This window comes from Erithacus rubecula, assembly GCF_903797595.1.
Source record: "Erithacus rubecula genome assembly, chromosome: 12".
Lineage (NCBI taxonomy): Eukaryota > Metazoa > Chordata > Aves > Passeriformes > Muscicapidae > Erithacus > Erithacus rubecula.
In genome coordinates, this window is record NC_136664.1 from 9,343,031 (window position 1) to 9,415,119 (window position 72,089).

General features: G+C 39.4%; 1 protein-coding gene across 1 annotated transcript; it reads right to left on the reverse strand.

The window, feature by feature from the left end:
* Positions 1-1,267: 1,267 nt before the first annotated feature.
* On the reverse strand, positions 1,268-29,545 carry MMP2 (matrix metallopeptidase 2). Its single transcript, XM_079315833.1, has 13 exons — positions 29,217-29,545; positions 25,620-25,846; positions 24,073-24,221; positions 21,876-22,004; positions 20,988-21,161; positions 16,697-16,870; positions 14,694-14,867; positions 13,485-13,640; positions 11,625-11,772; positions 7,688-7,824; positions 5,745-5,904; positions 3,018-3,127; positions 1,268-2,285 (listed from the first exon to the last, which is right to left on the reverse strand). Exons 1-13 carry the CDS (start codon positions 29,358-29,360, stop codon positions 2,182-2,184), a joined length of 1,986 nt encoding a protein of 661 aa, XP_079171959.1. The 5' UTR covers positions 29,361-29,545; the 3' UTR covers positions 1,268-2,181.
* Between the last annotated feature and the right edge of the window lie 42,544 nt (positions 29,546-72,089).

Genomic DNA, 72,089 nt, shown 5'->3' on the forward strand with positions numbered 1-72,089 from the left:
AAAAGGAAACTATCTCAGTAATCAGTAGAAATGTGATTTAGCAAGTTCTGATCTGGAAGGCCCACTGCAAATGTTCTATTATAACTATGTTTGAAACCCCTTCCATATTAAATACAGATGTTAGAGTAGGCACTTTGGGGCAGCATAAAGAACATAAAAATCTTCAGGGGATGGTTATTGAGGATGCCTAAAACAGAGCTTAAATTACTGCAGTGCTCAAAAGGAATGCCTGGCAGTCATTAAACTAGAGAATATTTTCAGCACTAGTGTAGGAAGATGTTTATGATCAGGACAGATCATACGTCTCTGAAATAGATTCTGTTATCATGAGAGGGCTGCCAGGTGTTTGTAAAACTTGCAGCACTAACATTTTGCAATTAGAACCACTTTGTTTTGTGCTTTATTTCATTGACTGTGGTGCAAGAATAATGGTGAAGGTGATGGATGATTTCTGACAATAATGAGTATTCTGAGAAGGAGATAAGGCATTTTCTTTTGACATAAGTAAAAATAGTGCTGGCTCATTCAGGTGAGGATTATCTACAGTAATTGACAGCTTCTTAAAGTGGAGTTATATCTGGATGGATACAATTAAAAGATGATTTGGCAAATGCAGCCGTTTTAAAAGAAGTATCTTTTCAGAATATCTTAGTAAAAAATCTTTGCTTAGAACAGGAAAACACTGAGTACAAACAAACATGAAGTTGTAGAGGACATGAGAAGAAACCAATGGATCATGGGCTTAGGCATTAGTTACTGGGCAGTTCTGGGAATCATGGACTTAAAATAAGAGATGTTTTTAGAAGGATATGATTGACCCCTTACCTGACTCAGTCTATAGAGGATTTTGAAGTGTTTCCTGTGCATGGAGCTGGGTAAGATCTTTGGCCACATGGTGTCTGATGCCATGGGGAGGATAAGAGTTTACATCTCTGTTTCTCAAACTTTCATCCCTGCAGGATACACACACCCTCTCTTCCTGCTGGGGCTGTGGAGAGGTAGCCTGTGGCAGAGTGTGGATGACAGACAGGAGTGTAAACTGTTCAGGGAGAGCAGTGGGCTTTGCACAGATATGGGACCATGTCATCTCTTTAATTAACTTGCTGCAGTTGCACCTTGGAACCAACAGAGGAAATAACCTGGGTTTCTAAATAAACCCCCCTGTACACTTATATACTGGGTAATGTTTTTGCCTTTGAAAGGTAATGCACTGAAACATGCTACAGAATTTATGATTTCAACTGATACAAGGGAGCCTGGCCATGAGTAGTGTTGACAGTGTAATTTGATTTTATTGGTATTGTTGGCACTTAATACGTGGGACATTCTTTTCTGGTTTATTTTTAATGAGAAACATTCTATCAGATTGTGAAAATAACATTTTCTGTTGCCCAATGCATAGGCAAAAAGCCTAATTGAACAAACCTCCCAATATTATAAAGAACAGGGAAATAAAACACATTAAACAATACTTGACTTTTATGTATAAGGCATTGTCTTCAAAAATCTGAGTCGTTTCCATCCATATAAACAAGGTATATAGTAGTAACAAAGTGCATGAAGCAAATTGCTAAATTTAACTAAGGTATTAAAATAAAAAGTACTTTAAAACAATACTTTAACACAGTTTTTTTGCCATGATTCTATCATGCATCAACACAAAGCAGATCCTGAGGCAACCTGTGCCTTTGACAGTCTTTCTGTATTATTATGTAAATAAATGGAAGTAATGATCAAACTCGTAAGAGGGTGAAAAACATCAAGACAAACCATCCATTTATAACAGAGTTGTATTTAAAAAAAATAAAAATCAAAGTGCACTGCTGGTACATCTCATTGAGCCTATCTGGTATGTGAATAACAGAGGGGCATGATCCAGTCTCCAAAGGTTCCAAGGCTTTGTTTAAGCACCAAGGGAATAAAGAATGATGGCTGTTCTGTTCATAGCACTACTATGACTAGCACAACAATGGAAAAATTGTACCAGAATATATACGTAAACATCTTTTGTATACTGAGGAGGCAACCACTCTTAAATTATCTGATGTGTACAGTACTGGTACTTAGTGTTTTGGTGCCAGTACCAGACTGGTCCAGTAATTAGCATTCAGATCTATTTCTAATTACAGATAAGGCATATAACAAAAAAGTAAATATTTGGTTATTGATATCTCATACGGTTCAGCAACCCAACCAGTCAGAACTTATCTTGCCAATTTTAACAATCTTCAAACTCTTGTCTTCCATTTGTAGATAGTACTGATCTTTGAAAAAGTAGGTGTATCCTGTTTAATAAATAAACAAACATTATCAGATTACGGAGCACTTAATTCTTGATCAAAGATTTTTTTGTCTTCATGATTTCAGGAAGCTTAATGAACTGAATTACTTATTTCCCAAAATATTCATATGTATTTGTATTATAAAAAAAGATACATTTTAAAACTACACTATAATTCCCATCCTGTAGAAGGAAGATCTTGTTAAATGAAGTCTTAAAAAGGTTACTAATAAGGTTACTACTTTGTGAGTCAGAATTTTCTTGGATGAAATATTTGCTGGCAAAATAGATGTTGAAAATGTGACTGAGTCAAGACTCATGTGACACAGTGTTGCTTTCAGAATTTAGTGCATATCTGTGCAAAATTTAAGGCCCCTTAAAACCACAGGTCAGGATCTTAGCTGGAGTGCGTAGGAAAAATGGCAACATACAACCCATTCATGCCTGTGATCAGGGAGATTATCATACTTGATTCTGGTTGTGCTAGGGCAGGATGGTGCTGAAATGGTGCTGGGACTGTGTGCTGGTGTGGGAGCTGGGGAATGTCAGGAGCTGGGAAATGCCCAAGCCACAGGGGCTGGCTCAGTCCTGCATCCTGCTGTGAGGACATCCTGTGCATCAGGCATTGGGTGGCTCCATTTGGCTCCTACTCATAGACCACAAGAATTAAAGTCTCCAATAATTTTGCAGCAAACAAATAAGACAGTTTGTTTGTTAAATCAGAATTAGAGCTTACCACTGTCCCCAAGGCCCAGGACAGCATCGAGGTTATCTGGAACACCATTCCAAGAGTCAGCAATGAATTTAGGGGATGCAAGCTCCATTTTCTTCTTCTCTTCATTGTACCTGAAGGAAATGATATATCTACATTAAAAATCTGCATTTAATGTTAAATTGTAATGTAAGCGTTCAGGGTGTCCTCAGTGAATGTGACTGTATAAAACAAACAGAAATACAATAACTGAGATTGTAACATGGCTTCTATTTCATTATAATTATTGCTTATTCCTTTAGAACCCTGTAAGATTTTACATCTTTCCTTCAAAAATGCAATGCTGAATTGAAATGTGCTTTCTCAGGAAAGTTCTTTCCCAAAATGTAACTTGGATGGGGATCAGTGCTGAGCAGGAGGCATGTCCTGAGCACAGTGATGTGCAATATACTGTGAACAGGCTTCAGGGACAGCATGTGAGGCCTCAATGACCCTTCAGGTGCTCAAGCACCTCTTCAGGAGCAGCACACTTCAGAGAGGTTGTCTTTGACAGTACTTGAGGGAGAAAACCATTTATGCTCCCAATTTTTATTTATCCATGTCCATAGATATCTCAGGTTACTTTTCCCTCATTGCTCTATGGAACTACTTGGATTATATCCAAAGTTACACCAGTTCTAATGAGCAGTGGGTTGGTCAAAATCAATTTAAATGATTCATTTAAATTCCTTGCTATTTTTTTTTCCTGGGCTATTTAAAGAAAATCTAATACCTTGCTGGTTAGCTTTAAAACTTCAGCTGTGGAAACTGAGCCAGGTCCTTTCCCCCTTCTCACAAAACTCTGCTATGCTCAACAGTCTTGTTATAATAACACTAAAATAGCTTGTGGCTGGAATGAAGGAGAGAGAAGGCTTCCAAAAATCCATTTAAAGTAAGTGTGATAATGACACAGGAAGGACTATGGTATGTAACTACTTTGATTCCATTGACAGAGTCCTTGTATAAAATGTAACAGCCACATACTTAAGGGTTATAGCGTCTGTTCAACAGAGATGCTGTTCAGATTTTTTTCTGAAATATTTTTCAACTGCTTGCTTCTTCACACAGATAGAAATCACTTAATCCTATTTTGTTTCCTTAACTATAAATTATGCATTCTGCAATGAATGCACTTGATAAGGTACTTCGATAGAAATACTGTCTGTGATTGGAGTGATGAATTAGTTGGAGGCCCTGCAGTACAGTTCATCAAAACAATAGTTGGTACAGAGCAGACCAACAGCTTTTAAACTCATGGTCTGTAGGTTTTAGTAGGAATCTGAAGTGTTGCAAATGACTATTAAAACTTGTAAGTGTTTAAATGGTCTCTACAATACATTAAAGACATTAAAGAATGAATAACATTCTTTAGGTTTTTAGTTTTTTTTTTTTCTTTAGATAATGGAGAATACTGTCCTTAAAGTAATTGAAAATTATGATCAAGTGGCAATTGTATTTACTTACAGGAATCCACAGCCATTAGGATAAAATAAAGAAAGTAATTCAGTTTAATCATAAGATGAAATTATTGTTCTCATGAAATGGACTCAATTATACTGAGATCTTCTTTGATATATTATACAGAATATCTCTCAGAATGAACCCTTAAAGATTGGGGAATCTTTTAGATTTCTGACAGTTATTCCTGATGTTTAACTTTCCTCCAAATTGTCATTTAATGAATAGGTCCACTTTCAGCCTGTTGTGTAAGGTCTACATTCATGAAATAAAGTCCTGTTCTGGAACAGACGTCTGACAGTGACTGCAGGAGTCAGGGCCTCTGTTTTGTTCTGATGCCATTTTGATAGCACAGAGGTGACTCACAAAGTTCTTCCTCTGCTTTTTAAGGTGCTCTTTTGTGCCAGATATTCCTGGCAATTATGGTAATGAAATTCTATTAAATACAATTATACAATTAGTAGATTCTTCAGGTGTAATGCAGGATATTTATTTCTACCACAGTAACAGCCTTGAGGCATTTGAAGGACATTCCTTCTTAATCTAAGACAATAAGAGCATGGTAGCAGATCACCTGAGCTTCACTGGAAACATGAAAAGGATTGAGAGACTGTCAAAATAAATTAAAGCTATGATTTTTCTCAAAGTACTTACAGATACACTTGTGGTTTGTTCAGATTTCCTCAGTGCCAACTATATTAGTAGAGCAAAGGTGTAAGTGATGCTAGAACAGCTGCTGAAAGGATTTACAGTCATCCCCAGCATGTTTTGGTAGTCACACTGCTGTTTCCTTTAAATCCAGTGCCTCTAAACCTGATGGCTTAGTTAAAGAATTTCTTAGGCAATCTGGTCAATCTTTGGATTCAAATGATTGGAGCTCAGTGCATTTTTAAGGAATTCCTTGCAGAGTTTTCTCCCAGCATTTGTGAGCTGACAGTAAGGCCAGCTTGTCCCTCTTAAGAGCCAGGGACTGATGTGGGGCAGTTGCTGGTGCATGGGGGCATAGGGATGAGTTAGTGGTGGGCACTCTGACAGACACTCCCAGAGACCCTCTTCCAATGCTGTTTTTGAGGCTGGCTTTTCTCAAACCCTTGCCAGTTTCCTGTTGCTGTACTGTAGCACTTTGCTGCTGTCAGTACTGTCCTGGCAGCCCTTGCTTTCTATTCCCAGGGGATGTGCCCTGTTTGGTCCCTGCCTCCTGCAGCTCAGGTGCATTCAGCCAACAGCATCCTACCACCACTCAATGCATCTTACTTCCAGTATCTGTCTCCAGCAAAAATGTATGTCCTCTTGTTTCTGCCCCAGTTGAAAGCTGCATCAACACGCTGCACATCAGGGGGCAGTCCCAGGCTGCTGAGCTTCTTTGGATAGCCCCTGTCCAAGTTGCTGGCTGAATAAACCCAGTACTCATTTCCTAAGTAGAGAAGGAAAAAAAAAAACCAAACAAAAACTGTTTATTAATCACTAACAAAAGGGTTTTTCTTCTTTTTTTGCTTTGCCATGTGACTTTTTATTGCACTAGCTGTACCACTAGTTTTCTAGTATTTTACCAACTGTGATTACCACTGCTTTTGCTACTGAAGTGCTCTTGCCTCAGAAAGACATCCCCTCTTTCCTCTTGCTTCCTCCCTTCACTGATGGGTCTTTGAGGCAGACACTGCCTTGGTACATTTGGGTTACATGCTGAAACAAGTAGTTTATACCGGAAATTTTTAGTATTATGAAAATTGTCTGAAACCAGCCAGGAGCACCTGATGTTCAAATGCAGCAGCTCATGTTCACCCTTTATTTGTTTTGTTGATAAATTTTATTGAGTGATTAACAGGAAGTTTTCCCCCAGAGTTTCTGTTTTCCTTTACCACACAGCATTATCTAATGTCTCTCCAGATGTGTATTAGTAGACTGTGAAGTAGTGTTCCATGTTCTTTACATGGAGTTATAATTTGCTTAGTAAATAACCTCACTGGATTCTCTGAAAGCCATAGAAAGATTTATTCATGAAAGGATATTTCTTTGATTCTGTGCTAGTGGGAAAGTAAATAAGTAAAGTATTAATGTGAGAAAAGTGTAAAGTGTGGCATTTGAGATTCTTGGAAGTTATTGATTCACTATTCAGGAGCAAAGGATGGGACTAACTAGTAAGTATTTAAAGACAATTGTGTTATTTTCAAACCAATCTTTGTTTTCTGATAGTTCATATTTTATTTTTTTTAAAATGCAGGTTAGCTACATTTTCCTGGAATTTGTAAAGAAAAGGAGAGGTTTAGATGTGATAGAATTCTGTCTACTATATATAATATTCAAAGTGTTTTGATTTGCCTGACTTCTTTCAATTTTTTCCCCCCATCCATGTAAACTAGAGCAAATGGCCTCTGAGCCATGTGGAATAGATTATCATTACTTTTTTTCTCTCCTGTGCAGAAAATGTACGGCAGCTTTTGCCATATGGTTTTTACATGACTGGAGATGTTTAGTCATGTTTTTAGTAGATACTGGAGCCTAGGTTTTGCTGGCTCAGTTCTTCGTGTTGAAAACAGTCTCACAGCTCTGCTCATTTGGCCACTGCAGCTGAACCACATGTGACAGACAGAGCAGAGCTTCCTGTCCTGCTCCTCTCCCATGGAGGCAGCTTGCACGGCTGCCTGCATCCCTGCCTGATGAGCCACAAGGAAGATGCTTGGAAGCCAAAGTGGAAATCAGTCTTTGGCAAAAGAGAAGGAGACAAGGACAGGCATGAGGAGGAAAAATAAAATGTAGTTTTCTCAAGCAGCATGTGCTGAGATAATAGCTTAAAATGGAAGGAAACAAGAAAAACAGAGCTGTGACTGGGGAAAGAGAGCTCCCACTGTTGTTGCTTTGCATTTTAAATAATGATTCTTGTTTGGCTTTGCTTGTTGTTGAATGTCACTTTCTAGGTGCTTATAGCTCTCCTTTTGTTGTACTGGAGGTTGAATGCTGTTTTGAGTCTTTCAGATCCAGCCTTTGTCCTAAAATCCTTGGAGGGCAGGGGAGAATAGGGAGATCTGTCACCCTACCTGTGAGCTCTGCTGGCTCTTAGACAGGCTGTCCCAGGTACAACTTGGAGGAAAGTGAGCTTGAATGCAACATTATGCAAATGACTACTTATATTTTGAAACTTAAACCCCATACATGTTAAAAAACAACAACAACAAAAAAATAGCCTTTAAAACCAATACCTGAGAAAAACACAGCCTTTTCATCCTGAGGGGCCTCATAGACAGCATCAATTTTCTCTGGCAGATCAGGCCAAAATGTAGCAACAAGAAGAGGACCTGTGGGTTTTCCTCGGGGGTTTATAGTCCTCCACATGAATCTGAGCAGAACAGAAAATTGTACAGGATTTACAATGAACTAATTCAGCAGCACATCTGTTTCTCATCACTTGTGGCATGCGCACACACACACATGCGCACACACAACAGCAGCTGCAGGCACTTGTAACTCTTCTCTTCACTGACTGAAAAGCAAACTCATTTATTTGGGGGCATCACCATAAGCTGCATGCTGGACTGCAGGTGAAATTGCTGTACTGATTGCTTCCTGTTGCTCTTTGGCATCAGGGCAAAATTTATCCTCTGCTTTGAGTATACAAATAAAATGCTTTGAGCAAACAGATAAACTCATTTACACAGCATTTAAACTGTTAGAGCCCTCCTGCTGCTGCGTATGGAGCAGATGGATGAGCCTTTGACAAAAGCAGAGTTTTGTATTCCATGAACTGCTCTTGCAATTACTATTGTAGTGACTAAAAGTTCAAATTTAATAGCAGTATATCATAGTGCTTGGAAGTGAGTTTGGCTGCAAAAGAAACTGCTAGCACTAAAAACGTTCATTAGAGAAATGCAAAGGGTAATTTATTGGCTATTTTATACATAAGTAGGATGATAATTTGATTTAAGCTTTAAAGAGCTCTAATTATCTTTAAATGGCAAGCTTTGTGATGAAGGCTTTTGGTATTAAAAATGGCACTGCTGTTTTATCCTCCATAGAATGAAGAACTTTTTTCCCCAGCAGAACAAAAGTTTGGACATGGTCATAAAATGAAAAATTAGCAGGCTGGTGGAATTGCTCTTGCACCAAGCCATAGTTGTTAAATTCTGAGGTCAAACTGCTTTTACCATTAATGTGTTTCTGAAGCTCAAGGTTCTACTGGCATTTTATTTTTTGCAGAGTATAAATTGTCATTACTCATTCCTGCCTAGAATAATTTTACCTTTGGGAAGCCCAGTATCTTAAACTGCATTTTGCTGCCTAAAATTTGGAGGAGCAGTCCTAAATTAATTTAACAAATTGCTGTATTTTTATCAATAGTTAAGATAGTAATATCTTATCCTATCCTTGTTTTGCATACATAGATGTATTTTTTATATGTACAAAAATATCTCTGGGCACGACTCATAATTTTAATTTACAAAAAAGAGGCAAAGAATAAGCTATCTGGCTAATTACTGCTCTTGAAAGTGTTAAAATACATATGACATGCTGCAATTGGTAATACCATTCATTCCATGCATATCTTTTTAGACAGAAAAGCAGATTCAATATGATATGGAATGGAAATTCATATAGAAAAATCTTTATAATGCCGCATTCGTAAAGCAGCTCCTTTAAAAATCCAAGTTACAGAATTCTTAGTCAAGTTTGGACCTGATTTATGGCTGAATCAGCTCCAGTAATTGCTATCTGCATGAATTTCAAACTTTTCAAGGCCAACGGAGACTTAACACCAGGTTTTTAATAAACCACACATTTCAAGGGACTTGTTAAATTGGTGAGGTTTTCTTTTGGAAAGGGAAACTTTTTCAAAGCTGAATTTTATTTTGTTTTTGAATTGGGTAGAAGGTATTTCTATTTCTACACATCTTACTGAAGAAATGGTGAAATTAATTATTCGGCTTTCTCATTTCAATTTGAACACCATAAAATGTTTTAACTCATCCATATTCAATCTCAATATTACTTTTATAGACAGATTTAACAATTTGGTTACAGTAGGATTTTTTTACATCATATTTTAACATAATCTATGTTTTTCATGATTGATGATGATGATGATGATGATTTTCATATGCAGTTATTGAAAGTAGATCTTTTTTGTTGTCCTGATAAATTTCAAAGTGTGAAACTTTTGTTCACTCTCAGAATAAAACCATCTGTGGAATTGCTGTTCTTGGGCATTCTGTGCCCAACAGAAAAGCTCAATTGTTCTCCATAGCTAACAGCACCTTCAGTAATTCCCCTTTCCTGGTAATTTACTTTCCTTGATTTGAGGTGGGGAGGGAAAATACTTTTTTTTGGAAAGAATTAATCATATCTGACCTCCTTTTTGCTATTTACTCTCTTTTTGCCATGTGACAGTTGGATTCTATGGCAATTTTCATGAATCATGGAAGTCACACGACACATGACAGACAGCTGTTTCTTGAGTTCCAACAGTGAGTCATGATGCTGCTTGCCTGATACTTGGAAAGCTGCAGGACTGACAGGCAAAGCCATTCCAGAGCAAAACAATTCAGCAGTTGTCTGCTTTTGCTGCATGCTGGATAAAGGCTGAGCCAGTCTGACCAGATTGTTTTGGTATTTGCACAGTTCTTAGACCAGCTGTATCTAAATGCAAAATACTTCTATTATGTTGGGATTATATAGAATATTGGATCACTCTGCTGGTTTAGGAGTAGATTTTATATTGTTCCTTTTTGTGGCTACCGTTTTGCAAGAGCAGAAGCAAGGTGGAATTCTGGCTGAAAACCAACAGCCATGAGTGAGCAGAAGAGGAGCAGTAGCTGGGTATGGTGTGGAACTTGGTAGGGGTTTTACTGCTGTGAGAAGGTTTTTCCTTGGAAGGTGCTGAGCTCAGGTGAATACTTCAGCACTCTGATGACTAAATTAGCAAAAGTAAACTCTGTTTTTGGCAAACCTGGGGGCCCAGCCCTGCGAGGCTTTGTGTGAGGCTGATCTGGCAGTACTGTGGGGACATTTGGTGGCCAAGGAAAGAATGTGCCTTGCCAGTAGGGATCACTGGAATCTCAGCCTGCAGCTGATATGGCCAAGAGAAAGAATACAAAAGGTATCAGGGTGATACCCACAGACCAGATTAAAGCTTCTTACTAGCAGAAGGATTAAATTCCATTTCTGCATTGCTAAAACACAAGGCCTGTGGTAAAGTCCAACTTCAAACCTAAAACACTGTTATTCTGGGTATCATGTAGATTGGATTTAGAAGGAAATACACAGAATCATTGTATTTACCCTTAAAAATCAACTAACTAACCATGGTTTTTTGTTGCTAATAGCTGGTGAGTAGAGTTAAACCATGCAGCATAGTAATATATAGCTTCATATATCTAGCTGAAAATTTGAATCTGGAGTAGATGGCTGGACTCATGTCACCAGGAGATACAAATAATTTTTAAATTGCTATTTTGTAAGGGGAACTTGTTTTTTAGTTCCTTCTTCTGTGTAAATTTCAACTGATGACTACCAAGGGGCAATGAACAGGTGGGTTTCAATACTTCCCTTAGCCTGAGATGCCTGTATGTGTTTTTATATGATAGGAGACTGGTTTAGGCACACTCATTGAATGTGTGTGGACCCAGATCTTCAGTGGTGTTGGGAGAATGTTCAGGGTAGCTGAATATAAATGATCCCAAATTTGGCATTGATTTATGGCAGGGAGGAAAGGAGCTTGAGTGTCCCTCACAAGGGTGCTGCCAAGTGCCATACCCTTTAGGAGATGCTCTTCATTGCTGAGCTGGGAATACAGGCCCTGGCAAAGGCAAGGGAGCTGCAGCTGAGCAGAAACTCATTTTATGAGGAATCTCTGCTTTTGCATCAAAAATGCCTTTCTGTCTTGGAGGCTTTGCACACATGTAGCCCATCCCAATCACCAGTGTCCTTGATGTGTAATTACAACGGCCATGAGTCACATCATGCTGTTATTTAATGACTTTGGACTCAACCTGAATTAAACCATTTCCATTTCCCTTAGGAGTTGAATAGGACACTTTCCCATCTCTGAATACACAAAACAAAGGGGAGGACGTTGTGCCTGATAATAAATATCTAGATTTTGGTGAATAGGGGCTTTCTTGGTAAGCACTTTATCTCACTTACCTGTCCTTGAAGAAGAAGGTTTCTCCTCTAATTTGCGCGACGCCGTCGAACACGATGTCGTGCTTGCAGAGCTCTGGGGTGACGGGGCCGAGGGTTGGCTGTGGGCCTGGGCCCGGGCCCGGGCCTGGCCCCACATCAGGGGACACCTCTGTCAACAGAGACATTGTTACACTGCAGACAAGGGCTGCACATGGACAGCAGGGCTGCCATGGCTTCTGAAAGGGTAATTGGAGTGAGCTCTGCAAGGAGGAAAAAATGATAATAAAATCTCTACAGGAGAAGGGTGGTTGAGCAGAGCTGAGGAAGCCTTGAGTCCCGCCCTGTCCTAATCCCCCGTGTGGCCTCACTTGAGACACAGTGTCTGTGTGTCTGTCTGGGAGATAATTGGGAATTATCATTCAGAAGTGAACATTGCAATTTGTATTTTGCTGGCTTCTGAAAAGAAGATAAAGATTTCAAAGTCCTTGTACTCAGAATTATGTGTGGCTCTGCTGAGAAAGACATCAAAGTGGATTTCTCTTTTTTAAGGACGTGTCAATATTTGGCAAGTTACAAAGATGTATTATGAGCCATTTGTAGGATCTTCCTGCCCTTACCAAGAATCAAAATGTGCTTTTCAGAACATGAATTTTTCTATTTGGCGTATTTTATTTTGTATTATTATTTGGCTGCTGCTTCTCTTGAGGCATTTGACTCTTTTTCTCAGATATTAGGTTAACTTACTGCATGAGAAAAAAATGGAATGTAGCTGATTTGTGATAATAATAAAGCCAGAAAAGAAAGGTTTTTTTGAGTGCTTGTTTTACATAGAGAGCAATTTGTAAAGGGTTGTATCAGTTACAAAGAGGAAGAAAGATAGTTTCTTCTTGGATATTGAAGCATGCTTTAAAACAACTGGCTGAGGTTCTAAACTCTTATCAAAGGTGCACAGTATGGGCTCAGAAAACTCACTTAATCTTGACCATGTCTCAATTCCCTTCCTTAATTAAAGCAGCTAAGAACAAGGAATAATGAAGACTCAAATCAGATTTTTGTCTCATGTGATAATATTTTTGGCATATTCTTATTAAAATTTCTGAGGTGTGGAATACTGTACAATATAGTCATAGTTAAAAAGATCTCTCAGTAGAAAAGTGAAAAGAACAGAAAGAGAAATGGAATCTGGGAATGACTGCTTAATTGAAGTATACTGCAAGGCAGAAAATCTGTACATGGAAGGAATCTTAATCATGATACTACTTATGCATTTTACTAAAGCTATCTGTGGAGAAAAGAACAAATATTAAAGATTTAGCTACATAAAAAATACTTAAATCCACTTTTTCTCTAGGACTCTGCCTAATATATTTACATAGAAGTTTTAGCTCCCACACACTTTCTGCAAATGTTATCATGATGGCACAGTTTGAATTGTGGGAAGGCAATGTGAACTGTTTCCAAGCTGGGACACAGGAAAAAATGTCCTTCCCCTCTTGTAGAGGGTCACAACCTGGGAAGCTCAGAGCATTGCAGAATGTAACATCCAAACCCATCCATGTTAGGTACTTTAAACTAGTGACAAACATGGCATTTCATTGTCCCAGTAAAGGCATGAGAAATTTTCATCTAAAATTTTGTTTTGGGGGGATTTTGATGCTCCTTTTCATTCAGTAAATTTAGTGACCCATCATCCTTAAGTTGTGATATTTGATTCAAGTAGCAGGCCTGGTAATATGAAGAGAGGAGGGGGAAAGGAGTAGAGAATGTTTCTGGCATTGATGGGATTGTGCAGTTTGTAATTTACTGCAAATTCTGAGTCTGAGATTTCAACCTGTGCTGCCTGATTTTCTGATGAGTTCTGCTGGTGGGGGAGGACTTTACCATATAGCTCCTGGATCCCTTTAATGTCATCCTGAGAAAGTCGAAAGTTCTTGGTGTAGGTGTAGATGGGGGCCATGAGAGCTCCTGGGTCCTCAGAGTGCTCTAATCCCATGGCATGGCCAAACTCATGGGCAGCAACCAAGAAGAGACTGTACCCTGAATAGCACAGGAAGACACTGTTAGCTGCTTGCATTTAAATAAAGTTATAACACACAGGTTATTCACAATAAATAATAATAATTAATATTTACAGCCTCCCATGGTGAACATCACACCTATTGCCAATAATGACATTTCACTGGAGAGATTCTAAAACCTTTTGTAGGTGATCTTTTCTGTTGTCTCCCATGCAAGTGACTCTGAGCACAGTCTTAATACTTGTATGAGAAAAGTAAGTGTAGCAAATAACATTGGACATCCCTTTCAGTTACAGAAGAATTGTAATCTAGATATCAATTCTTCCTTTCCACCATGAAAAGGCTTGTAAGTTGTAAACAGGTCTGTAAATATGTGTCTCTGAGAACAGAGACACATTAAATTAGACACATCTAAATTAGTACTGGTGTACCAAATATTGTTGGGTTAGAAATATATCACAGAAATTTATCATAGAGTGACATTTTATCAATTATACCCAAACAGTCTCTGAAATTTGGCAGATTTCTTTCCTCCTAGAAAAACCCCCTAAATCTAGTATTTATCTGTAAATATGCAAGAACCCTTTTGCCCATGTTAAAATATGGCAAATATTAACCAAAGTAATTTTAAATAGCAGTGTTGGTCACATAAACTTCATGCTGTCACTCACTTTTTAAACATGTTTTTCATCCTTTGCAATATCAGCCACAAATGTATTAATTTTTTACATTTAGTGTTTGTTCCTAATTCATATCAGTGTATAATTTATCACGTACTAATGAAATACTATAGTACTTTTAGCCTTGTAAGGAAAAACTGGTGGGGAGAAAAACACCTATTGATTAATTAATTTGTTTCATGGTTTTGTATTTTGGCAGGATCCTGCATCTAGGTCTAGGAAATGTGAATATTTCAGACGAGCTCTGGGTGTGACTCTGGCTGCAGTCTCACGCCTCAGTGCAGGGATTTTGCTCAGATTTCGGGCTGAAGTGCTGTGACCAGCGGGAGAGATGAGTGTGCAGTGCCTGCAGCTGAGCCACGTGGCAGTGTCACCCTGGCACGAGGTGTCACCTTGGTCAGGACAGAAGCCCCACTTGCGGTCGTCGTCGTAGCTGCTGGTGGAGGCGCACCACAGCTTGCCGTCGCTGCGCCCCGCGCTCGTGCACGACTCGTACTTGTTCCCCAGGAAGATGAAGGGGAACACGCACGGGGCGCCCTCGGAATTCCCACCAACTGTTGACATGGCTGTGGGAAATGACAGGAGAACCCAGTGAGAAGGGCATCCCTTTGGCGTCCTCCTAACTACACTGAAAGCAGAAAGGAAGAAGAAATGCTGCAGTCCTTCTAGGAGTATTATGGGTGAAGGTAATATTTGAAAATTGTCTGACAGAATTAAAAAGGAAAATGTTGACATGCTGCCATTGCAATGGATTTCCAGGTAGCTTTGGTGGGGGTGGGAATGAGCCCTGGACTCATGCCCACAGCTCTGGGGAAGCAGCAGCTTAACAGTGTTTTATGGAAGGTGATTGCCCAGCAAGTATCTTTTAAGGCTCATTCCTGGTGTTATTTTAAAGTGTTTAGGTGGAAGGTAGAATTAGTGTCAGAAAGGTTAAACAGCTGTTGAATATCCACCTGGTTAGTGGGTGTCCCACTGATGAATAAGCTTTATACACCCTGACAGCAGGGTACAGTTTAAAATCATGTGATTTTAGACATTTTCTAAAGGAAAACATATTAAATGGGGATAACTTCTTTTTAACAAGTATAGTGCAAAAACTTGAGAAATTTCCCCCTGTGTTCTCATCTATGTAGTATATGGCAGTAATATATAAGACATAACATTTGTATTTTCAGTTATTTCTAGAGGGAGGAGGATGTAACTGCATTTAAAATAACAGTTTAAAGTAGGTATCATGAACAGAATATGAAGAGAATATAAAACTCATTTAAATTCATTTACACTGAAACCTGGCAATTACAATTCCTTTCAAATCATGGTCTGTCTTCTGGGAAGGTACATGACAGCAACATAGAGGCCAAGCTGTTTGTGTCCCTAATTATTTATTAGCACTTATTTCTCATTCCTTATTATTTATTAATAGCCTTTATGCTGAAAAAAAACCCCCAAAACCAGCTTAAACTAAGGGTATTTCTCAGTTCCAGTGATAGTGACTGGGTTACCTAGGACTTTGAATACATTGATTCTAGATAAACTGCTTCTTTTGTCTGATCTATGATACTTTAGAATTTTCTCTTCTTAACCTTGTAGCAAGTTATAATGAATTTGATCTTTTATTTTCTTTCTTTTTTTTTTTAACATCTGTAATGTAAAATGGAAGGTTATCTAAAGTAACAGAAAGCCAAATACCAACACATCAAAGCTGTATAGCAAAAGGTAGGCTATTTTCAAGAGATCCCAAAAAATCAAAAAGCAAGATGTGTGTAGGTTTGAATGTAGCTTCCCCTTAGCTCTATTAAAAGCCAGAGATTTTAGAATTGCCATGGTTCACTTAATCTCTATGCTTATGACTCTGGTGCCACAAAATGAACATCTGAAAATGAACACCTGCCATGATATTCACATTATAGAATAATTTTTGTTCCTTTATGTAGTAAAATTCAAGTTAGAAAGTATAAATAAGTGTGAAGAAAGTGGAAATTTTTTTTCTTGGCTAAACCATTTCACTTAGTTCTTTTGAATTGCTGAAAAGATCTGTTAATACAAGCTTAACATACTAAATAGGATTTCTTTTTCAAGTGTACATGGTAAGTATTAAGCTAAAATATTATTCATACTTCTGTCCCATGAGACTTCACTTCCAGGGCCATTAACAAATTGTAATTATTCTAAAGTGTAGCCATGCATTTGTAGGTTCAATGAAATTTGAGTATTCCTGACAAACCTGTACTGTGACAACCAACAAACTGCTCCTGCTCCAGTTACATCCTTCACCCCTCTGTTGAAATTGTGTCTAACTCATCAACTTTTGTGTGCTCTGGTGAAAGTGTGCCAAAGGAGACTTGTTCAAACAATGACCAGTCAGACTGTGATATGCAAGCAGCATCCCTCATACCAGTCTCTGGACAGAATCCGTATTTCTTGTCCCTGTCGTAGTCCTCGGTGGTTCCACACCATCGGTACCCGTCTGTCCTGCCTTCTGTTGTGCACTGGTCATAGGACTGCCCTTGGAATTTGAAGGGAAATTTGCATGGCTGCCCATCACCATTGCCACCCATTGTAAAAAGTGCTGGAGGGAGAAGAAGAGAGGAAAATGTCAATGCACAAAGCTCAGTACCAACAAGGAATCACAGTGTGCCCATGGGAACATGCCCGGGTTTGGACAGACATTGGATGCCCATCAGGAGTGATGCTCTTCACACTGGGAGAATCAGACATCTGGTGAATCTGTGTCTTCTCCAGGCTGCTCTGTCACTGGGAATCCCCTGTGGTAGGACAATGTGCCATGTGCTGGTGAGAGGACACTGTGAATACAACAAACTGCTCTTGGTCTTGCCCTGAACACAGATGAAACATCCTTCATGCATTCATGATCTGATTGCCCCGGAATTTTAAGAACAGCACTGCTGAATAACTTACCTGTTCAAATTCCCAGTGTAAAGCATGCATGATTTAGCCTTTTTAAGGTGTCCAAGAACACCTTTTCCCTTCTTTCTCATCCAGTTTAAAGCAGCAACTAAACCCCAAATGTGTATGTGGGAAGGCTTGGCAGGTAGGTTCTAACTTGGCTGTTTTTGATGACTAAACAGCCATTACAGCCTCAGTGTGTAGGATCTGAGGGGGTTTGCCTTTGCTTAGTCTGATACATCAGTGGGAAGAGGCATTGTTTATGTGTGTGCTTCTTTAGAGTAGCACTAAATAAACACCCCAGACCTCTTCTGGCCTAAGGGTAGCTAGGAAAGGGTTCTGACAATGGGGTATTGTGACCCAGATGGTCCACTTTGTCTTTTACACTTAAACCAGTAATTGGCCACAGCATCAGGGACATGAACCAGTAAATTATAGAATTTCCAGTCCCACTCATGAGAGGAGTTGGAGCTTTGCAGTCCTGACTCTCACACACAAGTTTGCTGAACTTCTGCTCTGCTTATGAGAGTGATTCTATCCTTTTGCATCCTGGGCATGGGTGGGGTCCTGTCGGCAACACACACTGTGCCTTCCCAAAAGAGCAAGCTGCAAATGTTGTTTTTTGTCTCAGGTGCTGTACTAAAATAGGAAAAGGTGCATGAACTAGGACTGTGGCTATTGTGATTGGAGAAGGACCTTATTTTTTTAAAAAAGTAATGATAGAATTGGAGAGCAAAGTTTAACTGAGTTGTTTAGATGACTCACCATGAGCTGCTTCCAGCTCTAGGTCTGGCAAGCTCTGCATTTTAATAGCCTTTTTATATTGGTTTACATGTGGCTAAGTTGCAAAAACCATATGGAAAGCCAGACTCTTACTTCTCATGCAGCCTTTCTGAGTCACAGTCAGAATACAGCTTTTCATTTTGCTTGAGGCTACATCATGTGATGGTAACAATGGTTTATGAAGTTTTCAATCTGCCCCTCCTTGCTATAAAATTGCTTTAATGTAAAGGAATATTGGAGGCTGGGGCAGTTTCCCAAAAACAAAAGTCCAATTTACTTGTTAGGGGATTTTGAAGGGCCTTGTTCTGCATCATGGCAAACTCAGCAATTTAAAACCTGGTGAAGACACACTGAAGTGAGAGCAGATTCAGACTGGACGTTACTAACATGTGAACTTCACTTTTAGCTCTTCCTAGAAAAATGAGCCAGTTGTGATGTCAGGAAACCTCAGTCTGGAAGGCTAAAACCCCTGTGGCACAGATCCAAGGTGGAGGTAGCTGCAGCTTCAGGAGGATTCTGCCAGTCAGCAGCAGCCTGTAGGATCTGTGATGGGTGTGGGGGAGATAAAGGCAGAGAACAGATTGTACTGGAGGACCAAAGTTAGGAGCCTAAACTGCCTGTAGTGTCAGTGCAGTTTGGAAATGAGAGAGATCAAGGTCCCTTGATCCCATATGGCAAAGGAGAAGTTCAGCACCTGTGTAAGATTTGTGTGACAGGTAAATAACTTTCTGCTTTACCTTCTGCTTTGAAAAACTACAGTTCAATCAGTTTAAAAAACTGGGGTACAGATCTGGGATTAACTTTAGAAAAGCCTGGTGCAGCATCATAGAATTTAAGATGTTTCCATACATGCACTGTGGCTCTATAATGGGAAGAATTTAAACTAACTCCAGTGAGCTAAACATGAGAGAAACAAAGGCTAACAGTCAGGAATGTTGTCCCCAACACAGACTCTCTGATGTAAATCCTCCCCTATCTGAATTTATTAGCTGGGGTTTAGCAAATGGTGCCTTGGAATAATGAGTGAACAATGCCACTCTGCATTTAATAAGAAACATCTGTGCATAACTGTTCATGGATCTTGCAAAACAATTGCATCAGAAACAAAAGGCTGAAACCCTTCTGTTCCATTTCAGAAACCTTGACACTGGCATTTCCAGGAACTTCACTTGCAGAACCTAACAGTGCTTCACTGCTTACATTTTCAGCCTTGCATGACTTTAGGATGTTACAAAGATGTATCAGTCAGGGTATGCGGATCTCCATTTCTCCAGCTGTCTATAATTTGGGCTTCTTTCTGACTGTATCTGAGTGCTTGCAGTATTTTAAATAAATGAGTCAAATTTTTCTATTTTCTGGCTGAATGAATTAACCCAAGGGAGAGGAGATTTGAGGAAAGGTGGGAAATGCAGATGGCAAAATTTCACAAAAATAGTGTTTGTGTAGCTATGTGCATGTGCACACTTATAGCCTGATGAAGTAAATATTCTGAAAGTCACACCACTAACAATAACTTTTTAAAAAGTTAATTGTAGTTTGTGTAAAGTTCTCCTGCTTGTCCATCTTCTATAGCAATATAAATAGCTGTCACCAGGGTAGATATCAGGTCTAAATATGACCTAAAACAGGCAATTAGGGGTTTGGGAATTAAAGAATATCTTTTTACCACATTAGGTCTAGAAGACTGATATATTCTGCAACAGATTGTCTTTGGAAACCACCACCATCCTGATGCATAAAATATGTAATCTTGTATTTGAAACTATATGGTCTTGCTTGAAAAAGCCCAAAAATCTGCCAAGCAGGAATCCATATAGTGTTTGGCTACAGCAGGATTCCAGAGAATCTTGTTTAGAAGTTTTTCTATGTACACATACCTGCAAACTTTTGAAAAAGAGTTTCTTTTCAGACATATACTAATACATGTGTGACAGTACTTGTGTGCTGGGACATGTTGGGTTCTATTTGTGCACCCTTGGGCTGGCAAACCCCTGAGTGTGTTTTGTTAGCTTGAGGCTTAAGCATCACTAATTTTCTTTCAGCAATCTGCATTGTCTTTCCTTGTACTGACTGCATGTAGCCATAATACTATAAGTAAGTCCAGTACAATTGTTTCAAGCAGGATTGGCATGAATCTGAACAAAGCACCATTGCTTTCTGGTTTGTTCTCTTTCAAAACTCTCTTATTATTTGTTGTGACCCAGGAGTAGTAGGCAGGAGTTTTAGTGACCCAGAGCTTGATAAGAAAGATAAAAAGAGTGATGAAACACTCCCCAAAGCTAATAGTTGGTTTTGTACAAAGAGAAAAAAATGAATCTGAGAAACTGCAGTACTGGGAATGGCTGTTAAGATATGTGCCAGGAACTAGGAAACAGGAGGTGGAAGGAGTGGCTGAGAGCACTTTACCTCCTCTACTCTTCTCACTGCTGAAAAATTACCTCAGTAGGCTACAGCCAATTATACTTAGCTGCTTCTCTAAAGGTTTCCTGCAGTGTGATGTACAGGAGATGAAATTAACACTTATACCAATAAATTATCTGAAATGTTATATCAAGCTGTAAATACTCATCAAGATTTTCAAGCACAGAAATATGTGTTCCTCTTGTTTTAACAGGAAACATATTGTTATAAATACATTTAAAAGATAATAATGATAATCTTGTGTATAATTTTTAAAAGTTATGGCTACATGAAGACATTACAAACTTTGTCTAATCTGCAAATTAGTGTTTCCAAATACAAAATAAAATTCTTGTGAAATAAAGTCTTTTTCATATTTCAAGAAGGTAGAAATTAAGTACAGTCTTAGTTTTCATGGACTTCTAATAATTTTGTAAGATACTGATATGTTGTTATGATTTAATAAAGACATTAATTCCTTTATCTGAAAGGGAAGGAAGTGGGAAAAGCAGAAGAAGAAGTGGATGAGCAAAGAAGAAGGGAACAATCTGCCAGGAAAAAAAGGAAAAAAACAGTAGAAGCATTAGTTTACTTACACTCATGGGGACAAAAGCCATATTTCCCATCTGCATCAAAGTCTTTGGTTGTGGAACACCAGAGGAACCCATCACTGCGTCCTGCATCTGTGCAGCTGTTGTATTCCTTGCCATTGAACCAGAAGGGAAACTTGCAATATTCACCATCTGCATTTCCATACTTCACCCTGACCACTATAAGGAGAACAAATGCAGTGGTGAAATTAGCCACCAACTGATACAAAAAATACAGTTTCTGGACACTTTCTTTTCCTGGAAGATACTGATATAGAAATGCAGTCTGAATTTCCACTTTGAAACTCAATATGTTGCTGGTCTCTCTACTGGCAAGATGGCCATAGCTGAAATATAAACTGGTAATTTTAAAATAATTACATGGATATTACTCATGGTGTAAGTATTAGAATCAGCCCAGAAAAATATATATGTTGTTACTATGGCAAGGCAAAGTTAAAAACATGCTGTTAATACATTTAGTAATTTAGTTTCTTAAGTAATATGGTGTAAAATGTTCACTATAGTTTCAGAGGTTCCAGGCTGCAGCTGAACATGCCTTGTGCTTCATAAACCACTTGGGTATTTCCAATGAGCCTTGCATGATATTTGCTGTAGCACAGGGGGACAGGGTGGAAACAGACACACCCAGATCCTGGGGTTTATTTCAGTTTGTCACATGTAGTCTTATGAATACAGTATTGGTGCTGGAATATATACTAATGCATAGATAAGTCACTTATTCATAGCATTTTTTAATGGCAGAAATTTTACATTGTAGAAATGAATTTTCACCTCCTAATATTTACTGACAGTCAATGAAAGCATTTAATGCAGCATTAAAACAGAGCAGGCAGCAGGCCATATGTTCTGAAACATGAAAAAGTCTGGTACCTTGTCCCTCCCCAAGAGTCCACAGTTCATCATCATCAAAATGGGAGTCTCCTCCAATGCCTGGTCCTGGTGCAAAGGCATGAGCCAGGAGACCATCCTTGCCATCAAAGGGATAGCCATCACCATGTTCTGCAGGAGCAAGCAGACAAAAATGAGCAGTTTCTAATGACCTCAGGCAGAGTCTCTACATGAATGGTGATTATCATGTGTACTTTTCCATCCCAGACACCAGCAGGATGCTTTAGTGAGTGAATTTACTGGTCTGGGTTGTGCCAGCAAGACTGATCCACAAGAGAAGCAGCCAGTTCTTACAAAGAACATGAAGTGTCAGTGCTGCAGTTGTCACAGCATGGTATTTTATATCTCATAAGTACAGTGGAAAGAAATAAAAATTGTGAAGAAAAGTGAGGTATTGTACATGAGATGCATACTTGCACACACAGTGCTCTTTCTCAATGCAGGCTGATAGGGAGTTGTAACTTAAACATTGTTAGATGAGGGGTGTTTTCAGGTAGTCTCCAACCCAGAGGTTGGAAAGCAAGGGCAGATTTCACTTTGCAGGCTGCTCTTTTCTGCTGCACCTCAGATTGCTGTGCTCTTTCCTTGTGCAGGACATCCCTGCCCCAGCAGGAAGGCAGAGCTGGGTGTCTCAGCAGCGAGCTCTGAGCCCTGAAGGAGCCTGTTCCTCCTTCACTTGGAGCACTCCAGGACTCAGGCAGCTCACAGCAGCAGGTTAAGCAGCTCTCCTGCTACACTGTGGGCTTTTCTTGGAAGTACACCACTTGTGGGTAAGGCAGGCTGGCACAGGCATAGCCCTGGTATTCATAGCTCTCCCACCACACTGACCTGTGCATCAAAGCTGGCTGCCAGCACCTCCAGTTGCACCATTTCTGGTCTTTTGGTCTGATGTCTTGGCATTTAACAGAAGCCCGAAATACACAGGCCTGATTCTCTCCTCTGTTACACTGATTTCAGGCTGGTGTCACTCCTAGTACTAGTTCAATTAATTCCTTTCAGGAGACTAGTGTGTCAGTTGTGAAGGACAAGAATTTGATCTACATTAAGTCCCATTTATTTCAAAGTAGACTCTGTACTTAAGAGAAAGATTAAAAATGAAGGAACCTTGTGGATGTCTCAGCCCCTGTGAATCTGACCTGCAGTAAAGTGATAGGAATGACTGAATGTGGAAGAAGCTTTTTGCCCACAGTTTCTTAGCTGGCTTAGTCTGCAAGTACTAAAACCAGCAGAAACACTTCTGCTTTTGTAAGACTTTTTTTTTTTTTTTTTTGTAAACCAAGCCAGTCTGGATGAGGATCTGAAGTATACAGAATCTCTGCAGCTTTTGAGGTCAACTCATCAGAAGCTGAAGCAAAGAAAACCAGCTTGAAATGAAGGCTTTTACAAAGAGTTCAGTTATTTGAACCATTCACTGAACTTCCAAAGTCTACCTCTCAAGTGATTGGCTGCACAAGTATCTTCATTAGGATTAAAAATTCTACGAGTGTCGAAAAGTTAAATGCCCCATGTTTACACTGAAAACGCATAAATATTCCTTCAGGGGAAACCAGTGTTAATTGATAAGATGTGCACAATGAAAATGAATCAAATCACCCATCATCAGTTGTACTCAAATCATAGTTCAGCTTATGATCCATATTTTTAAACTCTTCAAGATCAAAGAATGCATTGAAAGCTTGTATTCTTCCATGACAGAAGAATGGAAACCAGCAATGGAGTAAAAATTAGAAGTCACAAATCCAATTTTAAGCTCTAATACATTAGAACCCTCCCCACTATCACTGGAAAACAGCATACAGAGCTATAAATAAATTGTATGATGGCATTCCATTCTCTTCTGTGGCAGGACGCCAGCTCACATCATCTGAAGATCTGTACCAATATCTTTCAGTTCTATTTCTGATTTGTAAATTTAAAAATAAAATGTTGCCCCTAGCAATTCTCTTTTGGAAAGATGAATATAGTGTAAAGATATTGTTTCTTCTTTCTCTCTCCCTCTCTCTCATACATAAGAAAGGCTTTGTGAAATTAGATCTCAGCTTGTATGAGACAAGTGTGAACTAGGACAAGGTTTGCCAGAAAGGTTCATGGATGCTACTTATTGAGGTGAATCATTCTAAACTGAGGATTAGTGAAAGGAATAAAACCAAAAACATAAGTAAAAAAAGAAAAAATATACCCCATCGGCCAAAATTAATCATAATGTCTGCTTCTCCATCGTGTATTCGGTTAAATCTCAGTGGTGTGACATCACTCCAGACTTGAAAGGCTCGAGCAAAGGCATCATCTACTGTTTCAGGATCCAAGTCTGGGGTATAGCCTATAATCCTGAGAGGCAAAAGCAACAGTTAAGTAACACACAAACATCTTCCCTGTATTAGTTGTTTACTGCTCAAATCACTGAGTGGGCTCAGCAGTGACACCAGCTGAGAGGTAACTGCTGCACAGGAGATCTAAACACCTCCTTTGATTCACAGATGTGTTTAATGTGGCATTTACTGTTTATTTTCTTTTGGCATTGACTCAGCAGCAAGAAGAAAATTATACATCCAGAGGCTGTAAAGCCTGGATGGCAGTGAGCCTTGCACAAAACATTCTGGGTTTTGCATCAGCACTGAGACCAGAAAAGGAGCTCAGTAACATTCTGAAAGTTTCAAGTGTGGATTGTTTTGCTCTTTAATATGAAAGAAAAGCAGCCCTTCTCCCTCACCTGTGTTGCTATCTGTATATTGCTTAATCCCTGTGAAATACTAAACCTTTTCCTGTGTGTGGGATACATAGGGAAATAGGGGGAAAAGCATGCAAGATACAGCTGCAGGCCTGACCTGAGAAAGGACAAACTCTTAAGTGTGTGGCTTTCTTCCTCTTCCTATATTTTAATTGGACTTAGTTCTTTATACTATAGCCTGCTATATTCCATGTAAAGACAAATTTCCAGTTCTTTGCTGCTGGAGCTGTGCATAGTGAGGGAGACTACTTTGTGCCTAAGGAGGATGAGGAACATTCAGAGGAAGTACATCAGCAAGTTGGGGCTGCAAGAGCTGCCACAGGGTTTTTCAATCTTTATTAGGTTAGTTGCAGCCCAAGGGATGCTTTGAGTCCAAACTTGTGAGGAAACAGCAGAGTAGGTCATGCAGTTAAGACAAATCTTTTTTTTTTTTTTCTCATTGGTGGTAAATGTTTGTTTACAGACTACCTAAGGTAACAAGTTTTTTACCACAATGAGAGCTGTGTTGGTCCCTAACTCTTCAGAAGAAGATGAAATTAAAACATACCAAACTTATTGCAACAGGCTTGTAACTCATGTTTGTATGTATCTGAAATACAATTGTTTGATTTTAAAATTTATTTAATCATCTTTTTAGGACTGCAGAATGAAGGGGAGTTTGACCTCTGCAATCAATAATACTTTGGTCCTCCAGGGGCAGATGGGCAGTTGAGATACTCCTGCTCCAACTCCCTTGGGATGCTTGCTGCAGAGCAAAGACTAACCCAAAATCTCCTTATTTTCAACCAGAACCAGAAAGTTGATGTCCTGATACATTACAATTAGAAATGACAGAGGTATTTGTCAAAGCATTTGGTAGTTATCCAAACACCAGAGGGTTCTAACTAAAGAAATCTTGTCTAGCCCTCTGAACAGTCACTGCATTTCTAAGTGCCTTGTCTGGCTCTTGGAAGGGCTGTGGGTGTATGTGAACAGAACCCACCATTACCAGTCTGTACCTGTATGTTATATGATTCTTTTCCCACTTTGGCTTTCTTGCAAAGAAGTTGTAATTGGCTACATCGGGGTTACCACAGCGGGGTTTCTTCATTGTCTCAATGGTATTTTGATCCAGATCTCCTGTTTCAGGCAGCCCAAAAAATTTCTGCATTTTCTTCAGAGTATCTTTCAGGACAAATAAATTGCAACTGTCTTTTGGGCAGCCATAGTATTTATTCAGGTATTGCTTGGGGAAAAAAGCACAGAACAAAGAATTTAAAATTCATAAATAAAGAATTAATCATTATAAATAAATAAATAAATGCCATAATTCCATGTTAGCTTTCCACCTGAAATTTGCAAGTTTTCTTTGCAAATATACAATTACTAATCATTGAGGGACCAGCAGAATCTTCTTAATTGACACAAAGAATCATTGATCACATGATGTTGCTAATTAAACAATCATTTCCACTATTAGCTGTCACCTTTACTTAATGAATTGTTTGAAGTTATTAGAGCATAGAGCTTTTAGAACTATAAGGTAAAAATGGGTTTGGTGTTTTTTTGGTTTCTTTATGATGATTAAATCTGCTTTACAGTTCTAGATTTTGTGCAATGTTTTTGGGAAGAATCTGCATTATTGAGAAACTTCTCAAGAAATCAAAGCAACCCCACAAATGAGACCACATTGATTGCAAAGAAAAAACCCATTCTTTACTCAAACCAGACAGAGTTTGAATGTTGGATGTGTTTGCTTTTGAGTCAAACATTGCAAAAACCTGGGGAAGAAAGTATTTGGTAACATCTCAGCTGCTTGGACACTGCAGCCAATCAATATTTCCATACTTAAAACTCCATTGACTGCTCCAGCTCATCATGGCCAGACTGATGCTTCTGACACAGCCATGGTGGCAGTTCACAGAGTTCCTTCTCATTAAAAAAGAGTGGTCATAACCCAAAAGATGGCACAAATCACATTATTTTCATCTCCTAAACTAATACCCACAAAAGTCTCCTTCTCTTAAGGAAGGGTTTACTGTGTTTTATGCCCCTCTGGGAAAAGAAGCTGCAGCCATGTGAAATGGCAGGTATTCCCAAACTGCACCCAGATGGTGCTTGGCACTGCAGACTGAGAGATGCCCCTGCCAATGGTGCTGTGAGACAGGAAAGTTCAAAGTTACTGATCTTCCCATAAAAACATTCTGCAGCTGAGGAAGAAACATCCTTCAGGTATTGTATCCCAGATATTAACTGTAAGTCCAAGGGAGGAAAACACCTGAATAATCTTCAAACTGAAGATTACAAGAAACCTGACAAAATGACTGCACATTTATGTTCTTGTGCCAGCAAGTATTCCCAAGAGAAACCTTGTTTCATGTGTCTATTAATTGATTAAGTTCACCCAGGAGACTGGGGATAAAACCACACCACCAGCAAAATAAAGCAGAGGATATTTGATAACTGCAGTTGGTCAAGCCTGGCTTTCACCACCTTCCTCTCAAAGTTCAGGCTAACCTCATCTGCCCAGCATAGGAAATGGTTCAAGCATTACTCAGAAAAGGATTTAATCAAGATGTTACACCATTTCCTTCAGAAGGTCCTCCATCTATCATGATTAAGAGCAGACTATGGCTAGTTTTTGTGATTTTTGTGACTTCTGATGTGGTATTTCTCCAGTGGGGACTGTGGCCCTGGCAAATAAAGGACACAGAATGGTTTCATCTTTGCTTCTACTGTGCTGCTCTGCACACATAGTTAATGGGGCCCAGTGGAAATTATGTGAAATGCATTAAGAACATAATAAACAAGCCAGTTTGGTTCTTATCCTAATTTTCATTTCATGTAGTTTGATGGATTTTGTTACGCTTCTGCTTGCACCCCCCAATGACATACCATGGTGTAATACAGACTGGACATCAGACTGACATTTACTGAAGAACCAGGTTGTTCTCTTGCCATTTTAGGTTTGGGAGCAAGCTATACAATCAAAAATATAAACTGAAGCATGATCAAGAATTTTACTTGCTAGGATTCTAAGTTGAAAGCTAACCTCTTTCAGTTTTTCCTAAAATGGAGATTTTAATGAAGATGAGAAATGACCATGATCAGCTGTTCTATGAGGAGAGAATCTTGAAGAAAATGCAATGTCTATGCAAACCACATCTTGGCCTAGGCTGTGAAATGCAGTTTCCCCAGAGTCAGCAGGGAGCTGTGGTGATCTGGAATTTTGATCCAGCCCATTAATGAAACAGGGCCCAGCTGCAGCATAGCAATTTGTGTTCTGATGCTGAGTGTTGGGGCTGTTCTGATGGAGGATGTGAGGAAAGGCAGCCAGTTAGCATTGCCCAAGAATACCCCAAGAAAGACAAAGAAGAGCAGCAGTGTCAAACCAGCTTGTAATTTTCCTCTGAGTACACATAATAAATATGTTTGAAAGAAACAGAGATGAGGGGGGATGTGGATTGCAGTTATTGAATGAAAGCCTGGCTGTGTCTAAGAAAAAAATTCTGCCAGTGTGGTTAAATTGCTCTTAGACACATGGGACCCCCTCTCCTCTCCCAAATACACCCCCTGCCCCCAGCTCTTGGCTACTGTGCTGCTGAGGCAAAACCTTGGGTGAATTTGTTTTGTTAACAACTGAGGAATGCCCTATTTGGGTCAGCTTGTCTGTTTCTCCTAAACTTTCCGACACAGCTCCCAACTGGAAATTCTCTCTCTACCCTCCCCCAGACCTTCTTTAACCTGGCAAGCTTTCCCAAGATGCACACAAACTCCTGAGGAAAAGTGACCAACTTTCAAATCTCTAGGTCCTAAAATAAGAATAATTTATCTCAATCCTCCTTAAAATGGATGTACTGCTGAGGAAGAGAAATAATTTAGTCTATAATATACATGCTAAAATAAGGATAATCCATCTCAATCTCCTTTTAAATGACTTCCCCATAATGTCACTTTTTTGAACGTCCACAGGGCCGAAAAAACATTAGAATAAAATGCTGTAGAGCTATAATTTGCTAGTATTGCAGAAATCCAAACTCCTTTTTTTGTTCCAGATTGGATTTGGGGAAAAAAATTCTTTAAAACTCTGTGAGATTGTTTTCCAAAGTCAAAACTAGTCACAATGGCTTCTGAAATTCGAGCCAGCTTTCAGCTGCAGTGTCCCTTAAAGTTGTGTTTATGCAAGGCACGGTAAACAATCTGGAAAGCACACTTCTGAAAGCTGGGATACATGCATTAAGGGAGCCTCAACTCCCATCACTTCTACTTAATTTTAGAAAAAAAAAATAGATGTCTCATATTTGCCCTTCTCCCTTCTTACCATTGATGATTTAATGAAAATATTTTGTATCTTGAGACTTAAAGGAAAAAAGACACAAAAAAAACAACTCAAACCCGACTTTCTTTGCTGGCTTTAAAATTTTTAAGAGAGGAAACATTACTTGGCTCCAGTTTTAACTTTTGAAAGCTGATACCTTTGCTAGCTAGCTAGCACTTCCAGAGACTCCAGGGTAAGAATGCTACAGTCATTCCTTAGCCTCAACTGAAACAAGAAAGAAACATCTGCTTATGAAACAACAATATAAATCTGAAGCAAAGATGAAACCAAGACTTACCACTGCTAGCTCTTTGTCTGTTTTGGGAGTGCTGTCTCCAGGAAATTTAATGATTGGTGACGGTGCAGCTAAAGTTCTTTTCAAAAGATACACTTGGATGAATAGCACTTTAAAAACCAAAGCACAGCCAATGTGAGTCTTCATTCTGCCTAAACTCGTGCTCTCCTCTTTGGAAAAAGCTCTTCCCCGCTGTCTGTCTGTGACTTTAGCTCAAAGTGCACCAGTTGCTTATCTGCACATCCTCACTCTCGGCACCGTTTTCCCTTTTGCTTGCTCTAGCAATTCCTTTGTATGTCTAAAACATCCAGATGCGCAGTCTCAAGCTACCACAAGAGGAAGTCTGAAAACTAGTGGAAACATGAGAAAAGGGCAGTTACCAGATGTGACTGCTGTGATTTTAAGGTAGCAACAGGCAGATAGTTACTACTCCTGAAAGAGGACTGGTTTTCTCCTCATTTGCAAACATGAAAGGATTTATTTGTACCAGAGAAGAGGAAAAAACACAACCTGAATTAATCTTGAAGACAAGGTGTCTGACATACATTTAAAATTAATTAATTAAATAAATAAATTGTTAAACAGTATTTTCCCAGCTAAGCATTTTTACTATTTTTAAGGCAATTTTTATGTCACAGACAATGATATCTTCAGTCACGTGTGATTATGCTCCCACACAGCGCCTCGCAGCAAACTTTTTGATTATAGTTTTGAGACAGACCCTGCACAGGGCAGTGAGGTTTCCTGTCCCCCTCCTGCAGAGGCTGCACAGAGTGGGTCTGTGCTCAGGGCTCACCGTGCTCTGTGTGAGCCTCAGTCCCTCCCTGCTCTCTGCACAACCTGCACAGCTCTCTGTAAGATCATTGTGGCTTCATGGGCTCAGAACCAGCTTGAGGCTTTGCCACCAACAGACACAGGGTAGCACCTTACCCCTACAGAGTAAAAGATGATCAGGCAGATTCAGCAATAGAAAAGGATTTCAATAAAGGGTGTCAGAGAAATTGTATAAAATTCAGTGTTTGCTTGTAATGGGTGTTTGATCACCTGGTGCAACTGCCTTAATATGAAATTTTGATGCAAATATGGCCATTGTCACGGACAGTCCATTTTTTGTGTCATTCTTAATATTGCTGGCTTTGAGATGCTATTACAAATGGAATGTTATTTTAGCTGAATATTCCTAATCTATGGGCTTGGGTCATGATTTTTCAAGATGGGAGGCTGGCAGTTCTGCATGATTGCAAACTGTGCTTTGGCCAGCAAAAGGCCTACTGAAGAGTTTCTACTGAACACAAACCCAGCTATGAAAGATCTTCTGACCTGTATGTCACCACAAAAATTGCCAAGATTTTCCAATGAATGCTAAATGAAAGTTTTCCAGATATGGCTCATTAACAAATAGGGCTGCTGATGAAAAGAATGTACTTTGCAGGTGTTTGGTGCTTACTGATGATATTTGATAATTGATTGCAAATAGTTAATACTGGCAATTGTTTGATTTATGCTGAGATCAAGCTATTTTGCTAATTTGCTGCACCCCATTGTCCATGATGTGAATAGACTTACATAAAGGGCTAAGAAAGAAAGAAAGAAAGAAAGAAAGAAAGAAAGAAAGAAAGAAAGAAAGAAAAAAAAATTTGCAGGGGCTTTTGCTGTCCATACACTTCCACTGAGAGCCCCACAGAGCAGCTGTCTGCAGGGCTGCTGGGTGAATAGGCCATGGGAAATGACACTTGGAGCTCAGGAGAGAATGAGGATTTACAGGAACTTTGTGCATGGATGGAGCTGTCTTTGTCAGCAAGTGGCTTTTTATTTATCCCACTCATCCTTTCAGGAGCAAATCTGAAACCACGTGAGTTACAGTGAACAACTTTCCCCTAATGGTTCAACTTTGAAATGACACATTCTTTCGTAGCTTTTCCCCATCAGCAAAAATCCATGGTCATTTAAAGTCTTACCTTAATAAAGAGCAGTTCTGAAAATGTGATCCATTTTGTTCAGAGCCTGGTACTTGGTTGTGGGGAATGACTCTTCTGCTTTGTTTGTGATGACAGCTCATATTTGTATCTGGCCATGTGGCACTGTAAGAGAATAAAGGCCAAGGAAGCCTTCACTACATGTGCCAAATTACTCTTAGGTCTCCTTAACTAAGCAAGTAAAAATATTATGTATCATGTTGCAAATTCTGCAGTTATCTCTGTGCTTCATGTTAGGTCAAGCGCTGATGTAAATCTTAAGATGTGAGAACCACGTCATTTTCATAAGTATTTTAATGTAACTTATGACAGTTTAGCAGCTTTCATTGAGTAGGGTACTGTGGTGAAGCTGTTTGAAGCCAAAAGTGCCCTGGCACATTGCATTACACTCATAAGCACCACTGAAAACTAATGAATGCTCTGTTCTCTGTCTGTCCTAATGAATATCGGATCAGAAATGGATGAGGAAACTTTTGAATGGACTGTGAGGTCTGTGGAGTTTGAAAATCTCACTGTATTTAGTTTCTTATCTTTGCTGGCAGTGAGAGTAGATTGATGTCACCTTCTAAATACACTTTTTAGAAGAAATTGAGCAAAGCAACAGGAACCATGCAGACCTGCAGTGAAGCATTGTTTGTCTCCTTTGTTTGGATTTTTGCTGGTAAATTGCTTTGCTGGTACTACTTCAGTAAGTGAACAGTTAAGCAAGTTATGTTCAATTAGGAAACATAATACATAATGGAATATTGGATTTAGGGGTATTGGGTGAACCAATACATTGAGTTTCTGAGCAGTCAGTGAAAACATTCTCTTTCACTAGCACATGACATCAGAGATCCTGACTGAGCTGCCCCCTTTCAGATTGGCAAAGGAAAATATATGCTGGTGACACTTTGGGAGAGTAGAAGTCCTATTGTATTGAGGCTAAATTTGAGGTAAAATGTTGGTTTTCTTCTTATATTTGTCTTTAAGCTCCATGCCATCATGCTGTTCCTAGTGCTGCTTTTCCAGGCTGGGAATGCAGTGGTGCTTGGCCCTGGCAGGGGGGACATTCTGCTGCTGGCTGACCTCTGCTTTGAGTCAGAGGTTAAATGACTCCTGAGGTCTGCTACAGCCCAAATTACCCCATCCACTCCTGCTGAATTTGAACACACGGTGTGATGGTTTTCTTATCTCAGACTAGATAAGCTCCAGATCAGGGACAGACTGAAGGATCTGAAGTGATGCATTCTGATATTGATGAGTTAACTGCTGATAGTGTTTGGTGCACAAACATTCCTCAGCCCTCCATACTCTGAAGAGATTACCTCTGACAGTAATTAGTGACTGGGTAGACTTCCTAGAAGTTATACATTAAGAACAGAGGCAATACAAAACACAGGGAAAGAAGAAAAAGCCCTGCTGAGAACGTAAGGCCATCTACAAACTTTTTGGAAGCAATAATCTAGATCTCCTTTCTCTTACCTTAATCTTCTGTAAGATATGTTGTCTATATAAACAGATGCTACCTCTGGATTAGCTACAGAAAAAGAACAGTTGCGTCTCCTACTACTGCATTTATGTATTTGTGGAAAAAATTAATTTCTCTGCTGCATGTAATTTCTATATTAGTTATTTATCTGATATACACACTGGTGGAACTCTCCTGAGTCGTAAAAGGCTCCTCTATAGCTGCTGAATTTGTTTCAGTTTGGAAACACTCCATATTGAAAATTTTAAACCATCTACTTTGTGAGCAAGATGCCAAATTTAGTTTTTAAATGTCTACTTTTGTACACTAGTAGTTACTGTATGGCAGACAACACACAGTCTGAGAAAGCAAATACCTCTTTTGAGGACATACTTCAATAATAACAGTAAAAAGGGAATCATGATGTCTTTTGAGCTGTAAGCTACAGAACTCAGTAGATCTGACTGTGATAAGAGAAACATGAGCATGCATTAACATGCTGTTTTTATCAAAGGATTTTTCTGTTTCAGAAAATGATTTTTGAAATGATTCAGAAGCACTCAGCAGTTTCAAGATTAGACTTCAGATGATGTCCTAGATAATTTGCTCACCAGGTGTCATCCCTCTAGAAACACACTGTAGCAATTCCTACTGTCACTTATTCCAAAATTTTGTCAAAAGCTGATGATTTCCTCGTGGTTCCAGAAGAGTAGGCAGAGTGTCATGAGCACAGGCCATGGGAGGATGATGGATTTATTCCTTATGGAGTTTCATGTTTTAAACTGAAACCTGTTCCTAGGCTGAAGAAATAAATAATCATCAGGACAATTAAGGTCTTAAGAAAAGAGCTGATCCTCTGATTACCAACTCAGCTGGTTCTAACTGGGTGCAATGTGATGTGTGTCTGCAGTACGGGTTATAACCTCTTCTCATGTGTTTTCTAGGTCATGTGCTGTCAGTTGATAGCTTCCAGTTTAGGAAGCAAAACAAGTTAATAATGTAGATGGACTTGCATTGATTTAAGCAGGATTTGTGGAAAATAAATAACTCATTAAAGTTGTCAGAGCTACTATAGTGTTCTCAAAGTGTTTCAATCAGAACTTCTAAGAAACTGGAAAACCCAAAGCTTAGGTGATGGAAAAGTTTGCCTGATCTTTGGAGAGGTACCAACGAAAATATCCCAAGGTCCAATTTAGCCAGACCTTTGGCTACTTTTTGGTTTTCCAGGGTTGCCTTGTGACTCATTCTCTTTTCAGAAATCCCATTTTGCAATTTCTCCTGGATCAGCATTCCAGAACCTTCTTCTGTCTAGTCTGGGGAAAAAGTTTATAAGTACCAAGAAAGCAAAGAGCTTACAGAAGAAAGCATGGGACTGGACTATGATGAAAAATGGGATTTTGATGCCTTTTACCACATGTCTGACTTGTGGTTGAAGTAGCAAGGCCATGAGTGTGGTGCCAGACTGAGGCTCCCCTGAGCCTGAGGTGTGTAGGGATCTTGTATCTACTCACTTCTCCTTCTTAGTGGTACCTGTCCTGAAGGTGGCCCATCTCTGCAAATAACAGCAGTGACACACCAAGGGACTGCATTCTACCTGGGGTTTGGCACTGGCAAGTCACTAAGCTCCAAGCTCTGCCTTTCAGAGCCTGTAACAGGAATAGAGAGGTGCCTGCTGCAGCTGGCTGGAGATGTGTGTCCCTGCAGACAAGAGGAAGGTGTGATATGTGCAGTTTATCTGCTTTAGGAAGGCTGTCTCTAGGAAGCAATGGTTAGTCACAGCAGTCCCCACTGAGTTACAAGGATTAATAACTTCAGAACTCATTTGTATTGCAGACAAGTGAGCTCATCTAAGCCCTGAACGTTGAAGGTTGATCCTAACAGTACACAAGTTTTAAACACCCACAGCATTTATTATCTGGATGTGCTCTGTCTGCTCAGCAGCTGGCTCAGGCCTCAGTGATCTAATTCAACATATCTGACCACCACATGAGGGAGTCTTTAAACTGCTGGAAATCAGTGTGTGTGTTTGTGTGCATGGAGAGGTGAGAGTGGAACAACGTACAAAGGCTCAACCATTGGTACCAGATGTAATTTTCAGCATTTAAGGTAGCAATTATACTTTTTCTTTTGTTTTTAGTTTTAGTAAGTTGGGTCATAAGGATGTGAAGTTCCACTGACACATGGATATAATTTTTTAGCTTGCTACTAAATTAAAAATGATTTTATTTGATAATGAACTGGATTTTGTGGACACAATGTGCAAAAATACTTTATCTTCAAACATACAGGTTGTTCCCTACTGGTGCTTCCACGTACTGGTGGTTCAGAAGAAGTCTTGATGATGCTGCATTTGGTTAAACTTGGCAAGCTCTGCATGATCCTCAGTAGCACTGGGAACAGATCCCTGTCCACACTGTTGTTGCCTTGTGCCATATGCTGTGAGTGGGCCTGTGGAGCTCCATGAGACACCTTGCAGTGTAAAATGTGAGTAAAGATGATGGGACCAAGCCCTTTGCTAGCCAAGCAGCCACCCCTAGCTCCATAGGAAAAGCAAGAGCTAAATGGATGTGATTGCATGATTGCTGTTTGTGCTGTCCAGAATTCAAGACAGACCCTAAGGAATGCTGCACTGAGTGACACATTTCTCAAGTCCTCTGAAGAGGCACTTTGCTCACAAACAGTGCCACACCAAAGCCTGGCTTCTCCCCACTGCTGCTCTGTTTGTATTCGTGGGAGATCTCTTGCTGTAACAAGGGGCAAGTGCAATCCTGAACATGTCAGAATAATAGTTCTGCTTGCTTTGCTGCTGGCAGCTCTTCTTGCTAGTCACTGCCCACCTCATTTGTCATTATAGTGTTGGTGTTTAGACACTGAGAGGCCTTAATTAATGACTTTGAAGATATGGTCTTTTATAATTCATGACAGAACTTTAATTAAATCAAATATATAGCAGTTGAACTAGCAGAGGATTTAAAGTCCACAATCTTTGATGGAGACAGTGATTCCCTGTGACCACTGGTGATGGACACTGAATGCAAATTCAAATTCCATTTCTCCATTTCATCACAGCAGATTCAGGACAGAATGCAGGTTGTTTTTTTCTTCCTTTTTTTTTTCTCTTTTATTTATTTATTTTTTTTAAACAGAGTGGTCCCTGTTGTTATAGACTGTAAGGTCAAGAGGCCTGCAGTAATTTGATTCCCTCTCCTACCCCCATCCCCTCCTCTAGACTTCTTATTTATTTACTCATAATTAATTTAATAATACTCATTTCTTATTTGCAGAGATGGTGTGAAGAAGGGCTGTGCATGGTTCACATACTCACTCCAGGACTCTTGTCAAAGCAGTGGGAGAATTCTTATTTCACATAAAGGGAAACTGAGGCAGTGCTTTCACTTGGACAATGCAGGAGAAGTTCATGGAATTTTGAAGAGTTCAGCCTGGTTCAGAGATCGAGTACATATCTTTCTGGTCTATGTTGGGATGACTGGACTTAAGCAAATATGTAGAATAATTATTTCTGTAGATTTAATCCATTGTGCCAGGGAGCATGGTTTACTTATGACAGTTGAATTTATTTCACTTTATTTGGATTTACTGTCTAACTGGATTAATCTAAATTTCTTAAAAAATATGTTTTTTATCTAGGAGACTTATTCTGCTATCCCACTACTGCCATGACTTCCATGGAGTTCTTTGAATGGATTTAATGGTCTTGCCTACTGCATGGATTTCATGGACACACTTCTTACTGAGAGTAAAGATTCAGAAGATACTTGTGGCTTTGATTTTACAATTGTGAGTTGTATTTTAAATTTTATCATCTCATTTCGTATGCTAAAGGATGGGCCTTCTTTTCTGTGGGATTATTTGATTGTCTGAGGTTGCCAAGTTTCCTTTCCTGTGTGTATGAAGGCCAATCTATGATCTTACCAGCAGAAACCAACAAACAAACAAAACCAACCAAGAAGAATAACCATCTGCTACATATACAAAAACTACTAAATAAAACAAAATGTGCAATTTAATAGAGCTAAGAAACTGGTCAATAAGTCATGTCATGATATTTCAAAAAATGACCATAAGAGAGAGAGATGAATAATGGAAAAAAATTGCATTTGAATTAATTAGTCACTGCAAGCTGGTAAAAAATCAGAAATGTCTTATTTAATAGCTATAGAAATGGTTTAACAATAGGAAAATATGATTCAAAAATGTCATTGCTAAATATTGACAATCATTCAGCCATCTATAGTTACCATCTTTACCTTTAGAGCAACAATAATTTTTTAGTTGTAAACATAAAAATAGGAATATATCTTATAAATAGAAAATAATTTTCCTGGAAAAGAGGAAAGGATTTCCTCTGTGGTTGCTCTTGGTAATGTTGCAAAAAGTTCATTTGTTTTATATTAGTAACTTTTCATGTAATGCTTTAACCAACTGCTTAAACTACAATTTGTGAACTGTTAAAATGGAATTCCCGGGCAGAATCACGGGGGATTTTTATTTGAAGTTTTTTTGTTTTGTTTTTATTGTCAATTTGCTACAGCAAATCATTACTCATATTGGATTATTTAAGGCTGTTTGTCTGGCAGATGTGTTTATATGTGAGTCTTAGTAGCACTGGGCTGTTTCTGCAGATCTGACCATGGTTAGGGCAGTGGAGGCTCAGCTTTCAGAATGCCAAACAGAGGGAATGTCAGAGAACTGCAGGCTCTGCTCTGGTTGATTTTGTGGCACCTCATTAGAAAAACTCTGGCTGATTTTCCATCTGTAGTTTGCAGGGGGATGCTCAGGGTCTGTCCAAGCCTGTGGAGCTGCTGCAGCAAAACTGTTCAGGGAATCAGACTCTGGCTTCCCTGCTGGTGTAATCAGGTGTCAAGGTCAGCTTTGCCTTTAGCAGGGTCATCATCTCACCATGGAGATCACCGCAACAGAGCCACAACCTCAAAGATGCCAAAAAGGAGAAAAATCCGAGGGCTGCATGGAATCCCACAGGGCAGGAGTGAGGAAATGCTGCAGGCCCACAGAGCTGCAGTGGTGGTGTTGAGTTCAAAGGGAACTTCCATTAGCTGGGAAGGTGAGGAGTGGCACCACCTGCCTGTGCCCTGCAGGCTGAGCTTCCTGTTAATGGGAATGATTGAATAAAGGCAGCGTTTTAATAGGCAGGGAGAATGTTTCTCTAAAGGGATTAAATTCCAACTTTTTGTCTTTCAATGTTTTTATTACTCTTTCTATGCTTTTTATGAGCAGTTAATTTCTTTCATACTTGACCATTATTAATACAGGGCAAATAAATGGCTAAACTACTTCCAGAGGCAGCTTGATGGACCATACATCAGGTCTGCATTTTCCTGTCAGGAAGGGCCATTTGCACATGTTTATACTGGGTTTTATTCCTGAAATCAAGATGATATTAAAAAATATGAGTGCTGCTGCACACAAAATCTGGATCATGCATTTTTTTTCTCTGTTAGTTAAGAATAAAGTGCTTAAGGTTTTACTCTGAAATTTAAATTATTTACTTTGGTTTATCCCTGGACTTCCTAGGCTCTCTCCCTGCCCCGTCTGCTGTGATGTAATAGACAAAGATTTAAATTGGGAATTATGATCATAAGCAGATCAATACATGTTTTTCTGATGATAGTAAGATAAGCAGGGGGAAGTTCTGTGTAAAATGATGGATTAACAGGAATTACTAAAAACATGGCATCTTCTGTGGAGCTGCAGCACCTGTACAGTATTACTAAATTTACCTTATTTCATTTTTTTCAGCATTGCCATCTGTGATGGAGTCATCTTCCTATTCCAGGAAGAGATAGACTTTAAAATGCATTGAGCTGAGTTGCTTTCAGCTCTTCACATTGAGAGCTTCTGGAACCTTACAGCCTCAGTTATAGGTAATTATTTTTTCCTGTTTGATCTCTTTAGTAGCTTTGGGAATATCAGTCCACATGTTACCTGAGATGATGTTTTACCCAAACAGTGGTTTCTTTCTGGATGCTACTTTTACTGAGCTTTTATCCACTGCTCTGATGCTTTTACCTGCAGACTTCAAACCTTTCTTGGGTAATTCCAAGAGCAGAAATCTGTAACCTTAAAACCCCCAGCCCTCTGAGTTCCCAAGGGGAAGGTAGGACATTTAGCAAACTTTGGGGAATTAAATATGTGATTTATCATTTATTTAATTCAGAGATCTCATAAATTAAGAAACCTTTGCACACTCTTGGTCCAAGATGCAGTCCTACTTCTCTAGCACCCCTTTCTGAGCATAGTAACACTCAGCATTTGCTGCTGCCAGCAGCAAGTTAATCTCAACTAAATTCCTACAAGAACAGATCCAATACCTTTCATCTCGGCAGAATCTGATTTTTGCTTACCTTAATAATACCTAAGTTTCAGGGAAGCAGGGCTCTTCATGTGTCTCAATTTATTAGGTTTTATTAGGTGGACATTGCATGTCCACTGGAGATTTTATATATTAGCTCTTCCAGTTTTCTGCTCCAGGCAGAAAAGCCCTAGATTTGCCTCTCAGAATTCACCGTTTCAAGAAATATTTACAAGTATGTAATTAATTAAATCTACTATGTGTCAGGCTGTTTCATAGGAACATCAGCTCCTTTGCATAGAAACTTCCATTTTCATTTGTTTCATTGAAGTTCATCAGGTCTGTCTTTACAGTAAAGCCACCAAGATCTTTCTAGGAACCTCCCTGATATCATATGCAGAAGGGGAGATAATCTTCTGCCTTTAAAATCAGATTAAATCCTAATAATGTTTAACTCTGCAGAATACAAACTGCAGCCCTCTCACAATGAGTCTCTGATCTAATGCAGCACCTCAGGAAAACCAGTCTAAGTGAGATCAGTTTATGTTAAATTCTGGTTTATTGCAGACAGCATGAGAGCTGATTTATAGCAGTTGTTTGTTATCAAGGTGAACATTCAGATCAGAATTGATCAAATATGCACAGATGCACTACATGTACTCCAGAGGAATTCAGGAGTTGTAGCTCATAGGCTGCACAAACTTCTTTCAGTCCCACACCAGCCTCCTGATTATATAAGAAATAAAACCACTACTGATTAGTGAAACAGAAAGACAGCAGAAATGGCTGGAGACATTGTTGGTGTATCAGATCCTTGTAGATGTAGGAAATGTACCACAACTGATAAAAATGCAGAATATCTGGTCCCTGTGATGAAGGGAAGAATATTCCTCTTCCCTCAAACTTAGATTTGCAGTTAGTGTTGCTTTCCCCTTCAAAGTCAGAACAAGGTATAACAGAGAATATTGAAGTTCTAGGGGAAGAATCAAGTCTATGATGGGAAATACATTTTTTCTTACGTGTTTGAGTTTTCTAACCTGTGTGTATAGATACCACATGAATTTTGGTGGGACAGCAAACAAACTATTGATGGTTTCTCCAAGATTTGGAAAAGAGCTTTTTTCTAACCAGAGTTCAACTGCCAATTGCTGCTTATTCTTGCAAAAATCTTATGGCCTCAATTTGACAGAACACTTGAGCACTTGTTTTCAATCAATAGTCATGTGAAACAAAAGAGATTAGTCTTATGCTTAAATGCTGGGTTGGAATATGTTTGGTTGAAGAAAATTAAATGCATTTATCATTGCAAAGAATGTAAATTCTGTACTGTCAAATTCTTGTGGGCTGAAGTTCATTCAAAAGAATAGCACTGCTCATAAACAGTACAAAGAGGAAAGCAGGCATATTAGCAAGGAGAATATTTAATACTTCCAAAGCACCTTTCACCCAACAAGTTCACGTTGCTGTGTGCATAAAAATGATCAACATTTCAACACTTCTGTGGACTAAGCTGAATATCTCCTTTCTCAGATGGGAAAGTCAAAGCACAAAGACTTTGAATGATTTATCTGCATGAATTGGTAGCAGAGCTAAGAATCAAATCTTGGCTTGCCTCAATCTGCCATGGCATTATTGCTCATATGAACTATTCAGTCATTTCTACTACACAGAAGCGACAAGCTCTGTCATTCAACTGGATAAAAATAATTTAAAAATATGATTTCAGTATAGTTCTTGCTTGCCATTCTCCAAGATCCTTTTATTAGAAGTTTTCCTTTTGGTCTCTCGTGACATCAAGCCTTGGATTTAAAGTTTACTGCATTCATTCTGCTTTTCACTTCCACCAAACAAAAGGTTTGGGCTGGCCAAGTCACCTTGTCCAGTGTTAGGACACTGCTATAATAAAAGTGAGAACAGGCAGGGCTGTGTGGAGAAGAGGTTTCCCATCTACAGGCATATCATAGATGTGAAATCTGTTATTTGCTTCTCATTGTGAGAGCTGTGCAGCAATGTGTATTTGGAAGATGTGTGATGGACTCTCCTGCAGCATGGGCAGAAGCTTTTCATCAAACAACTCAGCTCACTTCTTCCTCCCCCAGCCCCTGGGGGTCTCCTCTGCCAGTTGTGAATCAAGAGAATAAATCAATTACAGTCTTTTTTGCATAGAATGTCACACTAAAAGTAATGTTTTTATTATGTTGTAAATCGGAATTTCTAGATCCAAAGGAAAATTGCCTAAGAAACTTAAAATTATGAGTTCTTTACAACCTATGTGTTTTGACCAAGAACTTTTCAAGTACAGTAAAACCAAAATATCTTTTCCTTCTGGAAGTTTTGATGGTGGATTCTTCCTCTTGTAGACCTTGGAATGTTGGTCATTCACTTTGCTGGGGAACAAGACAGGGTTCCTTACTTTAAAGATCTTTGATTGCTTTAAGGTTTAATATTTCTATTGTATAGAAGCCAGATGCTTTTCTTACTCTATCTGTCTCTCACACAAGCCCACATACATGTCTTCTAGTTTACATACTACAAATAGCCTCTAAAATGCCATTACAGGGAGGGAAATGACTGTAAAACAATGGCACTTGCCCCCTAGACCTGCTCCCCATATGTCTGACATATCTGCTTACTTAACAGAATTGAGCTTTTATTATTGCTAGTAATTAAGAGACAGTATAGTTGTGGGAAAGGGAGCTGGTTTTTGCTCTGTCTGGGATATTAACAGCATCACTGTCAGGTAAATCTCAGTTACTGATTTTTATTATTGGTGATGGTATTTGAGCCCTGAGCATCAGAATTCTGATTCCAGGTTGCATTTGCACAGCTGGCAGTATGGAAAAAGAAAGGGACAAAAGAGAGAAAAGAAAATCCCTTGCTTTGCCTCATAAATTGAGGAGACTTAGCCTGGAACAAATTGAGAAACTATAATGGTTCATTAAAGCACATTTTTTCGTATTTTTAACTTCAAACAAAGTTGGTGGGGAGCAAAGAGAGCTGTTAATGGTGTTTGTAGAAAAAAAATGCATCAAGGTATGGTGATATGATGATGGCTTGTGGGTCTTCCCTTTTAAGAGCTGTTACATGATCTTCCTCTGTTGCCTGTTTTATGATGTGCCTCCTGCAGGACTTCAGCTCCACCCCATCACGTGGCTGCACACACCCAGTCTTCTTGGTGCCACTCCAGCCACATCCCAGGCTTCTAAAGAATGTCACAGTTTCGTTCAGATGTGACATTTCCAAAGCTATCTCTCATCTTTCTCAAATACATGTTCCTTGGAGGCTCCAACCTGTGGGAAGCAGACACTTCTGCAGGCTTGGCAAAACACTTAACTCTAAAAATACATGAGCAAATGAGCTTTGAGCCATTCCCATATTCTGATCATGGCAGGAAATATCTGCTGTCTCCTTGCTGTTCAGTACAGCTTTTATATAAGGAGAGCTGGAAGATGTGGGGTTTTTGTGAATTTTTGGTTTTGTTTGTTTGCTTTTTGTGCCTGGTAATGCAAACCAATTGTCAGCCCCATTTAGCCATGAAGTTCAGCTGTATCTTTGGCTGAGAATGCCTCTGGGAGCATAATGGATCACAGAAGCATGGAATCACTTGTGTTGGAAAAGACCTTTAAGATTGTTGAGCTCAACAATTATTAATCCTGTTATTGGCATAAGAGGATATACAGCTTTGACTGCAGACAAAAGAATGTTGGATTGGATAGCACTGTTATATTCCAGTGTAATAGAGAGCACAGAAAAGGCACTTCCTACAGATGCGGGGGAAAAAAAGGAAAGAAGTTGTTGTGCAGAACTTTCACTTTTCCACTAGGACGTATTTGTCCTTCTGGGAGGTCTGCAGGATGCAGGCTTGCTCTCATTAAATAGTGTGTTCAGTTCCTTTGCAATGGAGAATGTCACGAGCAAAACATGAACTCTCAGTGTCTTCTCACTAATTCTGATGCTATTAGGGAACTCATACACGTTATTCAGGGGAAAATACAGAACCCCACTAGTCAGCCCAGGGTCTGTAGTGGCTTTGGGTATAAAGAAGCTGAAGAAAGGTCACTTGATACAATAACAGATGGTTTCCTGTGGACTTACTACTCTTTGCTAAGGATCAAAATTCTTCCTCTGATGAGACATGAGATTACTGACTGTATGACTTGGTTTGTTATGAGAATTAGAATACTGTCATGCTTCATTTATGAGTATTTGCATAAATCAACACATCTTCTTTAATAAGATGTACAATGCTAAGATCTTAACTTAGGCTAGAGTTGCTTCTTCCCTCATATTTTATGGAGCACATGGGCTTGATTTTTAAATTTTTAATTCTAACACATCTTATTAAACGTGCAGGCATAGAGAAGCACCACCAGTCAAAGACATCATTATTATATGCATGGAGGGTTATCTTCTGCCTTTCTACCCTCATCATTCATTAATGATGCACAGACTCTTGTCATTTGTCTTTTCAATTCTTTGACTTTATTTTATTGCTCATATTTTATGACACATGGAGAGCTCTGTAGCAAGCATTCATCACCTGCTTTACATGTCTATGGAAATATAATCTCTCTTAGGCCAGGAAAAAGTACCTTTTGTTCTCTTTGGATTTCACCTATGAGTTTGGTCTAACATGACTCTCTTATTGTTGGTGTTTTTTGCAGTCTTTAAGTTGCTAAGAGGATAACAAGCACAGCTCTGCTGTATGCTGAAAAAGCAGCTAACCCATACAGTGGAATGCATGGCTTTTACTGACCTTTATCTCATTTCATAGCTGCTCCTATGAAATCCCATCACGGATAGTCATTGGGACTTCAGGTGTAACTCCAGATTGCCATTCACATTGTGATCCTAGATAAGATTAAGATGCAGCTCAGTGTTTGTGAAACTGCAGATAGAAATCTCTCCTGCCAACTATGTTGGGTGTGTGTCTCTGCAAGGCAAGCTCTGGTCCTCTGGGACCAGAGAGGAGACTATTAAAGCAGTTCTGACTTCTACATGTCACTTTGGAAAGCCCCCCAAGATACTCTGATCAGAGTCTTTGGAGTGTTTTAAGTTTTTCAAGTTCAGTTTAAAGAGCTTAATCAAACTTTCTGACACAACTGGCACACATTAACATTTTTCAGCTGTAAACACACAAACCCCTGAATTTCTAATTGCCAGTAATTAGAGTGTGTGGTTGGTTTTGAAATGCTTTCCTATTGAAGGAGTCTGAAGTGGTACAGCTCCCTAGTGATGTTCCCAAGGAGACAGAGGCATGCCTGAGGCTGCCTTGCTGCCTCTCAAAAGGTAAAGGGGAAAAAATTGGGCTGTGTACTCATCTTGCATAAACATTTGAGTTGGGGCTACTGTTGTGTGTTCACAGAAAAGTTGGATAACTTCTTTTTATTAAAAAATTAATCAGTTCACAGTGCCAAATATCACTTACTGCCTGATATGACATTTAAAAGGACTCTGGTGTGCATAACTTTTTTCTGAAATGGTTCAAGAGCTCAGAAACACAAACTCATACTGTCCCAGCAGGATGTGGGTGGCTTCCACTGCTTTATTGAAAACATTTATGAGTGAAATGTTCTTTGGACTAGAGCTTACCCTGAATTACTCTGAAAAGATCCAGACACCAGTTAGGGGCCAGGTTACATGCATTTCCTCAGAGCTCTTGGAGCACACAGAGAGCAGCCCTTGTCTGATGCTTCAGTGCTTTATCCAAACACTGACTATGAGAAGCAGGGCTGGGAGGTCTCCTGGGGAATATGATATACTAGAACTGTCTCAGTTTCCTCTGGAGCATCTGGGGCTAATGACTGCTAAGAGGAATTTGATAGGAGGTATAGCCTAATCTAATATGGTAATTCCTAGATTTTCATGATAGCTTGATGCTTGACAAAATCCACTGCTGCTTTTCCCTTCCATGTGCTCACAGAAGGTTCTTGCATAATCTGTCTTAAAAAATCCAGCAGAGCTGCTGAGCCAGGCTTGGCAGTCCATCCTCTAGGGACATACTTGCAAGTATTTTTGTTTCTCAGAGTGGTATTTCTGGTGGCCACATCACAATTCAGTTTTCAAGTGCTTGTCTTTTATTATCTCTCGCAGGATTTCTTGATCTTCCTGTCTCTTCTAGTCAGTCCAAAAATACGGTAAGAGCAGCCTTTATTGTGGTATTCTGGACCTTCTGTTTTCAGTTTCAACTATAGTGAGGAAGCCCAGAAGGAAAAAAAAGCCTTTTTTCTTTTTTCCTTCCCTGTAAGAGTTTAACCATTTACAGCCTGAATTGGTTTGAGAAAAGTGCAGAATGGGGTGATGCTGCTTACTCTGAATATTCAAACTGAAAAAAAAAAAGATAATCTAAACTTTATGCATTCACACCAACATGAAATTAACTAGAAAGATTTAATGTGTAGCTCAGTGAAATGTGTTCTACTGCAATGTTTGCAACTCAGTAATAGGAGCAGTATCACTTTCAAAGGTTGAGCAATCAGTAAATGCATCCTCCTTTGGATTACTGCCATGCATGTGTGGGGAATGGGTGAGAACATGAAAAAGTCTTTGGCAAGGGGCACTGTGAAGCCATGGATGTTGGATTCCTTATTGCCATCTTTATCTCTACTTGTGCTCCAGGCCAAAGGCTGTGGTGGAGCAGAGCACTACAGTAAATGTGCACTAGGACTGTGATTGCTTCCACTGTGTGTGCCTGGGCTCCTGTGGATGCATGGATGTGCCAATGAAAGGAGTAAAAGTGTTAAACACTGCTCTGACATCCTGAAAATGGAAGAGAGAGGAGTTTACCAAGAAGATTAGGTTTATAATTAAGTACTCAGAGGGGAAGAGTATTGGAGGATTAAATTGCAGACACTTAATTATCCCGAGTCTTTCCTTAAGTATGTGTACTCCAGAGTGTCCATTTACTGCACAGTCACTTTTTCAAAAGGAAAGACAAGCTGAGTACATTTCCATGCAACATGGATTGGAAAAGGACAAGAATCAGAAGTTTAACAAAGCATTTATTGCCTAGTAAGAAGAACTGATGCACAACTTCTAATTTTTTTTTAATTTATATTTTATTTTACATTCTTTAAACAAGGGAGCACGGGTTTAGAGTCTTTTACAATGCACAATCAGCTCTACTCTGGTAGTGGAGGGCAGATTCTGCAGTGCTTTGGGTATAGTGAAAAAATGACTCAGGTGTTAGCAATTCTGCTACTTCCTCTAGAAGAATTTCACAGCTGCATAAACATTACCAGAGGAGTTCTTCCTGCTGTGCTTTCATTCAGAGCAGAAGGGAAGAGGGTTGTGGTCCCTCTCATTCAGTAGGGCAGAGACATCTTGGGTTCACTGGGAAATATCAGGAAGGTGTTTAGAGGGGAAAAGGGAAAAGCCTAAATGGGTAGGAAAGAAAATGTGTGCTGAGGATTTGGACTTTAAAACTGAACTAGATGGTAGGAGAATGAGAGTAAAATGTCCATTCTCCTGAAAGCAGCTACAAATATCAGACAGATTGCAATTATGGGATACTGATGTTTTCATTTGTATTTCTGCTTCCAGATCCCACTTGTAGGCAGAATCCATTGAGTGGAAACAACAAATACTCAGCTTGAAGTCAAGCAAATTGCTTTTAAAACAATGAAGTAGTGGAACACCAGAGCTTTAAATGTCCTGCTGAGAGCTTTAGCATATGATTTTTCAAATTCCAACTCTGACTTTTGAAACTCCAGACCAGAGTTTCCCCACTAGCCTCCTAGAAACCTATGGAGTAATTTTCCAGGGATTTACTCAGGAAGTGGCCATGCATCTGCCTCAGCTCTGCATGGACAGCTCGTAGCTTCAGGGCTGGAAGCAAGTCCCTGAAAGTCTGAGCAAATTACTAGAAATATGGGATTACTTAGGCTTCATAAAAGTGTGTTGCAACCAGGATCCAGGGGATGTCTGTCCTGCTTTCTCTTATATCCCAGGGTAATGAAAATTTTCCACTCAAAGTGTTTTAATGAGGATAATTACACACACTTGCTGTATTTAGTTTGTGATGCTCTGACTTCCCATCTCAAACTAGCAAAGCCACAAAACAGAATGCTATTTTTAGATGGAGACACTCTCTTGGATTCATGCTGAGTATAAATATTTATATGAATAAGGAGCCCAAACAATTCAGGAATGTTAAATTCATCTAAATACTTTCAACAGTGGATGAAGCTGTCAAGTAAAAAGGTTTATCTCTGTTATCTCAGAACAGAATTTGCCAAAGTTACAGTTAATATATATTTTCCAGGCTTGTATTTACTCAGAGATCTTCTAAAGCAATGGCAGAAATAGAGACATTCTAAGGATTTGGCATTGTCATCTGTTTGGGTCTTCTGCATCAAGCAGTGCCAGGCAGTTTTCTCTCTGCAGGCAGCAAGTGCTAATGAAAGCATCACAAATGTTGAGGGGACACAAAGATCTATCCCAGTTTGCTGCAGCCAGCTGAGAGTGAGTTTCAGGCACTCGTGCAGAAGACATCACCTGGACAGTGTGGAAATGAGCAGCATTTGTGCTTCCCCCTCCAGAGGAAGCTGAGCCAGGCTTTCTTCTGAAAAGTTCCCTTGCTGAAGTGTCAGAAGAAAGGAACTGTGCTAAGTGTTGTCAGATTTGGTAAGTGTGCATGGGATTGTGACACAGGGAAATAGTGTGAAAGTAGGAAATTGAAATTTGTTCTCCTTGTTCCAAACTTAAGATTAATCCAAGGCAAACATGACCTTTACTCCCCTTAAACTGACAGCAGAATTACTCATGGGAATCCATACAGATGCTGCACACGTGAAGAAAACACATCTGGAGGGCAGCTCATGCTATCCCTCAGTTTTTCAAGCTCTCTTGTGACCCAAGTGCTGCATTGGTGCTCTGTGCATCCCTGGGTGTGTGTGCTGAGTGTGCTCAGCACACACCACTGAGCCTTGGGAGATCTGGGGTCATGGCTCCTCAGAGCTGCCAAGTAGGCTCTGTTTCCTCAGGTGCTTCAGCTGCTGGTTAAAGCAGGTGGTGATGAAAACTCTTCTGCTGCAGATCTGTGAACTCTTGAGCAAGAAAGGTTATAGCCACCTCAAAATAACAATGCCAAGGTGGGCTGTGTAACTATCTGTTCACTTGCATTAGGCAGTGAAATACAACCTCTGCAGCTGGTATTTGCAGCCCATAGATTAGGTAGAAAATGTTACTGTCAATTAATATGCATACAGCCATGGTGAATAATGCCAGACCTGCTCCTAATTCTAGTACTAAGCTTGTTGAGTTCATACCAAACTCACTGTGTTCAGAGATCAATCCATTGCTGCTGATCAATCCATCCTCCCACTCTGGTGCTGCCTGAACCTGACTCTTAGAAGCTTGTAAAATTTATACATGGAAAAACCATGATGTGGACTTATTGCCTCGTGTTCTTCTGCAGACAACCCCAACAGAGGCATTTTCTTTGAACTATTATGGGTTTTCTTATGTTCTTAAGATAAAGGCATCCTCTACTCTTAACTTTTGGTTGAGAAACAGGAAATGCCTGTTGGCAAAAATTTAGGAATTTTTTTAATGTGTCCTAGAGAATGTAATTGGGAGTGACACCCTCTGGAGAGAGATTCAGTTTCTCAGCCTTAGCAGAAGCCCACCACATTAGTCATTTTGGCTCAAGATCATTTGCTGTTGTAAGAATCAGTAAATTGGAAGCAGACCTGAAAGGACAGGTATCCCACACAGTGTTGGTGCAAGAGAAGTGTTCTGCTCTCACCAGGCCCCTTCAGCCTGGCTCACAGGCTCAGCCTTTCAGAGGGCTCAGGGACTCCCAGTCTGTGTGGCTTCCCCAGACACACTGGGAGAGCATTGAACAACATCTGACCCAGCTCTGCTGCATTCACCAGCTCAGGGCAACACGAAAGATCAACTCCTAGTGTTTGGACATACTAACAGTTGTTAAGAAAGATCTTTTTATTCTAGGGAAATGTGAAGGACAGTCCAGCATCATCCTGAAGAGTTGTCCAAAATTGAATGTTTGGATTTTGAACTCCTTAAAGCATGTGTTTTATGTCTGCATTTATCTTCAAAATGCCTTTAAGCACCCTGTTAAAAAATGCAAACATCTATAACCTCTAGCCATTCCATTTGTGCTTGTTTAACCATCAACAAAAATTCCTCTCCCATCTCCCATTCTCATCCTTATCCTTTTTCAACTTCTCATTCAGACATTAAGAAGTGATGGTCTATTCACGTGTTCTGTGGTAATAAAGGTTCTTTCTGACTCTTCTATTCTGCTGTATAAAGACAGCAAAATTAATGAATAATATGGGTAAGAAATGAGTGAAACAAAGGCATGGCTTGCTGCTTGTGAGAGAAAAGCAATCAGGTGAACTCTGGGTATGCAGCAGAATGATGATTCCACTAGGTATTGTGCTGCTGGGTACTATCTGGGATGCAGCATCAAAGAGAAAAGGAGCAGTCACCACAAACAGATGATTAGGAAGTTGTTTTATAACTGCCTAGCATAGCTTTCAGCAAATTAAGGAGAGATACTTTTCTTTAATGCTTGGTGACACATACACAAAACCCCCAGTACATCTGATTTCTAAGGCTTCAAATGATGGCGTGTGTTTCTCTGCCATCCAGAATATAAATAAATATGAAAATACCTCTTCATCTAATACTGATTATGGTCTCAGTTCTGAGCAATATGGAGGAGATTAAAGCCTGATGCTTCTGTGTACAGCCTAAGGCACTCTCACAGTGGGAGGAACAGCAGTCCCCTTGTTCCATGTACTGTTCCAAATTCCATAAATGTCTCTGTTGCTGCTGTCACCTGCTACCATGTAAAGATCAGTCTGGCTCTCCATGTCAACTTTGTTAAGTGCTTGTTCCTATTAGCCTGAACAGTGACAATTTGTTATTGCAGGCTGCTCTGGGATGTTTCCCTCTCCAGCAGTACATTGTTTGCCAAATCTACGTTTGTGCAGTGCAGACTGCCTGGGAGGATACAGCTAGGGTTTTAAACTGGAACACTTTGTAGCTGTAGGCCAAATTCTGTTTTCAGTTACATCTGATCAGATCAAGGCTAACATTTAGTCATGTCATACAAATACCCCAACTCCTTCATTTACATCAGGATAATTGCAGGCAGAATGGATCACTCAGCCTCAGATATGTTGTTTATTGAAATTTAACAAAGCATCTTTTGTGTTAGTTTGATTTGTACGGTTTCATAAAAGCATTTAAACCATCTAGGTGTTTTGAGTTTCACTGAAGTCACTTAAGAAAACAAGAAAACTATTTTCAGAGTAAGGGATACCAGGGCCATCTGATGGAACAAACCAAACACTTTTGGAGTCACTTCTATCATAGAAAGCCTAGGGCAGCTGCATTCCTAGCAATGGGTTTTGGCAAGGTGCATGAAATCAGACCAGGCAACCTCCCAGAGGCAACACAGAGGCTTTGTGTCTCTAGAACATTCTGTTGTGGTGTCTGCAATGCATCCTTAGCCCTTGGTGTGGGGGGTGAGATGTATTTATAACTCCCATGCCTTCTTTTGTTATTAGTTCTCGGGAGAAATGGAACAATTCCTCTACAGTGTGATAGAGCATTGATTTTAATCAGACAAGATGTGCAAAGCAAAGGTGAGCAGGAACTGAGGTACAAAGTGACTCCAGCTCCTGCCCTTCCCTGTGCTGGCTGAGAGCTGCTGATTTACAGCTCTATTTTATAGCTTTATTTTTTGTGAGAAATCATGTAAGATATAGAGTTAAGTCAAAATGTTACAAAATTATATGAAACAATTATTTGAAGGCTAAACACACAAAAAGCAGTAATGGAATTTGTTAAAAAGAAACCTTGTATAGGCAGGCCCATGTTCCATACATCAATTTCTGTATGGGGTCTCCATGAGTAAATACTTCCACAGGAATGCCTTCAGCTGGTGCCATTCAAATGAACTTCTTAAAGTAAATGGGAATTGGAATCATTTGTGGCACCTAGATTTGCAGAAGCTGAAAATCTAAGTGATAATCTGTATTTCAAAGGGATCAAAGGTTTTTTTTTTTCCCCCTCACTCCCTGGAGATTGCTTGCACTTAGGAGAAGTTAGTTTTTCTGAGTGCTCAAGGACATCTCCATCTTTGTTTAAGGCATTATCTGCTACAAAGTAAGTTCTACTCAATAACAGGTATTTTCCTGTGTGTTCCAAAGAGTGTGTGAGTAATGCAGAATTTTTCAGAGGGACTTTACTCTCTTTACTTTCTTCCACTAGAAAACAAAACCTTTACCAATCATTTAATATAAAATTTAATTTTCAATAGAAACATCCTCATTTTCTGCTTCAAATATATAGTTAGGCCTTTTCAACTGTTTATTTAATAAATGTTTGTTTGTATTTGGCAATAATTATTGTCAATATCTCTTAATGAATGCTATTATGAAAATGAAGCTCCCTAACATACCTTCACTGAAATCAGAATTATATTAGCCAAATGTTTTAAGTATGTGTAGGAAGCAGAGAAATTAAGTAGCTAGAGATCTTTCATTAATGGCATGTGGAAAGTTTTATAGGTCAATAATACAGTTAATACTTTCAGGCTATTGAATAACAAACTGTTTGAGACTCAAAGGAACTTGAAACCAATTTTCTGTCTCTCTCAAAAAGCAGCAAGTAATTTATGGGTCAGGTTTGTGTGTGTTTTGTACCATTTTCTTACCTCACGTTTCATAGATAAAGCTGGAACATGTGAGAAGAGATTATTAACTATGCAATTCCTGTGTACTTCTGGGATCTCTTGGTGATAAACTGGTCTGACCATTTGGTGACATTAAACAAACTTCAGAAAATAAAGCCAAACTTCTGAAATGGCAGCTTGAAAATGTGCAGGGCTTTTGCATTAGGTTAATTGAGTCATTTGAGGTGTGTATGTCTGGGTAAGGATAAACTCTGGTTGTGGCATTTTTTTAAAAAATTGCTCTTATAATTGAACCTATGCTGATTATTCTTCTTAGATACTGTAGCTCTGCCAGGAGACCCTTGAGGTACTGCAGACAGTGTATCTGCCCCTCTCAATATTTGAGAAGAAAAGAAAACAAATGTGTGGGATGCAATATTTCCTAATAAAATATCATGTCTTGAGTACTTTGTTCCTGTTTAAGAATGGTGTCCTGTAGTGGGGATTGATGTAATCTCAACATAAAGAAGTTTAGACTTTAGTCAAAGCAGCCCATGTGTTTTGATTAGCAAAAATTCCTCATTTCCTCTAAGTGGTTTATTTGGGTTGCTTCTAATTATGAAGACTAGCTGTGCTAGGCTGCTTATGAGGACAATATAAAAGATACCATGATAAAGGGCTTTTAAAATTTATTTTTCCAACTGCTTCAAGCCTTAAAATAGACTCCTCTGCCTTCAGCCTTTATGAGCCAGTTTGGCTCTCCAGACTCAGATTTCTGTTGAGAGAAGGTAATAAGTTTCTTCAGGATTTTGGGAAGCATAAATGTGATGTGTATTTCCCCATAACTGTAAGGGATTAACTTCCTAAAACTAACTGGACATTGCTGGGTAAACAAAACAAAGAGAATTTCTGCCTGTATTTTTAGTATTACTGTGTACACACAAGGGAAGGCATTCTCACTTGTGAAAGCAACTTTGCCTAAACCACTGTCAGTAATTGTGTATCTACAGTTGTAGAGCTGAAATTAGTATTTTGTGCCAGCTCATTTGAAAAACCAGGACTTGAGAGTACTCCTGGCATTGTCTAAAAAATAGTATTGAAAATTATTGTGTTAATATTACATTTGCAATTTACAGTGAATGAGTATTTGTCTCTGTGACTTCAGGGGTGTTCTCTGTGTGGTTTTGTAGTAGATGCAATTCACAATAAGAGGATTAGAATGTGATGTGCTGCTTGTTCATTTACAATTGTTTTGACATAACAATCCAGAAGTTATGAAATTGGGTGGAGAGGGAGAGAATTCAGAAGTGGGAGTCTGAAAGTTGACAAACAGCTAGAAAGCTTTCTGTATCTAAATGATTTTTTTTAAATCTCGAGGCAATAAAAGATCCAGTCTTGTAGCTGTGGAGTCAGCCAGTAGATCTGATGGTTTAGTGAATTTTTTCAATTGTGTGTTATGTTATTATTTTTATGTCATCCCCCATCCCACACTGCAAGGTCATTCAGGGCTGGAAATGTACCTGGAACTACAAACAGCTTGTGGGATTCACCTCTCTTTTATACCTGAGCACACCTGGTGTGCCCCAGCACAGAGGGGTTACAGACATCTCCATCTGAAACTCAGTAACTGCTGGGGATTTTTTTTCCCTCCTGTGTTTAATTTACAGATTTGCTATGTAGATATTTCAGTTAACAAATAGTGCAGTTTCTCTGGCATATATTGGTCCTCTTGCTTATCAATAATAGCTTAAAGTACAACTCTTCAAACAAAATTGTCAGGCTTGGAAACATAAATGCACTGTATTCCTGCATCATTTTTCTAATAGTATTAATCAAAAATCCACTGAAATCACATGAGAAATAATGCTTCAAATCCCCAACCAACTCTATGATGCTTTTCTATATTTAGACTTCTAAAAATGTGTTTTAGAAGGTTAATTGTGGCCTTTTCCCAGTTTGGAAAAGTTAACCCACTTTTAGTACATCAGAGAACATGACACAACCTCTGGGAATTTCTTGCATCTTCTTTTATTGCTGCTGCTGAGCCACTAATAGTTCCTTATTCATATTTTACATAATACTCTGTGCAATTTCTATTATCTTTATGGTACCATAGCAGTTTTTGCTTTTTCCATCCATTTAGATTTGCACACAAATCACTCTGTTGTTGTGCATTATGCTGCAGTTTTATTACTGGTCTGCATGTCAGAGGAGTTTAAGTGGCCATGACATGCCCTGACATGTCTTGTAAATTTTTTTTTTTTTTTTAAAGACAAAAAGGGAAAATGGGGAGTGGAACAAAAAAAGAAGTTAATTTCTCAAATGGCCATACCCATTAAGGAAGTCTGCATATTTTTTAGCATGTGAAACTAAGCTCTAGATACAGCTGCCCACATACACAAACAGAGGAAGGGAAAGCCATAATTAAATCGGACCCTGTGAGTCTGTGAGAAATTTAAACCCCTCAGGGCTGATACCCCTCTGGTGGAGGTGCCCTCCAGGCTCTGGTTAGTGCAGACATCCCTGTGCCACAGCCTGGAGCAGCTCCTGGCCTTGCCCAGCTGCAGCTGGAGTTGGCAGCATCTGGTGGGAGCCATGAGACAGGATTTCACTTGGAAAGAATGTCCTGGTGGGAAGCAGCCTTTGGGCAATGGGTGACAAATGTCTCGTGGAATAAACTGGCTGTGCTTGCCAGAAGTGCAGAGCAATGCAGGGCAGCCTGCAAAGTGGGTGAGTTTAGAAGTTGGTATTAGTGACAGCAGAAAAAAAAAAAAGGAGAAAGAAATTAAATGACACATTGCCCTGGTTGTTCATGTATGAAGGGATTAGAGGAATTGAGATGTCTTATAATAATAACTTTGAATTTTCAGTAATTGACCAGTACAACCACAATATTTTTTTTTATTTTTTCTTTCTGAAATTAAGGTCAGTATATGATGGTTTGGTGTCCTGTAATGGACACTGTAAACTTTGGCTCTGCTTAATGTTCAGCCCAGATCTTGGGATTTAGACCTGTTTTTGGGCTTCTGGAGTTTATTTCAGCAGACAATTCAAGTCAGATGGGACTTTTTTGGTGTGAAACTAGTGTGGGATGGAGGGATTGAATTTATCTGCAGAATTATTCCTGATTTTAAAGACAGGCCATCTTTAAATATTTTACTACAACACAGAGAAAAATATTTGTCAGAGTGATTGTAATGGAAATCAAAATTTAGAGGACTTTGTGCTGGAATGCTCTGTTATTACTTCCAGCAGTAGATGCAGCTTGTATGCCTCTGTTTCCAAAAACAATTAAAGCAGATATGAAGCTATTTTAAATTTAAGGTATTTTATGGTATAATCTGGGCACTCAAATGGGGATGCTCTTGGAGAAACACTGCAGAGTGCAATGCTCACCATGGGGACCAGTACTTTGAAATCACAGGCTGAAAGGCCTTGATTGAGTAAATATGGGCAGTCCATAGTTGTTTTCTGAGGGGTATTTTCCTGTGACCTTCAAACAGCCTTTCTGTGTATTTATTTTCTCTTTGAAAGCAAAAAGCTTTTGTGTGACCTTGTTTTAAAATGAAAAAATAAAACCTAAGTAAAATGTGCTTGAAGTGCTGCAAGGCAGCAGTTTCTGCTTTGCTCTTGTCATGGTGATTGGTTTCTGTTCCAAAAGCCTCTGGATACCAAATGCAGGCAGGTAAGTGCTGAATGAGAGGAAGAAATAGTGTTGGGGTTTGTTATTTGCTGTGGAGTTTCCTGCTAGTGCAGCACAGAAAGTCTGTGGCTTGGCAGGTCTGCACAGTGTTATTTAACACATCATAAATGCTCCAAAGTGCCCTTCCCAAGGTCAGATATCTGCAGTCAACTCCAGAGTGATTCACAAACGTGAAAGAATGAGTGTGAAAAACCAGAGGATTGTTTTTGAAGTGCCTTAGCAGCCCCAGTTGGTTGTAAGCCCTGGTAACTGTGGTGCAGTATTGCTTTGGGGATGGACTGACTCTGGCAGGAGCAGCTCTCCTGCTTTCAGATTGCCAGCTGGGTGCAGGCACTGCAAGTGTTCATGGATCTTGAACCAAGTGCTGGTTTGGATGTTGCATTTTAAGCAGTGGTTGATAATTTCTGCAATCAGTGGACTGGCTGAGACAGTGGCACTGCTATATTTACAGCTGGGAGGGCAGGATGGAACAGACACTGCTGCTGGGCACAGTCCCAGCCCCAAACATGGCAGGGAAACCCTCCTATGAGGAACCTGCTCCCACTCTCCTGCTCTTATCTTCAGACTTCAACAACAGCTGTAAACAAGCTGGCTTGAAAATCATCAGAGTTTTGGGAAGGTTTTTGATCTCAAGTGTGAGGGTGGTCAGGCATCAGGGTATATGGTGTAAAAGAGTACTTAGACTTGCTTATCCTAAAGCAGTTTGTGGGATTTCACTTCTTACCAGGATCAGGATTTGCAGTGTGAATATCTCATTCTTCAAATTTCTCCATGTGAGATGCCTGACCCTCATACAAAAAAACACCTATTGGTTATTATTGCCTAATTAAATCCTACCATAAAAAAGTGACTGATCAGGGCACCCTTGAATTAGTTAATGAGATTTTTTTTTGTATTCTGAGAATTCTCAGCTGTAATGACAACATGTTAAACTGTGATGTGCCAGGGCTAAAAGACAAGGGAATGCTGCAGCTTCACCCCTTTTTTATGATTAAAGAAATCAAGGTCATCTAAATGAATTCAGGGCATTTATTATAACAAAGAGAGACATCAAAGCATAGCATAACTTTGCCTTCACAACATTTGTAAAATTCAATATTAGTCATTCAACTTGGGAATAAAATTTGATGTGTGCACGTGTCAATGCTGTAATCCCTCAATCAACATCATGAATTTGAGCTTTCTCAGTGCTTGATTGAAGGTTAACTGTACAGGTTTCTTTTTTTTCCCCTATTAACTCATTTTCTTCCTTGCACATCCTCTAGGGTTTTCACTGATTACATCTTTTACAGTATTTAACAAACCCTCAAATAAATAAAGTATCAAGCTGGCAGATCTGGTCAAGTTCTAGAAGTTTGAAAAGTCTGAAGACCCTATTGCCCCTAGTTTTATTTTATTGACCTATAGAAGATAATAAAATACTTTGAAATTTTAATGGATATTTTTAAGGATGCTTCTACTGCTTCTATTGGGGATAAATACATTTTCTTTCCAGGGTCCCTGTTGAAATCTGCTAGAGTTTGACTCTCAAACACATCTGGAGAAAGTGGCAGAGTAGGAGCTATGTGCAGAAAATGTTGAAGCAGATAGATTGAAAAATAATTTAGGAACAAGGAAGAAGATTGGCTTCAATGTTGCTTGTTCTGGCCAGTGGGGGATTTTCTGTCCAGAAATTCATCCAGACTGGAGGTTGCAGAATGTACATTTATAGCAGTTGTGTTCCACAGCAGGATTATGGAAGGATTTGTGGGCATGGGAGAACTAGTTTGGGCCCAGCTCATTTAAGAGGTCACACATTGTGTTCCACTCAATAGTAGGACTGCATTTTATTCTAAAATTATTCTCTTTTGGAAGGGCTGTTTTATACTTGAAATGAATGCTTTGGACCTCCCATGAAATACAAACTACTGTTCCCATAAATATGAAAGAGAAAAGAAACTCTCAAGTTCTATGCTTTATTTCTTCTGGGCAGGTATTACAGAACTCCCAATTTTTCCTGTCCTGTTGCTCCTTTACTTGTATTTGATAGTGTGTGTTTGTTTGTTTGTTTGTTTGGCTTTTTTTTTTTTGGGGGGGGGGGGGGGGTTGTGGTGTTGGGTGGGGGGTGGTTTTTTTTTTTTGGTCTTATTCTTTTGTATTTTTTTTTCCTATACTAATCCTTTCCTCTGCTGAAGAAAATTCCAACATTTTTCACATCAGAGGAACCACTGCATCCTTTGGATAGATGCAGGCTTGAAAGAACATGTGTGGGATTGATCCCTTTAAGTCTACTGACTCCTCTCCCAAAAGTCTGACTTTGGACAGCAGTGACTGAAATATTTTACCCATGGAAACATTACAGAAGCAATCTCTTATTTACCAAACCATGCTAGCACTGTTCTGAAACTAGGAACCATTTAGCAGCACAGTTTATCAGGAGGTCAAACCTCTCATGAAGCCTTTATTACTTCCAGTATTTATATGGCTTAATCAATTTTTATTGTTCCTTGATTTCCTTCCGAAATTTAAGCACTTGGTAATTTACAGGTTCAGTTTAAATTATGAGATCACAAATGTATCTGCACAGCCACTCATGGAATGGTTTAAGGTTTTGGCTTTGCTTAAAGGAGTCATCTTTTGCAAGGTATTCATCTAGTGAGATATTTTTTCTGTGACAGGTGAATATCTGATATAAAGGTATGGGAACAAACATTTGGGACTCTTTATAAGAAATCACTATATTTGATATTCCAGAAAATTTGGTAATTTTTTGTAGTCTGTCCTGATATTCTGTCTCATAGAGTTAACCACAGCCAGGAATAGAAATTGAAGACAGTAGTTTGTCAGTTTTGAACTGCAAATAGTGCCTGGTTCAAATTTAGATGAAAATTTTGGATTTTTCCTTTCTGCTCTCTTTTTGTTGAGGTAAGACCAGTTAGCTTTGAACTGAACAGAGATTAGGGTGTGATCTAAAGCTTTTGCAGGACAATCACAGTGATCTGTGATCAATGTGTGTGGTAGAATCACAGGGTTTCTCAAGTACCTGCCTAGGTTTATTTGTTTGGGTTTTTTTAAAGTATTAATATAAATGTAAAACCTGAAAGGTTTGAATGCAAAGTGTAGTTCAGAAAAAGCTGCAGTGAGTCTCCTCTTGTGGTGGGACAGGCAAATTCTTCACTCTGTAGATAACTAGAAACTTGGAAATATTAGAAATGGGCAAGACTTCAATAGCAGGAAGTGCAAGATGTTGCATTTACAGATGAACTGCAGAAATTTTCACTTTGCACTTGGGTAGCTCAGTGACCACCAGATTAGTTATCACTAATCTGGCCACCTTTGATGCCCACTTTATCTAGTTAGTTCTTTATGTGGTGTTCAATGCAATATTTTCTTGAATTTATGAAAAATGGAGAAACTTTGGTGTTAAACCAGTTAATGGCAGGATGAAGATAAGGATAAGCATGAGGTGGTAATAATATTTGGGTTTTTTTTCAGGCTGATTTCTGAATTTCTCTCCAAGTCTTCATCAAAACTATTGCTGTTATATGGAAACATGTGTCCAGTGCTGCAGATCTAGGTGTGGGACTTGCTGGAGTGTCTGTTTAGACAAGCCTGTGCCTTTAGGTGCAGCCTAAAGCACAAATCAGTAATGTGAGAGGCATTGGAACTCCCTTCTCACTCTCAGAAGCAAATTTGCAGCTTGGGAGGTAGCTAATGCGCATTTTAAGTGAGTGTGTATATATATATTTTACTTGCTCTTCAGAAGCACATGCTTTTCTTCTGTATTATAGAAAAGCAAAACCAGATAATTTTGCACTCACCCTACCCATGATTTGAAAATGTGCAGTGGTTAACTGTCACTGCACTGGTTGGGGTCATAGGATGGAAATGGAAATGCCATATGTCATTGCAGAAGTAAAAAGAATAAGGGGGGAAATTGGCACTCCCCAAAAATCTTCATAAAATGCCACTTCACAAAGACAAGTGAAGGTCCAAATCCTGTTATTTGCAACTGATTTTGTAGAGTTGAATTGGGTATTTTCTTCCACTGCAGTTTCCTCTATTCTTAACAATTGGCCAAGAGGCCAGTGTGTTCTGGGGTTTCAAATGTGTGCAATGATGTTTTTGTTGGCCTGAAGCATCTTCACTGCTGCAAGGGTTTCTGCCAGGCTGGCCCAGTCTCTGAAGGACTGTGCAGAGCTGTGTCAATCTTGGTGCCAGCTGTGTGTGATGAGACTGAAGCCACCCCCTTTGTGCACATCTGAGTCCTGGCAGCCACTGCAGCCCCTCTCAGCTCCCTTCCAGTGCTGAGCTCCACCACTGATGGGACAGCACCCAGCTCCACCTGCAGCTCTTCCAGCAGCCTTCAATTCACAAACCAGCAAACTTTTGCACAAAATTACTTTTTATTTCTTTGATATTACACTGAAAATATTTCACTTCTTCCCCTAAGCGCTATGTTTTTGGTGTTTGGTTTTTTGGTTTCTTTTTCTTTTCTTTTCTTTTTTTTAAATATATTTTTTTCTTTAGCTGTTGGTTAAAAATGACTTAATTTGGAACTGAAATTAGGTTTTCTACTGCAAAATGCAGCTCCCTATTTTAATGAAGCTTATCAAAGCAGCAGACTGCTGTCTCCTTGCCTGGGATTCCTCATTGTTTCCTACTTTTGGTCAAGCACCTTTTAAAGGGGCACTGTCAGACAGCACAGAATCAAACTGGTTTTGAATTTGATGAAAGGTGTGTAGGCAGCAGCAGGTTTTGTAGAAGTTAATTTTAATATAAATCTACTCCTTAGTGTAACCTAGTGGTGTTAGGAAGCATAGGTCCTGTAAATTTGATGCTGAACAATAATTTAGAATATCCCAAAGGAATTTAGGGCATATTTTTTGTAACTTGTTCCCAGGTCCTCATCTATTGCAATGCATGTTTTAAAATTTTTTGCAAATACTGAAGTTTTAATTGCCTTGAAAACAACAACTAAACCAGAGACTTATTTAATCACACAGCTGTGAATATAGTGGTCTTTGTAAACAAATATTCTCAGAGTCAATCAAGTTTATTAATTAACTGCTTGATCATGTGGTGACAAGAGGTCAAATGTAATTCTGACTTTGAAAGTTTTCTTTGCTTTCCTTGAGTCTTAGCATTGGCTGGGACACACCTTGGGTGGGTCATTCATGCACTTGTGCTCCAAGATTTAAATAGTTTGGCAAATATGACATCCAATACATGGGGCCAAACTGGTTGACCTGGAGCTGTCAAGAAGTAAGGCAGATTTTGGTGAGTAGCTTGTGGTAAATCAGGGAATCAGTTACCTAGCATGAACAGATTAGTAGCACTTGACTGGTTCTAGGCTTTCCTTTCAGTAAGATTTATTTAAAACTGCTTTCATATCTGATTCATATTTTTTAATCTCTGAAATTCAGAAGTTAAAAGCAAAAAAGAAAACCACTGCTTAACACAGTAAGACAGAATCTGTTAAGCAGCAATGACTTTAAAGATTTGGGCTTTTTTTTTTTTTTTTTTTTTTTTTTTTTTGTGCAAATTATGTTAAACAAAACAAGCTATTTTATCCTCCCTACAGCTTTGATTTAGACTTACCAGAAAGATGTGGTCTGGATTCAGTTTTGCTCTCCAAAGTAGGAAACTTTTTTTGGTAAAACTTGTGTTTGTCTAACATGAGAAAAGTTATATTAGATATGCTGTGCATGCTTGCATGGGGCCAAAGCAATTTTTTTGTAGGCTGCATAAACCCTCCACGTTTGCAGACTGTGCTAATGTGAAATGACAGCTTGGTTTGAAGTGCCCTCTAGTGACAAACGGGATTTCGGATGAGGCAGCTGAGATAAAGCCAGCTAGAGGAAGAGCAGCCTTCAAAGCCAGGTCACCTTTTGAGAGTGATCATTATTGCCCTGCTTCATTAATTCCTGCTCTGGCAGCACAGTGAGCAGAAGTAAATAAGGATGTGGTAATACCTGCCAGGAATTCTTCCAGCAAAGTTTGTGGATACATGAAAAAAAGCTCCTAAAGAAATTTTTGCAACTAGAATCAGTCAGAGTGTGAACTCTGAGCAGCTACAGATGCAAAGGTTTCTCACAGCCATATTCTGACTGTTCTTGAGGAACACTTTTTTAAAAGTAATTTAAGTAAAACTTAACTTTGTGTTTTCTGAACTTTCTGCTGCAGTTCAGAGAGATGTTACTTTGATTTGCAGTGAAATTTGACATCAGACAGGGGAAGGTGCAGTGGTGTGGCTCCAGTTCACCTGGTGAGGACAGAGAGCCTAAAGCAGAGCGTGTGTCACTCTGGTGCCATGTCTGCAGAGCCAGCACTCAACTGCCACGGGGTGGACTTCACAACTGTGAAGAATCAAGAAAAAGGTAATTTCAGAACTTTAATGAGTGTACTTTGTCTGAGAAATGACACCAGTGAATTAAATGGACTGGAGTGGGGACAGAAGTTCACTGTGGAGGTGCCATACCTGAGCTTGAGGTTTATCCCCTTCTGATTCCCACTCCTTTTTAATTAATTTGTTCTCAAGGCTGCAGCTTTAAGCTATTTATTCATGGAAGTCCTGTGCTTCCAGCCAATGCATGCAAAGGGAAAACATATAGTGCAGTGTCACAAAAGAGTAACATGAAATGAATCCTCACCTTTCATTACAGAGGTGCTGAATCCTCTTTTCCTCTTGCAGTAACTGTCAGTGTAATAAAATGCTGGCTGAAATTCTTTGCAAAGCAAATGCACATTTCACACATATTATTTTATTATTCATATTATTATTGTGAATTACACTGAAGTAATATTAGTATTTAATATTCTGTAATAAGAGAATTTTCAAAATAACTCAGTGTTGGAAGTATAAAACCATGTATTTCTGTAATATTTTTCATGTCTATCAACCAGAATGAGAACTAAGAATCCTTGGAACAGATTTTCCCAGGATAGCAGGCATTAAGCAGCAGGAGTCCCCAGCCCTTATTTTTATTCCATTGCACCATCTAGTGGGCACAAACACCCAGATCCTGGGATGGGGCTGTCAAAGCCACCTCCCTTTGCTGCTGTGTGCATCCAGCCCAGCTCCTCTTGGGTGCCAGTGCCTGGAGACATTTAGAGAGGCAAGCAGAAGTTTAATATTGCCTTTCCCACGAAGTGCTGCCTGTCAGAAGGACACGGTCTGAGGCAGCAAGCAGCTCCACCCTGCAGTGTGTCCACCAGGCTCCCCCTGAACAGGATTCTGCAGGAGCTGTAACAGCAGAAAAACATTTTCATTATCTGCCTCTCCATGAGGATAGCTGGGATTCCTGGTGCATCATGACAAATCATTGGTGTCCTTAAGCAGAACTGTTGCTGGAGTGTAGACACATAAAGATGTAGTTGGGAATCACCTATGGTTTTTGTAAGAAATAGATATTTCTTATGTTTGCTCACCTGCCAAAAGATGTAAAATCCTTATAAAAATAGGTCAGTTAATAGCTTTCGCCTAAATTAGTTGTGGAAATAGAGATAATGGGAGAACAAAAGACTAGAAAAACACATTTTCTGCATTTAAGGAGGGTCCACTGTTTCGTGATATGACTTGCTGTAAAAAATTAAGTGCTTTGCATCTAGTGGTCCTCAAATGCTTTACAAATGCAGTTACTACACTCTTTGTAATTATGCTGCATTCTCTTATCTGTAATCTTTCTATCTTCTTTTCTGTAAAAGAAAGCATTGAAAATTCAATCTACCTTTTAATTAAGAAAAAAACTACAGAAGTCACTGGTATGGGATGTCTGGGTAAGTTACTACCTTGAATTCAGTTTGCAGGAAGCCCAAGTACTCTGTATGTTGCTATGATTGCAACTAATGTGGGGTATTTTTAATATCACAGTGTGGAATATTTCAGGGCCAGTCTGGGTTACAATTCTATGGTTATGGTAAAAACTGGATCATATAAAGGGATTTTTTTTCCTATTGGAGAAAACCAGATGCCATATTTAAGTCAGTGTGCTAATTCTTCTGTTCTTCTTTCACACACTGCACTATTCTTTTCAGTACTTTCCTTTGAAGGATGATTTTTAAGGAAATGCATGCATTTCAATGGTTTATCCAGATAAAGTAGACCATTTGGCTATTTGCAACATCTGAGAAATCAGTCAGGATAATTTCCTGTTCCTCTCAGAGGTTAAAAGCTTTTGCAGTCAGTAATAGCTGGTCTCTTGAAAAAGAGAGGGGGAAAAAAAAAGATTCCAAGAAAATGCTCTTTATTTTGAGAACAAGTTTCAGTCATGGTACAGGGAAATTTGGCTTAGCAAGTTTATTTTTTAGTAAAACATCCTGGGAATAGGAAGAGTCTTGGGCCTTAAAACAGTGCCCTTCCCCCTAATGGTTTATTGGGGATGGGTGAAAGAAGAAAAATTATTTATAGCTTAAGATTTTGGTTTTGCTGTATTTGCAAAGCTCACTAAGAGCTGTGTTGAAGCATTAATACAGGTGAGAGTACTTTTTTTTTTTTCTTAGTTACTGATCCATCCAATTTTCTGGTCAGTTAAGTGGGAGGATCCTTTCTAACAGGAGATGAAAATTCTCCATATTGTCTGCTCTTTCCCATGTAACAGCAGGTTTTTAGAGTTAATAAGGTAATAGTGTTCTTGTGGTTTAAAATAGCATTGGCTTGAAACAATTTCATGCAATGTACTCCCCAAAAAGATAATCTGACTCAAAATAGAAGTTTTTAGTGTGTTGTTTAATGAATTTCCTGGTTTTTTTTCAAAGGGGTTAAAGTTTTGCTGGAGTTAAACTTTGCTTCAAAACAGCTTATGCTTGAAAACTCTTGTATGGCTTTGCAATAACTTGGGTTAACAATTCAAATTAATAATAAAATATTGAAACATTTAAAAAAAAAGAATGTTCAGTTCATCTGGCCTACATTTTGTTTTGTTGCTCACACTTTATGAAGACCATTATGTCTTCAGTTTCAGACCATCAGTAAGGATGTGGAGGGATGTTTGTATTTTTGTTGTTGTTTTACTTTTATATGGGCTTATGGGAAGGAAGAGTGAGACATTTGTGGCCAAACCTGAGTGTTTGCTGCTCCTGCTGTGGCCAAGGAGGAGTTCCACCAGGCCATGGAGGTTCTGGGGTACCAGGAGCAGCTGCATGGGGTCACCAATGCAATTTCCTTGGTTTGAGCTGTGTTCTCATGAAGAATTTTTTTGTTTTCCTTCTTTTGGTTTGCCTTGCTAGCAGTGGGATTTGTCTCAAATTCATAAAGATCAGGTGACCATTTGTAAAGCTGTGGTGTTCCAAAAGGGCCACATCTTTTTAGCTTTGTTAGCAGGTGAGGGTGTCTGGCCAAAAAAGGTGTGCTTGGTTCTTCATTTCTCCTGTGGTTCCAAGTCTTTAAAAGCTGCCTAAGCACCATCACATAGAGAGTGCTGTCTGGTGAGCAATGAAGGAATTATACCTGTGTTCTTCATTGTATAGAAACAACACTGCATTTTACATCTGCAAATTACATGACTGTCCCAGCATTGCACGACTCTGGGCTGAGCTCTTCTGTCAAAGGCTCTACTCTGGATGTCTAGATTCATTTCAGCATGAAATGTCAGGATGTCAAGCCCATATTGAATACATTGGAACCAAAGGAAAACATTTCTGCAAAGCCCTGTGATGCACAAGCAGAGCTCCACACACGGTTCTGCTCTGGAGCTGAGCAGCTTCACATGTGGTACCCCACAAGCAAATCCTGGTGTGTGGGTGGATGTGGCTCTGCACCAGACCATGGAGCTGTACCAGGTAGTATTGGTGGCACACAATCCTACTTTTATCTTCTGCCTTGTGGAAAAGGCTCTGCATAAAATGCTCCCCTTGCATTTGTGTTGTCTGAAAAAGCTGAAGTAAGTGACCCACTTACCCATACATGCTGGAGAGTAGGCTGTAAGGGATTTTTGATCTGGTTCTGCAGTTTTTCAGTCTACCCCCTTAAATGTGGTGGTGGAGAAAAAATCTGAGTGGCTTTTAACTGTCCTGTCCTTGCTGGGGAACCTCTTGTGCAAGGACTCCTCAATCCCAGTATGACCTGTATGGAAGGGGTGTGTGCCACTGGGTTTCTGTGTGGTCTGTTGGTGTGAGTCTCTTGTACTGAGGACCCTCATAATGTGTTCAAAGCTTCTCCTGCTCGGGAAATAGTCATAGGCACGAGCTGCAAGTGCAGGGTGGAAATGAGTGACTCTGAAAGGCAGCAGGAGTAAGACTTGCCAGAGCTGCTCGGATCTACTCTGGTACAGTCAGGCTTTGAAAAATGTTTAAATCTCCTCCACTATTTTTGAATTGCATGTGTGGCTTAGCAAGGACTCCCACTTTTGTTTTGTGCTCCATTTTTCCCAATCCTTTTCTAAAAGATGCCTTTCCCTCTTCTCATTTCTGGGTGACTATCAGCACAGCTCCTCCTCAGGGCTTGCTTTTCCTGGCACTGGTGCATTAATTGTGCTTCTGCCTAATGCTGCCCTCTGGGGCTCTGGCTTCAGTCTTGCCTACACCCCTGTGAGCAACAAGAAGCCTCAAGTTTTGCCTTTGCCCAGGCATGTGCATGGCAAGCAGCCTATCTGGAAAACATGAAATGGGATTAGCTCAAGCAAGTGGGTCTTGGTAGGAAGGAACAGTGTGAGTTAGGCTGAAAGTGGGGAACTGGCTGTGTGTGTACCATCTTGAGAAGGCACTGCCTGGTGCTTCAGTGTTAGTCCATCCATACAGACAGAGAGATTAAAAAAAATTATTGGAATTTTGGCATTGTAGGAGTCATGACAGTCTGCTGAAAGTAAATATACAAGAAAAAGTAGCTGTGAGGATGGAAAATGGCTGGCTGTGGCAGATAAGTAATGGCTGGAGAAGTCTTATCAGAAATCCTCTAGGAAAAGCAGCCAAACCCCCATAGGGCTGGGAGAAGTCTGTATCAATCAAACCAACCCAAGAAAATTGTGCAGTGAAGCCAATGTTCAGTTTTGCCAGATTTCAGCCTCCTCTCTGGCTGTGTATTGTATAGAAACATAACTGCATCAGCAGTCTGAGCAAAGCAATCTGTGCAGGGGAGGGAGGGAGAGATGCTGGGTGGTACCAAGAACCACTCATCCACAAAAAGCCCCCAGGCCCTTGAAAATCTGCCTGGCTCCACAGGCAGACCTGTGCCCAGCTGGCATTTTTCTTCACTGCCACTGGGAGCCAGCACTACTGAAAAAGTTAGAAATGGTGAAGTTAAATAACACATGAGAGACCTGGCTGGCTTTTCTGCTTCCATGAGTTTTGATCCAGGAAAGGTTTTCAGCACAGCTGGGGCATTTTCCAAATGAGAGGGGTTTTGAGTTTGTTCTCAAGTGGGAAGGCTGGGTTGGTTTGGTGAGATTTGGAGATTTGAAGTTAAACTTTGGGACTCAAATACTGTGGAGACACTTTGGCTGTGAAACAAGGAAATTCTCAGTGTTGTGTTTTAGTCATGTGCTGCTTTCAGTTTTGCCTCTCCATTTTGTCTGGCAAAGCTGCTTTTCTGCAAATCAGATCTGGTTTAAAATGGTGTTTTAGGAACCTCTGTCCAGTGCCTTCTGCACCCTTAGCCTTTGCTGATCTGCTTGGAATTTTGGAAAATAAGCTTAGAGTGCATGAGCTTATTCTTATCCATTGTTATATTGCTTAAATGTTTCCTCCCACATTATTAGAATTTAGATTTAGAATCTGGACCCTGAAATGAGCTCTTGTCTACATTAAGGGCCACAGAGTGTGTAGTAAGTAATGCAACAGTTGGTGAGTTCTGCTCTGTATTTTAACTTGCATTTGAATAATCTTACAGCTTTTTCTTGACATCAACTGAGAATCCTGTATCTACTGATAAATATATCCAAGAGGCAAAGGAGGCTGACAGAATGTAAGGAAGTTTAATACATAACACATTGCACCTCTTTGTTGTCTGCCCCATCATTCCTCAATCCTTTGTTTTCTTGATAGGAGGCAGTGTATTATCACTTCAGATGGATATTTGCAGATGTTACTGAATCAAAATTAGAAGCAAAATCTTTCTGGTTTGTATCTAGTGGGAATTCTTTCCTGCAGTCAAAAACACTGCATGTTTCAAGTGCTCCAAGCAAAACCTGGAAAACTGTGTAACCTGTATTCATCTGTCCATTTCCTTTGCCTCATTATTCCTGTCCCTTACCCTTATTTTTGAGGTGCATCTGTCATTACAATACTCCATGCTTCCCTTCAGAGGAGAACTCTTAAAATCACCAGTGTTGTGCACTATGGGAAATTGGCCCAGTGGAGGAACAGTCCTATCAAAATTGCTCTCAGGACACCAGATATATCATGGGTGTAACAAATCCCAACTGGCTTCATTAAAGCTATTTTAGAGAAAATAAACTGGTTTAATAGATGGCAAGTTTCTCTCTGTTCCTACTGTCACCATACATTTTTAAATGTAGAATGTGACTCCACTGTAGAAAGCCATTAAAGAGATATAATATTTCATTCAGGTAAGTATTGCCTTTCTGCTTAAAGGGAAAACACCATTGTGAGCTTAGTGAAGAATTTAATTTGATGTATATCTGCAGGAAGTAAGCCTTACATCAAAAAGTAAGTACCAGCAGCTGGGTTCAATATGGGATTTGACACTGTTTTCTATAAGCTCTTTACCAAATGTGTGCAGTTTTTGAAATAGCCACATGCCCACCTTATTATGATCCTTTCCTGGAAAGAGAAATACCTTTAATCTTAAATATGACATTCACATGCTTATTTTTTAAAGAATTGATTTAATATGAAGGATTTTATTTCCTGTTTTTATTAAGATCCAGGTTTCTTGTCAAAGTACTGCCGTAAGTAACAAGCTATTGCACATCCTGTTCTTCATTAAAACAGGCAGGATATCAAAGTAAAAAACATAAGAAACATAAATGTAGAGGAATTTTAGGATTGAACTGTAATCTATACCATGCAAGTGACTTAATAAGGATCTCAAATGATAAAGGAATTCAAGTCTGGGCAACATAACCAGAGCAACTCCCCCCCAAACTTACGGACTAAACTACTATTTTTTCCCTGTAGTTTTAAAAACATCATGTTCTTGAATTAATATTTAGGTTAACTTGGAAGAGATGCACAATCAATTATTCTTGCTACTGCTGTTACTCTTCTTAAGTTCTTATTTTTCATGATAAATCACCATAGATAAATGCAAATCTTTTCATGATGGCTTTAAAGAATTAATGTCAGCCATTTCTGGTCATTTTCAGCATTTTTTTTTTTTTTTTTTGTTCAATTAGCTGTTGTGAGTTTCTATGTGAAACAGAGTCCAAGAGCTGGTACACATTTATTTGGTCAGCAAAGGCAATATTACATAAATGTAATTTTATATGACCAATTGCACCTAAGTAATAAAGTCCTGCTGAGTGTGATTAAGGTGGAGGTGGAATATGGAATATCCTTGGGGAAATGGAGAATGTGGGTCTGACTGTAGATAAAGATTCATTAGGTTTAATCCAGACATCATGGCTCAGCAGAGCAGTACAGGAATAGCAGGACAGGCTTCCATGTAAGCTAGTGACTAGAGGCTATCTCCAGCAATTCTGGTGGGCTTGAATGAGATTATTTTGACTGCCTTGTCACTAGTTCTGTTTCTTGTTTTGGCTGGCTGAAGTTGGTGTGAATGTATCTAGCAGAGCTACGTGTTGATCTGGAAGTGTGACAGAGAATAGAAGTAAAACTGAATTAGTCCCTGTAAATACTCTTTGCTATTTCTGTATTACTTAGCAACAGAATAAAGATAAATTTTATCAAATTTAATAGAGGAATAAACCAGAAGTGAAACACATTGTTATTTGCATTATTATTGAAAATTTAGATGTGAGGGGAGAATGGCCCAAATCAAACAGGACTAAGTAGAGTTTTTGTATCCCCAAATCTAGAAAATATAGGGATTTTTTCTGGCATAGGTATGTGATAAACCCTGGGAGGCTTTATTGTATCATGTAGCTTAGTGTTGTGTGTAAACCATCCCTGCATCAGGGGCACTAAACACAGGCAATTGCTTCATGAGGTTGGGTTTTTATGTAAAAAAAACCACACAGAATGCAAAGAGCATGAGGACAGACCAGAGAGGAGCTGAATCTACAACTGGGCAGGTCTTGACTTTATTCTGTAGTGTATAAAATAAGCTACTACTCATCTCTGTTGAGATGAATGTGAGCAGTTGCACTGGAGCTGTGTGTAAAGTATGCATGTGCATCTAACACTCCCTGAGAGACACAGGCTAGCAAGGACTTAATCCTCTCTAATCCCTGATTGAAAAATTACACAGATAGCACAAACTTTGAAGAAAGAATACATTAAAAGAAGCCTTGGAGGGGAGAAAATAATCCCAAGCTTGAAAACATTGTGCAGAGGCCATGGGATGTCTTCAGCAAATGTTTCCAGTGGAAATTCACTAAACAGGAGAGGTACTAAAGGAGAAGTTGTCTTTGTCCACTGCCCTAATCATCTGATACAGATCAAAAAGTTACATTACTGTCTGTAGGAAGGGCCTCTTATCTGCAGATGCAATTGGCTTTTGATGAGAGGGTGGTTGGGCTATTAACTGAACTGAAAAATGTAGCAGAGCTCCTCTACACAGGTCAAATACAAATCCTACCCTCTGATATATGCTCCTGTTGCAAGGACTAAGGAATATGTGGATTAAACTGAAATGAGTAGATACTAAAGGAAAATATCAATTGTTGGATCTCCAGGTTTTATGGATATTGCAGTGTTTCTTCAAAAAGTGCAACATGTAGCCCTGAGAATATAAAATTTTGATCTATTTCTACTACCCACATAGGAAAATAAAACACCTTTCAGTTGTTTTTCTTACATAATTTTACCCATCTGCAGTTCTTTTATACACCAATAATGCTGTACAGCTTTCATAAAGACCTAAAATAGGTCAGATTTTGCAACCAGAAGATGCTCACCAGTGCTCTGCTTACAGTCTTGTAGCAGCAAATGTAGACAATGTATAAAAACATGGCACATGTGTAAATTTGCCATCTCATTGCTTTTGCTGCTCTGGCTCTATTGTCAGTAATAATACCACAGCAAGGACGGTTGGAGGGAAGCCAAACGTTTATTTGGTCTTTAGGCTTTGATAGTATGTTGGCAGCTGTGTGATCTTTGTTAAATTCAGAAATGCAAAGTGTAGCTTGTTTGCAAGAATCAGATGAGGCTGTTGAGACAGATGCTTTTTGGAGTGATACCCAGCGAGCTGTGACACACATGTAAATGGGGCTGCCCGACCACTTGCCCGTGTATATTGAGATTTCCCTGGTCTCTGGAGCTGTTTAATTAAGTTGGGATTCAGTGTTACACAAATGAAACATTGTGAGCTTGGACAATGGAAATGTGCCTTTCCACTTGCCTGCTAGCTGGGAAGCCCCTCTTCTGTGGGCAGAGAGCACACTAGATAAACATCTCTTCTATCTGGGACTCTCATAATGGTAATCCTCAAAGAGAACACAGAGATTTATTATTTTCCAACTAAGTTAGCTCTCTGTGTTTTATGTGGTGTGTCTGTAATTAGTCTGGTGTTGGTGTCGACAGTGGTGCATAATAATGCCATAAAAAAGCTTAAAAAAGGTGGTGCTCCTTTAATTTTTCAGTTTCTGGTGTGTCCAGACTAAGCAATAATTTTTGTAAACATAAACATGTTTATTAGATGAAAAAAATAATATCTCTGCTTATGTGGCTGAGGGTGTGGGGTTTTTTGGCCATCAGTGAGACTGGAAAGCATTTTTAATGTTGTCTTCAAGGGTTTTTTAATGATGCAGAAAAAGCGGCTTGGGAATGAGTAAATTACTGGGTGCAGGAGTGTGGAACAGGTTGGAAATCTGTTTTCCTACAGCTTCTGCAGGTGTGGGCAGAGGACAGCAGTGGGTTGTCTGTCACTCACAGCTGCAGTGGACCAGCCCACAGCTGGTAGCAGCTCCTGCTGCAGTCAGACTTTTCATAAAAAGTTAGAACAGTTGTCTCTAAACTTTCTTACTGCTCAATTGCAGATGAGAGAGAGCTGTACCAAAGTGTAGCATTCCTGTCTCATTACACATCTGCAGCCAGCTGGGTATTCTGATAGAATCATTTAATCAGGCAGGGAAGCAGACTGTCATGCAACTGCTTACATTTGTTTGTTCTTCTTAGTCTATTTATGTCATTTTGGAAGTGAAGTCTAACTGAAATATGATTAATACACCAATGGTTACTTGCTGTGGCCAGAGTGCAGCATGAAGTGCAACCAGCTGCATTATAAACTGCTTAAACTAAGGAAAAGTCCATGGAGTAAATGAAACTACGTCAGCAAGATTAGCCCCACCAATCACAGCCAGAATGGAGAATATTAAAAGGACCAGAATACTTTTGAAATGAGAATGACCAAGTTAAAACAAGCAAAAAGAACTTAGCCAGGAAACCACTTATCTTTTGAGTCTTGATAGTCCCCATGAAACTCCCAGAACCACATTTCCTTCTTTGAAATAATGAAGTGGCCCAGAGCCACTATCTTGCAGAGCTGCAAGGTCAGCTATAAAAAGCTGCAGGTTGCTGAACTCAGCAGCTATTTTTGTTATTGAGGTTGGTCTCTACATGCCAACATGTTCAAGCTGAAATGTAACTTGCCCAGGAAATTAGTTAGTGTGCACACAAATACAAGATTATAATTACAGCTACAGAATGCTGCTCACTGGAGAATTGAACTTGGATGGGAAAGCTAGTCCTTTTCTTTGCCCATTTTAT

Excerpts from the sequence above, each read along its gene's own strand:
- MMP2 (XM_079315833.1), bottom strand. The coding sequence starts at position 29,360 with ATGAAGACTCACATTGGCTGTGCTTTGGTTTTTAAAGTGCTATTCATC. Across the intron at positions 21,162-21,875 it reads GACTCTTGGGGAGGGACAAG|TGGTCAGGGTGAAGTATGGA; the intron begins GTACCAGACTTT and ends TTCTCCTTATAG. Across the intron at positions 5,905-7,687 it reads AAAGGCTGTGTTTTTCTCAG|GAAATGAGTACTGGGTTTAT; the intron begins GTATTGGTTTTA and ends TTCTCTACTTAG.